General features: G+C 41.5%; 4 protein-coding genes across 9 annotated transcripts in view; 3 read left to right on the top strand and 1 right to left on the bottom strand.

The window, feature by feature from the left end:
- The first annotated feature begins 20,138 nt into the window (after positions 1 to 20,138).
- ikzf1 (IKAROS family zinc finger 1 (Ikaros)) lies at positions 20,139 to 42,637 on the top strand. 6 transcript variants are annotated; one of them, XM_075475046.1, is made up of 8 exons: positions 20,139 to 20,287; positions 24,789 to 24,842; positions 25,011 to 25,124; positions 32,936 to 33,205; positions 34,701 to 34,868; positions 38,582 to 38,707; positions 39,650 to 39,781; positions 40,271 to 42,637. In XM_075475046.1, the coding sequence occupies exons 1-8, from the start codon at positions 20,143 to 20,145 to the stop codon at positions 40,969 to 40,971; spliced, it is 1,710 nt and encodes a 569-aa protein (XP_075331161.1). In that variant the 5' UTR covers positions 20,139 to 20,142; the 3' UTR covers positions 40,972 to 42,637. The 6 variants fall into 6 exon arrangements, with proteins under 6 accessions (XP_075331161.1, XP_075331179.1, XP_075331152.1 ...); XM_075475064.1 differs by having other exon boundaries at positions 39,647 to 39,751; XM_075475037.1 differs by having other exon boundaries at positions 39,647 to 39,781.
- A 6,585-nt stretch (positions 42,638 to 49,222) lies between these two features.
- fignl1 (fidgetin-like 1) lies at positions 49,223 to 52,413 on the bottom strand. The gene is made up of 2 exons (XM_075483646.1): positions 52,259 to 52,413; positions 49,223 to 51,511 (listed from the first exon to the last, which is right to left on the bottom strand). The coding sequence occupies exon 2, from the start codon at positions 51,502 to 51,504 to the stop codon at positions 49,576 to 49,578; it is 1,929 nt and encodes a 642-aa protein (XP_075339761.1). The 5' UTR covers positions 51,505 to 51,511; positions 52,259 to 52,413; the 3' UTR covers positions 49,223 to 49,575.
- Positions 52,414 to 53,111: 698 nt separating this feature from the next.
- On the top strand, positions 53,112 to 60,482 carry ttl (tubulin tyrosine ligase). Its single transcript, XM_075475024.1, has 7 exons — positions 53,112 to 53,889; positions 54,089 to 54,167; positions 54,300 to 54,532; positions 55,604 to 55,739; positions 55,824 to 56,093; positions 57,168 to 57,311; positions 57,555 to 60,482. Exons 1-7 carry the CDS (start codon positions 53,721 to 53,723, stop codon positions 57,751 to 57,753), a joined length of 1,230 nt encoding a protein of 409 aa, XP_075331139.1. The 5' UTR covers positions 53,112 to 53,720; the 3' UTR covers positions 57,754 to 60,482.
- Positions 60,483 to 64,274: 3,792 nt separating this feature from the next.
- polr1b (RNA polymerase I subunit B) overlaps positions 64,275 to 71,295 on the top strand; it is a 10,506-nt gene continuing 3,485 nt past the window's right edge. The window contains exons 1-10 of the mRNA XM_075474996.1: positions 64,275 to 64,505; positions 65,524 to 65,691; positions 65,827 to 65,973; positions 66,068 to 66,200; positions 66,317 to 66,453; positions 66,565 to 66,788; positions 68,696 to 68,867; positions 69,053 to 69,224; positions 70,121 to 70,402; positions 70,517 to 70,650. Of these exons, the coding sequence (XP_075331111.1) occupies positions 64,329 to 64,505; positions 65,524 to 65,691; positions 65,827 to 65,973; positions 66,068 to 66,200; positions 66,317 to 66,453; positions 66,565 to 66,788; positions 68,696 to 68,867; positions 69,053 to 69,224; positions 70,121 to 70,402; positions 70,517 to 70,650 (1,746 nt within the window). The 5' untranslated portion in view covers positions 64,275 to 64,328. The remainder of the gene's footprint in view (positions 64,506 to 65,523; positions 65,692 to 65,826; positions 65,974 to 66,067; positions 66,201 to 66,316; positions 66,454 to 66,564; positions 66,789 to 68,695; positions 68,868 to 69,052; positions 69,225 to 70,120; positions 70,403 to 70,516; positions 70,651 to 71,295) is intronic.

Raw genomic sequence — 71,295 nt, 5'->3', positions numbered from 1 at the left:
TCTATGTTGGACTGGTGACAGGCGTGAACTGGAAGCTGAACATTCAGGCTCTCCTGGACTTCAGCTTCATGCTGAGCACGTTGCCTTGGCTCCTTTATAAAATTATATCCCGCTGCTGAACCCTTGCTGTGGTCAGCTGAGTGCTGGAGCCGAGGTGGAACTGGGTATCAAAGGTCGACCGAAATTCATAGATTTCTATCATGTGGTGTCTTCTCTGTGTGCACCTCCAGGTTTCAGGGAAAGCCCTCAAACAGCATTGAACCTCTTTGGCATTTCTATCGATCTTCTAGGGAACAAGGCCTGGAACTCCAGGACAATCCTCTATGCAACCTTGAGAGCAAGACTCAGTGGTAAAATAACAGGAATTCAAGTTAACATTTACTTATTGGGAGTCATACCTTTAAATCAGAAGGCATAGGTTGAAGTTAGATAATAAGCCTATCAGCTTAATTATCCAACCTCAAGGCCATGACTGTAGAGTACAAAAGTTCTAAATGTCAACAGAGCCAGGTGCTCTAAATCATTTGATTTGTCAGTTCTTTGAATAATACAAAAAATAATTAGCAACAGTTTTAGTTATCCATAAAAAGAATTTAGAAGCTGGTAGCTACCATGATATCAATATGATGTATCAAGATTCAGATTAGATCTCTTTGTGACTTCCATGCTTTTATTACTGATTTGATTGATGATTGATCTGATCTGACTGAACAGATATTGAGCAACTATCCAAGAAATTTCATGAAAGCCTTCTTTTGATTGAACTGTTAGCTAAGATAGCTTAGTCTGTTCAAACTGTGATAATGGCTGTTTGCCATTACATCTTGAATAAATTTATCCTCAATTAAATTGTCACATGAAGGCTGACACCTAGCAAACCTGGGGCAGGTAATCAAGTACAGGAACCCTAGCTAGTTGGTATCTGAGTCTCCAGGTACAATACTCTCCAATAAAGATTAAGCTGCCATTTCTGGAGTGGTATGTGTGTTCAGTGCCTGAAAGGCAGCAGGATTCCCATTCATGCAGAGTGAGAGATGTTTAGTAAGGGCCCCGGCTGAGTTTTTGCCCCAGGGCTTCCATCCCCAGGCTAATTTGACCTTCAGTGCGGTTATCTCTGTGCATAGTTATTGTTCACATTTTGTCAAGGAGACTTAATGTCAGCATGTCATCCCAGTTTAACCAGTTCTGGTGAAATTCAGCGACAATCACAGACGTCAACAAAAGCGACAAACACTCAACAGACTCCCCAATAAATCATCTGGATGTCAGATGAGTGTTTTTTTTTCATTTGCTGTCCAACTGACAGATAAACATTTCACACACGAAACCCTTTTGTTCTGTTTTTCTATTTTTTCTTGGTTTGTAGACTCAATCTGCTGCCGTGCAGACACTGTAAATAAGTTATTTTATTGACCACTGTGGAGAATTAATCGCAAGGAGAGAAGAAGCAAATATTAGATGTGAAACAATAATTGATTAATGGACCTCACCATATGTGAGCAAGCTATTTTTTGCCCTGGCATTAACTTCGAGATTATTATCTTGCCTTACCATCTAGCGTCTGAATCAGCTAATTGTATAAGTACCTTTATGCATTATTGTAGTTTAGGTGAAGGCTTCCAGCACTCAGTTACGAAGAAGAGTGTTGTTTTGTGTATGGAAGCTTGATTGATGCTATATTGAAGTAAGCAAAATAGTGAACGCAATGCTGCTAGCTTGTTTAAAAAGAAAAAACTTTATGACTGAATCATCATATCTGAGTTGCATCAGTCGAATATACAATCATACAGACATTTGGTACCATTTCGCATGATGGCAGTGTGGCTTAAGGAATGGTTTAACTTTTGTACATTGGTTGGAATATTTGTCAGATGGAATACCATGAATTTGTTTCTGACACCCCCAGGATGAATGATAACTTTTGTGATCTGTCATATTTATTATCTGGTGGCAGCATTACATCAGAAATTCAATGCAACCATATACCTGTACAACTAGTGCCTTTGTCATAAGCTTCAGATAATCTGTTCAGTGTTTCCCACACATAGACTAATTCGTGGCGGTGCGCCACAGATTCAACACCGGCCGCCACATATTGCGTTTCGTTATTATTATTTTTTTAACCCTATTTAAAAAATACTCGTATTCGTTAAGCTGCATTTCCTTGCTGCTCTCCCTCCGTCTCTCTGTCCCTCGCGTCTCTCTCGCATAGCCTACTCACACACACAGCCCCTCCCCTCCGTGCTTCCCTGGAAGCGTGGAAGCTTGCTAGCTTAGATTAGCTCTATAGCTCTGGCCCAACCGAATGAAGACTGCTGGCGAAATTCACGAAAGGTTGGTATCACGTGCACCTTTATAAAATCATATATTAAAAAGTCCTATAAAGATATTTTATATTTTTAATACAATGTTGTCCCGTCCCGGCCCATAGCAAACAAGCGATTACGCCTTCTTTATAAAGTTAACTAGTCGCAAGTTTGCCGTAAAAAAAAAAAAAAAAAAGTAGTTGGGTTTGTCGGTCAAAACACTATCAGATGTGAATTAAATAAAGTAGGTTTTTTAAACTCTTACACTGAATGTTTGCTGCTTCAATCCAGATGAGTATTGAAAAATATTTTCCGCGATTGAAAAAGAGACGTGCGTGTTGAGGATGAGGACCAGCCTGAACCGGAGGTATCAGTCTGAAACAGAGCTGAACAGTCCGACCAGTGTAAATAGCTATGTTATTAATTTGTTTACAATGAAGATGTGAAAATCTGCAGATAAGCCGCACCTGTGTTACCCACCGTGACACAGGTGTCACACATCCTTACGTCCCCCATAATTTTCCTTGATGGAGAAATTATCCAGGTTCTTAACTCCCAATGTGACATATATGTCACATTACAGATCTCTGACAGTGGGGGGTGGTGTTCTGGAAAACAATTCTGAAATGGGTCCTATGTGGTCTTTTTAGTCTGTTATAACCCCCTTAATTTTAATTTAAGTAGAAATGGGTCTGGGTTTTTATGGGTTAATACAATAAAGTTTTGTGTGACCAATTATTAACGAAGGAATTATTTTGAAGAATTTTTTTACCCCCAGGAATTCTGGATTATACCAGCATGATTTATGGGTAAATGTCAGGACATTTGTTCGTGAATTGGATGTCGGGAGAAAGTGGGTCATTGAGCAAGACAGTTGTGTACTAAGTATACAAGGTGTGCAAAGTCACTGACGATAAGAATGTTTTACAAATAAAAGTTCTGAACTTAAGCATATAGAATTTCTGTGGAGGGACCTGAAGCACGAAGCTCCTGTGAGGAGAGCCTCCAGCTCCCCAGAGTTAAAGCCGTTCAATACAGGGGGAGGGGAGAAAAATCCCTCCAGGCTAATGACTGATCAACAGTCCCTGGAAGGGTTTAGTGAACATATTACTGCACACATGGGCTCACGCACGACATCAGACAAGCAAAGGTTTACATACTTTTGTCATTCACAGTCATGAAATATGGGATCATTCTCCTCTATAAGGAAAGGATTAACTAGGCTTTGATATTTAGTCTCATTTGTTTAATTGGGTTCTCTGAATCTGCCTTCAGAGCTTGTGCGAAAATCTGATGTAATTTTGGGTCACATTCATGCAGAACTACAGAAGACTCAAGCGCCGCTGTACATGCTAATCAGCTTTTGTGTTATTGTCAGCATGCCAGCCATTTAGTTCAAACATTTCAGTGCCAAACTAGAACCTTGCAGAAGTCGCTCAACATTTCTCTACTCTGCCTGATTAAATAAGAAATTGGGAAGATTTGCAAGTTTCACAGATCATTTTCCCAATCATATGGTGATATCAAGATACTGTCTTTTGCTTCAGAGGGGAAGTTGCCCAGCTGCCAGATGTAAGTGCTGCACTAAAACAGCATAAACAGTCAAGTTGTGGCTTAAATTAATGAATTGATTTGCATAGATTTTGGAGTGATGGTCTGGCGATCCTGAACTTGAACTGAACTTTGACCCGGGTCAGCAAGGACAAGACGACATGAGATGTAATATGAAACGAAAGAGAGGAAGAAAGGAAGAGTCTCAAAGAGTTTCAAAGAATTAATGATCATTTTAGCCTCTTCCATCCTGATCTGCAATTCTTTCAGAAGTTTCCGTCTTATTTGCAAATGTGCAAATTTGAAGTCTCTTCCAAAAATACTACTTTGAACATCATTTCTGAAGGATGGGTCCGCTCCTGGCCTGAACCGGCGGATGGATGACTCAACGGCAGGTCGAGGTTTCATATACAGTTGTGCAACACAGGTCAGAACACAGCAACATTTGTCTGCTTTCATTAAATAAATGAATACATTAAAGAAATAAAGCTCCACTCCCACATAATCCATTATGTCAAGCTTAAACACAGATCATTTTAACTTCGCAGGTAATTGTGAGTGAATAGTTTTGATCTTGTCCTCCGCTGATGTCATCAGTGACAAGTGTGCCCTCTTTTTGTGGTAATTGGTGCTCATTTAAATCATGCAGATGAAGCGTAGCTTTGCTTTGAGCTTTGTGGGAGAGTCGGCTCCTCGCTTAATAAGCTCTCTAACAGACTTTATGCAACGGATGGTAATGTTCATGCAATGTTTTAAAATTCCAATGAAGGCAAATTACTTTTGGGAAATTTGTTTAACTTATGGGAATTTAGAGTCTCCTCAGTTTGATTCTGATTAGCGGGCAGAATCGCCCGTTTCTTTGCAGGGCTTTTGGGGAAGTTGGCTGGGATGTAAAGTTACTCTGGCTTTTAAAGCCACCAGAAACTGAAGAGTTTCCCTCATTGAGGCGCTACAGCGGTGAGCCTCAGCTGTGACAGTAAACAAACACTACCAAGGCAGGTGGCCAGTTGTTTTCTGTTCTTCTGGTCTGGCCTCTTACCCTTTACTTTTCCACTCCCAGTGAACACAGGCACTGTAGCTCAAAATCCCAACAGTTTCAATTCATACTGTTGATTATGGTCATTTCACAAAAACATCCCTGTTACAGTCTCTGGGTTTTGTTTTGAACTCCCTTTTGATTATTTAGATTTCATTTAGTTTTTCATGTTTCATACATGTTATCTGTCATGTTTTTATTTATTTAAAGTTATTCATCCAAACACATTCTGTTTACATGCAACCAAGGCGACCATCCAAAAAGACATTCATGACGACGAAGACCACATTGTAATAAAAATGAACAAACAAAAAATAAAAGTACCTTTACCGTGGTCGTTTTATAACGCTGACCAAGTAATACTATATTCTCTAAACCCAACCAGGAAGTGACAGAAGTGTTTTAGTTAAGGGTTTTTATGTTATCCACTGAGATAATTCCAAGGTGGGGGGAACAGTTGTCATATGTTGTTCTGGATTCGGTGTCTTATGAATATGTGCATTTGAAAGCGCTGAGCATAGCTCAGTAAAAATGAGGTACGTAGGTAGAATGACAAACGCTCCTTTTAGTATTTCCCCCGCTTTGTAGCATCTGCACTTTACAGAAAGCAGTTACAGGTCGTAGGATATGAACACATCACCTATATTGTCAGTGTTTATATGTGCCATGTTTTTTTTTAATTTTTATACAGCCTCATGTGCATTTAGTTTTCAATTTCTGTATTTTGTGCCAAGTGCTTTGGGTTTTGTTAATGTAAATAAAGTTTATTAGTACACTGTGCACGCTGCACATTTGCTCTGCATTTGAGGCATTAAGCCTTTTAAAATGCTCTGCCAACGTAATGTCACATGCATCTAATAATGAGTGTGAGGTGCTTCTTAATGTAGGTGCTTGATACATTCGAAAAATGTCACTCGGCGCTGTGATTAGGCGCTGAGTGGAACAGACGACAGCTTCGACTGAGCAAGAATGCAGGGAAACCCACTGCGGTGTAAGTTTTCAACGGCCATTAGAAACTCAACCTCCTTGTGGGGATATTTGCCATCTCTAGGCTACGCAGCAGCACTTGCGTTTTATTAGACACACAGTGAAGAACTTAACCGGCTAGCTACTTGCTAGTAGAAATACACGGAGACCTTCTCTCTTTGGCTGAACACACTCACGCTCACTGCTGAGTTAGCCGTTTATTCCACACAATATACATGGTGGTGGCGTTGACGTCACTACGTCATATATACCTCATTGGATAAGCTGTATAACTTGGTTTTGCCTAAATAACAAAATATGCTTAACACTCCCACTCAAAAACATGTTTACAGCTCTCTCTACTGTATAGTGGAAACCAAAAACAAAATTACAATACTCATTTGTACTGTGCTCAGTTACAGTATAACTCGTTAAACAAAAACATTTCACATACTGGCAGTTCTGAAAACCTAAATAAAAGAAAAATACATTCTTTACTTAATTTCTTCTTTATTTAATCTGCCAGCTACCATTACTCTCCAAACAAATAACCCATGAATTTCTCAAATTTGACCTTTGACACTGGTTTGGTAAGTACATCAGCTACCATGTCTGCAGTAGGACAGTAAACAACATTAATTTTCCCCTCTGTGTGTGCAGACCGTACAAAATGATATTTTATATCCACATGCTTGCTTCTCTGTCTGCATACTGGGTTCTTGGATAACGCTATCGTCCCCTGGTTGTCCTCAAAAAGTTTGACTGGTAAATGCTGATTACTCCCATCCATTCCTTTCAGTAGTTGAACAAGGTACATGCTCTCCTGAGTAGCTGCTGCTAGAGCCATGTACTCTGCTTCACAGCTAGATAGCGCCACTGTTGGCTGCTTCCTGCTCTTCCATGAGATTACTGCACCAGTCTTTGTTAAACTGAAACAATATCCAGTGGTGCTTCTCCTGTCATTTTTGTCATTTGCCCAATCAGCGTCACTATAACCTTCAAGCTGTAAGCTTTTCTCACATTTTCTGTAGTGTAATTCCTGATCCATAGTACCCTTTAAATACCTCAGTAAGTGTTTTGCAGCAGTCCAATGCTGTTGCTTTGGTTCAGCCAGGTGTTGTGATAGTTTACTAACTATCCAACTCAAGTCGGGTCTGGTACGTCATAATGTATATTAAGCTACCCACTATCTCTCTGTAACCTGTTGGATCAATTACATCACCTCCACTGTCAAAATGTAATTTCTGCTCAGATGGGGTGGATCTCAGTTTGCATTCAGACATTCCGAATCTGGCTAACATTTTCTCAATGTGCCTCTTTTGTGTCATTTTGATTTCTCCATCACTGTAGTTAAAATCGATACCTAGGAAGTGTCTAAGGGGACCCATATCCTTCATCTTAAACCTTCTCTTCAGCATTTCTTTCACATCTTTCAGTATGGTGTTGTTGCTCGCTGCTATGATTAAATCATCAACCCACACTAACAGTGTGACTTCCTCGTTCCCAGATTTCCTGGTGTAGACACAGTGGTCAGCATCATTTTGCACAAAACCATTCCCTGTAAGGTGATCATGCAGTAACATATTCCAGTTGCGACCGGACTGTTTTAACCCATACAATGACTTGTTGAGTTTACACACAAGGTGTTCACCTGTTTTTGACTTAACCTCAAAACCTTCCGGTTGCTCCATATATACCTCACAGTCCATGGGAGCATGCAAGTAAGCAGTCTTTACATCCATTTGGTGAAGGATGAGATCCTCCTTCACAGCTACCTGCATCAAAGCTCGGACAGAGGTCATATTAGCAGTGGGTGAAAAAGTCTCTTTGTAGTCAATCCCTTCCACCTGACCGTACCCCTTTGCCACATATCTGGCTTTACAAGTCTCAGATCCATCTGGGCCTTCTTTCACTGCATATACCCAGCGACCTCCCACTGCTTGTTTGCCCCGTGGCAGTGGTGTCAGAGTGAACGTTTCATTCTCAGTTAAGGATTGCATCTCATCTTTCATCGCATCACCCCACAATTTTGATTTTTGTGAATTAATTGCCTCATTAAACGTTTTAGGCACACCATATGTCACTCTGTAGAAATAATCCACATTTTCTGTTTCATCACAATCTGCTTTGCACTGGTACTCTTTCAGGTATTCAGGGGCCTTTCTCTCCCTCACAGGATATCTCTTTTCTACCTGCTCTTTCTCTGTACCATCTACCTGGGTTGGACCTGCCTCAGCCTCCACACTAGGCTCTTCCGTCTCTTCAGACTGTCCCTGACCCTGCCTCACTACCTTTGGTGTCGCATCTCCATAGCTCTCTTTGTCTTCTTCCATGTCATAACTGGTCTGTGTCTGGCTATCTGTGCTGCCTTTAGTGATCAATTTCACTAGCCTATGTTTTAGGACTTTTCCTGTTTCCGGATAGTAGATGTTGTAAGCTGGGCTATATTTATCGTAGCCAACAAAGATCCCTTTGTCACACCTAGCATCCAGCTTCTTTTTGTCCTGCTTATACGTGTAACATTCTGATCCGAATACTTTCATATTAGACAGGTTGGGTGTTTTCCCTGTGAAAACACAGTAAGGTGTCTGCTCTAGACGCTTACTGTAACACCTGTTGCGAATCTGAGCTGCTGTTTGCACTGCATATGTCCACAAATGCTTTGGGAGGTTACTCTCCAACAGCATGCATCGCGCCATCTCAAATAATGTTCTCCATCCCCTTTCGGCCGTTCCATTCTGATGGGGCGAGTAGGGTGCACTTGTCTCGTGCCTTATACCATTACTCCTAAGTAAGGACTGGAATTCCTGCCCGGTAAACTCTGTACCGTTGTCAGACCTTATACACTTGATCTTCCCATAGGGAGCTACATCTGCTATGAATTTTTCTGTAGCTTGCGCTGCATAGCTTTTCGCCTTCAGAAAATAGGGAAAAATCATCCCACTGTAATCATCAGTAAACGCTATTGCATATTTGTACCCATCTTTACCTGCTGGTTCTATGGGGCCGCACAAGTCTGTGTGCACTAGCTCAAGTATGAATGTAGCTTTTGCATCTGCCTGTCTGTTTCTGCTTTGTGTGAATTTGCCCTGCGTGCATATTTCACAGTTTTGGTTTGACTTATCATTTTTGCCCTTAATAGACATCCCTTCAACCACATTCTCTAACTTTGCAATGTCATCAAAGTTACAATGGCCTAGGATTTTGTGCCACGTTTGCATATCATGACAACCATACACTTCATCCATATTTTCATTCTCAACTGTGCTAAGGTAATACAGCCTACCATACACATCCATTTTGAATTTTGTACCGTCCCTGTTGACCAGCCAGTCATCGCCGTCTTTGAATCGGACCTCGGCACCGTTGCCTGTTGCTGCCTTGACAGAAAAGATGTTCTGTGGGAACGATGGGATGTAGAGCGCCTGCTTGAGTCTCGTTCTAACTCGTCGTCCCTCGCTGTCCAGCAAGTAGACCTCAGCGTCTCCCCTCATCTTCGCCATTCCGCTCACCTTGCTTCCGTCGGCCAGCTCGATCACGTGGCCCTCGGGTCTGAAGCTCTTGTCCACCGTTTTGAACTTGGTGGGGTCGTTGATCATGTGCGATGTGGCTCCGCAGTCAACCATGAGCCCTTTCTTGTTTTCTCCTTGCACTTGACAGTCACTCACCCTAAAGAAAAATGACGACTGTGCATCTGTCTGTTCATCAGCTTTCTTGAGTTGGTCACGACCTCGGCCTCGTCCACGACCGCGCCCTTTTCCTCGCTGTGGTGTGTCCCATGCTCGATCATCTCTCCTCTGTTGCACGTCGTTGGGGCATGCCCGGGCCATGTGTCCTCTTTTCCCGCACGCGTAGCACTCCATGTCAGCCAAGTCCACCTTCTTCCCTCGGCCTCTCCCGCGCGCTCTCGTTGCCCCGCTTGTTCTCATCACGTTGTCCTCGGTCACGTCTCCTCTTCCATATTTTTCTGTACTTTCATAGCTGCGCAGTTTACTTTTAAACTCGCCAAACGTCACGACTTCATCTGTCTGTGTAACGTGCACAACGAACGGTTTGTAGGACTCGGTAGCCCTTTCACTACCATTGCAATCATAAGTCCATCACTGATTTGTTCGTCTGCTCTCTTTAATGACATGAAAATAGTCTCTGCTCGAATTATGTACTCGGTAATGGTCTCATCGCTAGCTTTGCAGAGTGAGGACAGTTCACAATAAAGACTCACGACACGTGGCTTGTCCTTGCCAACGTAATGCTTTCGCAGAATCGCTAATGCCTTTCTTCCGTCTCGTTCCGCTTCTCTCATCACCAACGATAAACTTTTGTTGTCCAAAACTTGCACAAGTTCCGCGTACGCCTCACCATTCTTTGCCTCATCTTCGGCGTCTCCGCGATGGTCTCCCTGAGACTCCGGAGCTCCATGTGAGCGAGGAACCTTGTTTCCCAAAGTTCATAATTTCTTTCTTCGCCGTCGAATAAAAGTCTGCTCCACCTGTGGCCTAAGTGACTGGGCCCATAACCTGTGGGGATATTTGCCATCTCTAGGCTACGCAGCAGCACTTGCGTTTTATTAGACACACAGTGAAGAACTTAACCGGCTAGCTACTTGCTAGTAGAAATACACGTAGACCTTCTCTCTTTGGCTGAACACACTCACGCTCACTGCTGAGTTAGCCGTTTATTCCACACAATATACATGGTGGTGGCGTTGACGTCACTACGTCATATATACCTCATTGGATAAGCTGTATAACTTGGTTTTGCCTAAATAACAAAATATGCTTAACACTCCTTCTCAGTCTTCAACTTAATCTCGAGTTTTTAAAGCAGTTTTTCAAAATGATTATTTTCAGCTGCAGTAAATACCCAAGATCAGGTCAAATCCCTAAATACACGTGAGCAGGTTACGACTCCGGGGCTAACCTTGGCCTTTCCTCGTGTGTAAGATCTTGTGTGTTTGCAGTGGTACAACATGAACATGGATAACATAATCAATGCAGATGAGGACTTCTGCCCGCTGACCCTGAAGAGGAGCATCGATCATACCTCTGAACTCACCTACAGCTCGGTGAGACACATCTTTCTACAGTTTGGTTCTCCGGATTTATCTTTCTTTTTCTTTTGAATTGCAGAATAAATGTAATGCTAAAAGACATTTTAGAAATGTGGTCATCTTTGAAATTGCTGCCATATGTTGATCCTCAACCTCCTATAAGTGATTTTGATGCCGAAACATCATCCCTACCCAGGCAAAGCTGTGTACGCTAACTCCGCTACTGCTTATACCGCAGTCTGTGGGAGAGATACATCTGTATATGTTTCATTCATGATTGCACATGAAGCTTTGTTTCTCCCACCTACATCCCCAATACCCATTTCAGTAGGAGCTCAACATATTATGTGAGAATTACAACAAATATCCACTTGAGGGCGATATTAGCTTGAGCTCTGGCCTCAAAACACACACGCACACACACACACACACACACACACACACACACACACACACACACACGCACACACCCATTTGTGCTCATATTTTACTGCCGTTAGTTAGAAAATGAACTGCAGTTCAGAGATCATCGTTGATACAAACACTATGGTGGACATATAAGTCAATAGGTTTTATTCAGTCTATTGAGGGGAACAATGATACATCTTTTTCATCAAGAAAATGATGACACATAATCCCTTTACAGAATAAAACCTGACTTACGTTCAGCGAATGTTAACAGACCAAAAGATTCCTGAACTGGACAAAAGGCAGACAAATATTCACCGATATGAAATCAGTTACTTGGCATACTCTTGTCAAGAAAGAAGGCTTTCAACCTAAATTATACTGATAATTTAAATTAATAAAGTATCAGTCACTAAAGTATTGTTCAGTCCAGTTCAATAAAATATATAATGAAAGAAACTGGGGTATATGGTGACACCAAAAGCATAAATAACAGCACTACAAACAGTGCTTATGAAAATATCTCTTTTTTTCTTCTCTGTTCCCAGAAAAAAATACTAAATGAGTTTTATAGGTGAAGGGACTTGTGAGAAGTTCAAAAAAAGTTCCATCATCCAACTATTGAGGTTTTCCAAAATGTGTTCTATCGCAATTTCAGAGTTTCCTTTTATTATTCTGTTTTTTGTGCTGGCGTTTCTTCACAGCCATGTGGGTATTTGCATCTGCTAAATATATCTGCTATTTCTGTGCACGACTGGACTGGTGAAATGAGAATTAACGGTCAGTCAGTGAAGGCAGCAGGAATGGGAAGTGTTACAAGAGGTTAAAAAACAATGGATGTCATTACTAAAAGACAGACGGGTCAGAAACGGGAAGTCTCACAAAACCGGAGGGAAAAGTTTAATTGGAGAACATAATGTTGTTGCTGATATTTCATAGCGGATTTAGAAAGAAGGGCTTTACAGAGGTCAAACACAACAACAACAAAAAACGTACTTCAGGAGAATGAAAGTGTACATGAATGAAAACAATTTCTAACATCGCTCCTCTCTGGGAGTGACTGTCTGTTAAGGAGGTGGAAACCTGTTTCCTAGTTGAGCGCCAGTTTAGCGAACTTAACCGGCTTTTGGAGCAGGCATCTCCAGATGGCTGAATCCAGAGCAGCTCGTGGTAACGGTGGTTTTTCACAACCCAGATCCATTTTCCTGGTGCCCGACACCCCCTAAGATCTGTTTCCTCTGCTGATTGGGTTGGCCTCCCATATTTTTTTCCCCAAAACAGAAAGAAAGACAGGCACTTGGATTGATTAACTGTCTGCTGCAACCGTCAGACGTCCCTGGGATTTTTGCTTGCCAAAGCCCACTCATTACGCAAGTGCCTATGGGTATTTTTTAGGGTTCAGTGTGGAACTATATTCACCCTGAAAATGAGAGAGGGGTTCTTGAAGTTTTACTGGATCTAAAAATCTTTTGTTATTTGATCAGTCGTAGTTCAGTGTGACCCCCTGCAACTCTTTCCTGCGCTTCCCACCTCCCACAAACACAGGGAGAGACATGAAAACTACCCAAATGAGAAAGTTTTGAAGGTGTCAGCTTCCTATTTATGCCATCTGATCTGTTTATGTGAAAACGTCTCTAATGATGTGATGTCAGTGGCTGATTCAGAGTGAGTTGGAGAATAATGAGATGCCCCATTATCATAATTTCCCTGATTTAGATGAGTGGTTCTCTAACTCTGGGTGGTGAGCTTTTGCATTGTCCTCTTAAACATTAGCTCTCTTATTGACTCAGTCAGTCGCTCACTGTATGTGTGCGTTGATGTGTGTCTGCTTAAACCCTCACACTGTGTCTGCAATGAAGGGCAAAGATAAGGACAAAAGGGGGAAATATTGAAGGAAGGGAGGATTTTCTACTTGCATATTATACATTTAACTGGTATAAAACAACATTTGTGTTAAAACTGCCTATTTTGGGTAATTTTTTGGTATTTGTGTCAATTTATTCTGCATAAATTACAATCTGCAGTCTACACTGCACACATCATTTAGAGGCATTAGCTATTTGTATATGTGGCTGTAATGCAAATCAACACTATGAAGTGCCTGCCAACAATATCTTGATGTTTGTGGTTTGTACAGCTTCACGCTTACACAGGAAATAGGAATGAGCTGGTTTTCTTGTTTCTCTTCATCTGTAGTTTGTTTAGATTTGCATTTCACAAGGATTTGTACTTGAACACACTGATAATTTTGTGAGCAGCTAAGGTTGTGCAATCACCAATGCATCAGAACGAGCCCACCTTTACCGCCATTATTGGGATATGTCAGCATTTTGCATTACACTTGAATGAAGCTGAAGGATTATTAGGAGATTTAAAGAAGACTGGTCAAATTTGAAAATTATAGACTGAGATATTGACATTTTTGTAGTTCCAGTGAGTGACGTTCCCTGCATTCCCCACAATGCAGCTGAGAGAAATGGTTAATTACAAATAAGTCTAATTTCTTTCAAACTGCAAAGCTCCCTTCACAGCTACAGAATACAGTGTCACTGTCTAGTTATTTCAACAATGTAATCAGGTGCAGTTCAGTGGCGGCTGCTGACTTTTAAAACAGGGGAAGCCCATATTATGCGTTCAGGGTTGTAGTGGCTCGTGCCATCCCAAAGCAGAAGATAGCAAAGTTAAAAAGAATTGGTTATAACATAGCTGTGTCTAGTATGACAAGTATGCCCAGCAAATACAAAGAAAGAAGGTATAGACTTTGAAAATTCACACAGCAAGGCCAAAATCAAGTACGATCGAATCTAAGGCCTGTAAATGGCTGGATCTGTGGCTGGATCAGAATCTGTGGAGCATTTTTTCTCTCCCATGATGGACAAACACTACTCCAATCATCACGACACAGCCCCTCATATTGACACGCCCACGTCTAATCTACCCCCAGAGACGCCGAGCAGCCTCGGAAGTGATGAGTTTTTGTTTAGCCAATGATGACCTTGAATTGTAAAAAAAACTTGACTCTCCCGCCCCCACCTGAAGCCGGGCAGCCCTCGGCTCGGAAGCCTGGCTGTTAGTGGCGGCTTCATAACATGATTTCCTCAGTGAACAGCGGCGATTTCAAACAAATCACTTCATTAAGCTACAGGACAACATGTTGTAGTTATGAAAGTAAATGCAGTATTGGGCATATCTTGTGTTTTGTGAATAACTGTTTTATCGTCTATTTAACATTGAAGATGTAGCAATTTCGCCAGAGAATGGGAGAGGCTGTCCGGCTTCCCGTGTTGTCTCTGAATAGCCGCGGCTGGTGTAGTTACACAATACCCACTAACCAGATCAATCTCCAAAAAAAATGGGATGCTGTTTAAGTGTAAGTACAAGCAGTTTGCAATGATTTGAAAGTCCACCACTTTTTTACCAACACTGAAAACTTCTCAAAAAAAAAAAAAATTGACTTCTTCATGAAAAACACGAGTTCATCATGAATTTGATGGCAGCAACTCGTCTAAAAAAGCAGGGGGGGGGGCAACCTAAGGCTGGAAAAGTGAGTGCTCCTAAAAAGAAACAGCTTGAGGAACATGTTGCAACTAATGAGGTTAATTGGCAACAGACTAGTGACATTATTGGGCATAGAAAGAGCACCTTAGAGAGACAGAGTCACTCAGAAGTAAAGAAAGGCAGAGGTTCAGCAATTGTCTACTAATTGTGGAGCAGTTTCAGAATAATGTTGTAAAAAGACTTTGAATATCCATGATTTATACATAATATCAGCAAAAGATGCAGAGAATCAGGAGAAATTGGTATGCAAAGGTCATAGAACAAAATCAACGCTGGATGCTCGTGATCTTCAGCCCTCAGTCACCACAACATTAAAGACATACATAATCCTGACTTGGCCCTGAGATGGATTTGCAACCTGTTCAGGGTGTACCCTAACTCTCAACCAATGGCAGTTGAGGTACACTGAAATTGTGAGATGACAACCTTTTTGTACTGGTACGCCAGGCAGGGTCATGTCACGTGATGGAAAGAATGACCAATAAGTATAAAACATCATAGTCCATGTCAATTTATATTATCCATGTTTTTATTTTTTTACATGTAAACCAAACCATGTACAGTAATTCCAATGTTACCCATGTTCTTTCAACTCCTAACAATATCCATTAGAGAGTGGGAGCGAGTGAGGAAAAGGTTGTAAAGGAGAGGATTCCAAACAAAATTCCTCACTTGAAGGATGGAGTCTTAGTTCCACCCACCAACCCAACCTTCACTCTAATAAGACTTTTTTTCCCCCCTCGTCAATAGCTGCGACTGTGGGCAGATGCGCAACAGGACTGTTGCGTCTTTATTGTGAAAATACAATAAAGAGTGTTTTTCCATGGACCAATATACATATTTGACATCAGTCATGAGATTGTGTTGGTGCCATCCTCACAATAAAGCTTAAGGGTTCACAAACCTAGTCGATAGTCAAGATGAATTAGGAATTGCATTTCTCTTCATTATGTAGACCTTAACTGCCCTCTCACACCAACACGACTCCCTGTGGTACATCTGGCTAAAAGTTTCCTGTCCAGGCCTACAGACTGTTGGAAAAAAAATGGTTGCAGTCATCGGCTTTGGCAGACTTACATTAAAAAACATAAACTTCTCTTCATCTTAGTCAAGAAATTTGTATTTGTAAATTTTGTCATTAAATATGTTCACCCCTTCTGATTAGTGTGAAAATGGTAAAAAAAAAATACAAATAAAAATCCATAGATATTAGTCTACAAAATTCTATATTTTTTGTCAAATCAGCTTATTTTGATCACTATCCACCTCCACTTTCTTATCCAAATGTGGTCACTTCCTGTTTCAAAAAGACCAAGGTATCAGTGGATAATCAGTGAGTAAATGTCAAACTCAGAAGGCTTCGGAATGGTTATTCATAAACCAATGACAGACGTCACGATGACTTTGTTTATGTCTTATTTACAGTGTATGTTTGGACCAATTTCCCTACAGCGAAACAACTAATTCTCTATCAGACTATTATTTCCGCCTTATAGAAACACTGCGTCACAGGGCTCGGTTACTGCAATTTTGCAACTGAATTTCAAATTCCAAACTTTTTTGCTGAAGAGAGTGAAGTGTACGTGTAATGTATGGCTCAGCAATTAATTACTAACAGTGCTAAGAAAATTAAATCTTTGACAGTAATGAATCATACCAACATGTACTGTCAATGGTAAGATTGACTCTTTCCTTTGCACTCTTGGGAATTTTGTGTATCTATAGAACGCAGCCTTCCTTTAGGCTGATATCAGCTAACAGCACTGCTGAGGGCTGACATCTTGCAACCACCATTAAATGTGCTGCACAGACTAGACTTTCAGCCTAATTTTAAAAAAGCAAAGATATCTCTTCAAGAATGTTGTTAGATTAAGGGACTAAGCTACTGTTAACTAACACTTTTTCACCACCACATTCTTGTCACTAACTCATCAAATACTGATTCACAGTGGACTGAACTATAGCTGCATATTGCCAGTTATTATTTAATAGTAACTGCCAACAGGAAAATGTATTTCTAATGTATTGGATATGAGCAAGTAATTCAAACACATGTGGAGGTCTGAAGAGAAGATGGGGATAGACTACCTGACTCCCAAGCATATTTTCGCAGTCCAACCTTGAAACTGCTATTGTTCACTAACTTTTTTGTCCATTGCTTTTCTACTGTTTAAGGTTACAAAGACGTAATGATTAGCTCGTCAAATACACAGTAAGGTACATTTTATTTTCTACGTTGCCATAGTGACGCATCCCATGGCTGTTTTAGTGGTCTTCACAGCAACTGTAGGTCAATTGTAAAAATGGCCACCTTGTAAAAAGAATGTATTTTAGTTGCAACAATGATTGTCCTCTAACCAAAAGCGAATGATATCATTGGTTAAGCCCAACCTGAAGCGTCAAACGTGTTTTAGTAAAGTCTTGTTGTGTTATTAACTAAACGTTACTCAGAAGTAAAAAAAAACTCCTTTCCTGGTTCATGAATAGTTAATGAATGCATCAATGACTGAAAGTGCTGTTTGTTACTGAGCCACTCAACCTCTGCCCTCCTATCTCCTTTTAAGGATTTTGTGGTTTGCTAAGGGTAACATTTTGAGGATGGTGTTTGTTCTGATGTGCAGACGCTCCTATAAGAAGTATTTCTCTCCTGCTGCTTATAGAGGTGGCACTTTACAGGACGCTGCTATGGTTCATGTTTAAGGGCATGAATGAATTATCTATATTTTTCTTTCAATTGGAGGACTCTGGAAACAATGCACGTCCAAAAGGGACACTCTGGGGGTACCCTTTATGTTTGAAATCTATGCAGGAGGTTTGTGACCAAGCTTTGTATTATAAGTGTTTTTACATCTTTTTAGAATTACACACCAATTTATGAGTTGTTGTGGATGTCTGACAATTATACACTTAACCATTTATTTCAATTTATTTTTGCAGATTGATAAGATGAATTTCATAGACTCATTTGTTTTGTTTATCCAAAAGACTTGAATTACTGGAAAACCCCTGGTTTGACTCCAAAAGCACAACAATCTGCACCACCTCTATCAGTTAATTGTTTACCATTCTAAAATATGATGCATGTGCCCATGCACTTATTAATTTCCCTTCTTTTTAATATTTGTGCTAAGCTAAACTAAGTGTCTTCTGGCTGGTGCTACATATAAATTCTACAGAAATAAACACATTGTCAGTCCTATCCTCTGCCTCTAAACAAAAGTCCCAGAAACTGCTATGGTGCCCAAGTTGCTACCTTTGCTACCACACCTAAAATTGAGTAAGCCTTCTTACAGCAATCATAACTCTATTAGCTGAAGAAAAAAAAAAAGGAAAAAGCATCTCCTCCTCTTCAGATTTTCCAGCCTGTGGTCTGAATCTCATCATGGGCTCCTTTTCAGAACAGGCTCACAAACATCATGATTGATTCAGCCACTATCCTCCAGGATCTCTCAATGCCTGCCTGAGCTGAAGATTAATTTCCTTTTCCTCATCTTAATTTTTACTCATCGCCTCTCCATAAAAAGGCTAAATGTCAAGCATGCCTGACTCCTTCTAGTGACACGTCTATTCCAGCAGATAATTACCATAAGGAAATTGATGCTTTAGTGTGCAGAGTGGAATTCAATTTACTCTGACATCCTCGCAGCATAATGCATTCCTAAAGAAAGAGAATTTTTCGGTTTGCAGTTGACTTTTTAGATAAATTGGACTATTTAATGTGATTATCAGTCTTGAACGTCTTTGACTTATTAAGGTGTTGAAACCAATTAAGGGATACATGCTGCTCATGCTTCCAAATGTGAAACAGTGAATACTGCTTAAAGATCCATGAAATAAGAACCATCCTGAGCCTTTTGTTCGCTAGTCAACCGGCTACGCTACCTGATGATGTTTTGAAACTTGCAAGGTACTGATATTAATTACAGTAACATGGCTTGCTTGATGTTGTGGATTAACCTGGAGGAGCAGAGGTTTATGTGCAGTTTGACTTGTCCCTACATGTGATGTACTTTTAAATGAAGCAGGATAACTATCTAACGCAGGCATGGGCATATCCACATATTCTTGAATATTTAATACATTTTGCAGAGATCTAAAGTTAACATGGTGACTAGAAACTTAGTCACATTTCAGTGCCAGCAGTCCCTCAGAAGTCACCTGTCATGCAGCTTTCTCACACCTACACGTGTCAGAAAACTGACCCCGCAGACGAAATAGCGCAGACCATGAGGCTTTGAGGAAGTCGGTTGCTGCAATCCATATTATGGCCCTGAAGACACAGCAGGCCACAGCTCCTGCCCAGAGTTCCTCCTTTTGCAACCAACTGCCTGAATGTTGTGCTTCTTAGGAGATAAGGGCAGCCTCCCACCAAAGGTGACTCAGCAATCCAGTGCACACAGCCTCTCCTGAGATAAGAGCGCTCTTTTGGGCCACATGACAGTGGAATACTGGGAAGAAAAAAACAAAAAAAAAGAGTCACAAATAGAGAAAACAGAGGAGTATAACTGCCTCTTGTTTGTAAAATATATAAACTTAATAAGCGGAAAGCTTCAGGCTGGAATATAGTATTTCATAAAGAAATTGTATCACAAATGTTAAATCCAACCGATTTTCATGTAAACTAAGAATTACTGACCCCCCCTTATTTGTATCATTAATCGCTAGGTACAGTCAACTGGATTTTCTTTTCATCGAAAACCACATTTCAGTAAATAAATGCATATCTGCGTGATGATCTTCTGCAGGACTGATACAGGAACTGTGGATGCAATCAGCATTGCAAAACAGACAAATGATGAGCAAAATGTCAAGGAAAAGAAGCAACTATATAGTTTTCACAAAGAATTATGTGGTAAGACAAGAGGATCTGACACTAAAAGAGACCAGGAGAAAGAGTAATGTCCAACACTAAAATGAGAATAAAAAAACAACACTCATTAAGTGGGAAAGAAAACACTTGAGTTAATTTCATGGACTACTTCAGCCCCAGAACAGGTGACAGAAGGGGAGCTGTCCAATATGCAACCCCCCCCCCCCCCCCCCCATCAGCTTCCTCGGCGTGAAAGAAATAAATAAACAATGAATGGTCCACTCTCCTCGCTCGCCTCATCCCATCTCATGCATGGCTGCCAGTAATGGTCTACTGGGTGTCAGCTTTTATTGGCACGGCACAAAGCAAGTGCCAAGGGTTCGGTGGCTCGACTCCCCGCCGCAGACGGCTGGATAAAAGCGAGCAAAATGCCTCAGCCGAGCTCACAGACATAGACATGTTGGGCTGGAACGAGGAAGTGCAGTGGAGAGGGGAGGGACTCAGGGCGCAGCTCCATGGGGCCGCCGCGGCGCTGCGACCTTCTGCACATGGAGCCGGGGAGAGTTGGAAGAACTTCATACTGCAAACTCAAGGAATAGCAGGTAAAGTGACTTCCACCGCGCTTTCTCAGCTTGGCACTAACCTCACAGGCTGTTAGGTGAAGACCCTGAGAGGGAGCTCGTTGGCTCTCAAAATCTCTTTTAGGAAACATTTGCACCTGATTGGAAAGGAGTCTCCTAAGAGTTTCGGTGCAGGTGCGCCGCGGCGTCAGATCCCGTTTTGTGCGGCTCATTTTCAGCCGTTAGGAGCGCGCATAGCGGACTGACGCACAAGACAAGATTTGAAAATCGAATTTAGGGGAAAACTGTTCATTTGTCCGGGGTTTTCTTTTTACTTCTACAGGCAGTTATTTAAAGGAAGTAGTGGAAATGCTCCCCATTTTCCATGTGCCTTTTATCTCTTGGGAACATGTCAATGAATTGTGTTGGCAACAAATCAGTTAGATGTCTATATAAAACAAATATACAGATCTCGCGTTCGAGGTCAGCTTTTAGTCTAATTACGCTTTTTGCATCTTTTTTAAAGCCTTTAATAGTTTTTACCCTCCTGCTGTAGCACCTGTTGCAACAGATGTGCGCCCGCTGTAAACTTCAGATTGTCCCGCTGGAGCTGAAGTTTGACTCAGTATTCGTAAAAAAAAAGAAGAAAAAAAATACTTTTTTTAATTTATTTATGAATTTGAGACATTAAAAAATTTCGGGGGACCAAAAACCAAACCGTGTGTCAAATACTTCAGCGCCGCTTAAACAGGAAATCAGCACGCGCCGACCTGCGCTTCTGCCTAAAAACGCTTCACATAAAGTAACAATCGATAAATGTGATTATTTCTGGCAGATCGAACTTTGTGTTCACCTGTTGTAAATCGAGCCATAGTTTCTGTTTGTTACTGTGACTGAAGGAAAGGGGAGTGGGGGTTGTAGGCAGGACTGATGAAACTTTTGGAACTTCTGAGTTCATCAGAAAGTTTTTCTTTTTTCTTTTTAATCAACGCCCAGACAAAAAAAAAAAGACTCGGCGTTATTCGATCGAGGAAATTAACGCGTTTTTTCGTCTTAAAACGGCACCGACAAAAACCTAAAAGTTTCTGCTTGTAGCAGCTGAGTTGAATATGTTTAACACTTCCCTTGTTTTTTTTTTGGTGAAACTTTAAAACGGTTCGATCCGTTATCCTGACAGTGAGATGTAAAGACAGCTGAAGTCTTAAAACTTTGTTTTTTTTGCAGAGGGCTTTTTAAGCATTTAGAAAGAAAGAAAGAAATGATCCAGAGTTTATGACAATCAGAGGAAGTGAATTACATTTACATTGAATGGATTTTCACTCAGAATAGACGCCATTCGCCAAATGTAACACACTTCGAAAACAAAGTGGAAAAATGATAAAAAAAATTTTTTAAAAGTTTGATTTCTGGTTCGAACTTAGAAAAAGAAACCACTGTACCTGCATACAAAAAACTACTTTTTTTCATAGCTCATTTGGATAGAGAAGTGCTGAAAGTGCCTCAAATCTGTCTGCAGATACACCATCTTTCTTGTCAGTAGAAACAGAAGTGTGTGTGTGTGTGTGTGTGTGTGTGTGTGTGTGTGTGTGTGTGTGTTGGGGGAAGGAGTGGGGGTGGGGTAGAGGAAGACAGACAGTTATTAAAATGATTGTACTGTCTGAATAGCGGAGTAGTGAAGTGTGTCAGATGCAAATTAAGGAAACTTCTCCTCAGTGCACCTTTACCAACCCCCCCAACCCCCCCCCCCCCCCCTTCCTCGATAGGCTCCCAGAAACACATCTGCTAATACTATCTACCCACTTTCACCCATACATTTCATGAATTACTGATGAGAATCTCCATGTGCATATGAACAAAGGTGACCATGCACCACATTTGCTTGGCAGTGTAGCGTAATCTCTCTTCCTAACAATTTGATAAGAGATCGCCCACAGCTTCATTGCTTCTCAACCTGCAACCCCCCCCCTCGGGAGAGAGAAAATTATTGATTCGGATATTGTCATTATTCGTCACCGAGTTTGCTGAGAAGGCGCCAAAAAGGTGGAAACTTTTAGTGGAGTGTGTGAGTGCCGACGGTTAGATTATGGCTCATATTGTGAGGGCCTGGTGTCAGTGTCACACAAGCGCTACCGCGTGATGAAGCGGCTATTTTGTATTCTAAGGCTTTAAAATTGTCTCGTTTGAGCCACAAATCTAGTTGCAGTGATTATGAACGTATACAAAGACGCTCAGTCTTAAATTTTTGCTCTACAAAGTTCAACGTTTCGAGGTTACATTAAACATCGGAAAAGTGCCTAGAGTAAGAAAGTTCTTTCCATATCGTCTCCCCCTTTTTCTTAAATGTTGCTTCTTGTATTTGCCATTAAAATCAGGCCTATATGACATTTATTCATCAACGCACACACACACACACACACACACACACACACACACGCACACACACACCAGTGTTTAAGCTTTCTCCTGAGTATCCAGACTTTGCTGGCGTGGTCCTCAGTATCTGTTAACGGTTTCGTTGTTTCTCATCTCCACCCTGCTGCCTGGCTTTGCACCTCGCTACGAGCAGACGCCTCAAACCCTCCCCCCCCCCAGTGCACCACCACCATCCACCAAAACGCACACACACAAACACACAGGAGGAAGACCGAGAATTCTGTCAACCCACAAGCCTCTTCCTGCATCTCCCCACTTGACGTACTCAAAACTGTTCCAGTCCCCCAGCGCTCTGTGTCAGAAGTCTAATCTTTGACTACTACTTCACCGGCTGAAAGATTCCACCTGCCCCCACTTTACTTTGTAAACTCATGCACATTAACACTCGTACACCAACGCACACTCACACAATTTCAGTTTGTTATGAGTACATTTGTTTTCTAAGTAGCTATGACTGGCTGGTTAAAGGAAAATGTTAGAAATGGTGCTACATCTGATATTATTAGAAAGTATATTAGAAAGTGGAACAGGAAAATTCCAGTTGGAACTATCACATAATGCTTCAGGTTCGGTGTTGAAAAAGTTGAGGTTGGCCTACAACTAAAACAGTACGAGAGTAAGTATTTAGAACACGAGAAGAATGTTTGTGACGTGTAGAAAATAAACTCGGTTTGAAAATAGTAACACTTTGTGCTATTTCCTGAATATTCTACGTTCACCTTACTTTCCACATGCCTACGCAAGTGGGCTGTGGCTGAATGTAGGAACTCTTTTTTTTTCTTTAGAATCTCTATCGAACCCCCCCCCCCCCCCAAACCACCAACTCATCCGTGTTTCCCTCGCACCATCTGCCCCCATAAAAGGGCACATGAGAATATACCTCCCTCTGCCCCCAAACTCCAGATGCTGAGGAACGCTGCAGCAGAGTGACACGCAACACTCCGGTGTTGTGCTGAACAAATCATCTGCACCAGTGATCTTTGCCCTCCCTCCTCTTCCTTCTCTCACACTTGCATCCTGGGCGTCTGTGGGCCGTCGAGCTCCTGACTTGACTCCGCAGAATATTGCGCGTTGCGACAGAGCGGCCCAGTCGCTTCCCACTATTTGTTCCAAATGTGTGGAGCCATCTGTCAGTAAAACAGGAAGGCCTAGGTTCCCCTTCTCCCTTGGGCTCGTTTCGCTATTTTCGGGAGCTTCACTTCTCCCTGTGTGGCTGCTGGACTGGGCAGCGGCCCCACCGTGGGCTTCTTGAAGTGGCGGAGCTGGGGCTGAGGCTGTCGGGCCCATCTGCTGCAGGCTTGAGGGCCATCCATTATTAATGGGGCCACGAGCATTGGTGACTCCTCAGATATTCAGCCCTGGCCAGAGGCTCGCTTCTGGACTGCAGGGCCTCGTCTTGAGAAAAAAAAAAAAAAAAAAAAGTAAATAAAGGGAACTTCTCTGTTCTTCGGCCTGCTTTTCTGTCCCTTTTCTTTTTATGCACCTTCCTGTTGCGTTTGCTCCTCTGATGGCCTTTTTGCTGCTATCTCTGCCTCGACATCTCACTGACTTTCTCTCCTCGTCCTCCCTCTCCCTTTGTTTCTGATCTCGGCGCGTGCACGTGCGCGCGTGTGTGCGCTCAGGCCGTGGGCTCAGCGATGCATGCTCAGTAAATTAGAGAGAACACGAGCGTCGATCAGCTGGGCGCGGCGAACACCCGCATCCACGCTGACCCCGGGGCCAGTTAATTTTCTGCTTAATTTTGCGGCAGTCAGTTTGCATTTTTGGATGATTACGTGGCAGGAAATTAACAATAAATAACAAATGTGGTCTGAAAGCCCATTCCCAGCAACCCCGCTCTCGCGGCGGGTCCCATCAGCGCGAGCCAGGGCGCTCTCCTAGCTCAGTCTCTCTGTCAGACTTGTAATGAAAATGTCTGTAATTCTTTGTAATGTAATGTGGGGGACAGCGGTGTGACTGCGGCTGTGACAAGAGTTATCTCACTGAGGTGATGGAGTCACGCAGAGAAGTACACCCTTTACTCCACTCAAGCTTTTTATAATGCTGTTTCCTCTGCCTGCACTTGATTAAACTTATACGCATCTACATCTCGATCTCTCTCTCCCATTAGAGTACTTGCACCGCATGGAGACAGAGGAGGCCCAGGAAATGGCCCAGATGCCAGGTAAAAGCTTACCTCCTGCATGATTGAGCCGCAGAGTGCACAAAGTAGATACAATAGGTTCAGAAAACAGGCTCTTGCAGAGGCAATTTTGCTTCCCCTGAATGAGTCGTGTCGAGGGGTTACCTGGTGACTGACGGGTGTTTGGTTTTGCGTGTCCCCCCCCCCCAGCCAGGGACAGCCCCCCTGCCAACGAAGCGTCCGAGGAGGCAGAGGAGCCCATGGCCGTCCCCGAGGACCTGTCAGCCAGCTCCGCCCACCAGCAGAACAACCGGGGGGACAAAGGTACGAGGCAGCTTCTCAACAAACGCGCCCACAGCCGGACAGATCATCACTGATGCTCATTTAAATCACAAGTAAATTTGATATGAGTGTGTCATTGCTACATTAAGTTGAGTTCATCCCATGAAGTGGCAATCAGAAGAAGCCAAAAAACAACTTCAGGGCCTTCCCCCAACAGTAATGTATTCATTCCCAAAGCATCCAAATCAGAGTAAAACGGTTACACGAAAATGTCAGGATCAGAAGCATGACATATATACACTAAAAATGTTTTTATAACTTAATCTCATGCACATCCAGTGGGAGATATTTGCTGTTCCAAATCTCTTGGAAAACTTATTTTAAAGCTGCACAGAGACACATTTAGGTCATTGGCATGAAAGGTAAAAAAAAAAAAAATGCCTTTGATCCATTGCATGTCATTAATAAACCAAATCTTAAGGAATAGCTAATGTGGCCTTGATTTGAGTTTGTGAACAGCAAGCCAGGGAATATGATGGTGAAAATAAGGATGAAGAAAACTCGGGTGACTCACATGAACGACATTTATTTTTTTGTCAAATCTTCTAACTTGGGTGGTTTGTGAAAGAGCAGGAAACATTAATTGGTCATTAAGGCTGATTTTTCTTCTTCTTTTTGAAACGACAGAAGAAGAGAAGAACCCGGAGTTGTCTTACAGTTTTTGTTTTTGCTTAAAAGTAGTGCTGGGCGCAAAGGGAAATTTTCCGGTTAAGATGCAAAAAGATTGTGTTCATCATGACCAGCAAAAAAAGAAAAAAAAAAAAAAAGCCACAAGACTTAATTGTGACCATCCTATCAGCGTTATCAGGGTAGATAACGGCAAAGATTAGCAGCGCAGAGTCAAAAATAAGATGCGAGAGGAAACTGAAATAGGATGTGTAAGAGTTTCCTAAGAAGAACTTGCCATCAGACAGTTTCAACACTCCTGGAGATAAAGAGCTCAGGAACAGGGCCAAGCTCAGCGAGATCAGCACATCACTACACCACATAGGTCACACACCTGCACGTACACACACATGCTTACTCACAGAGGCTCTCTCTTTGTCTTTGCTGCTGTTGAGCTGACAGGAAGGGAAGTCAGCACAGGCAGGAATATCTTAAATCTTCTCAACAAAAAGCCACAATGGCATCAGAACTATTGAATTACGATTGTTCATGTAAGGGAGCGTCTGTAATACCTTGTCTTATCCGAGTGTTTACATCATCAGTCTATAAAAAAGAAAAAGAAAGTTATTACAAATGACAAACAGTCGGTAAGCGGATTATTATCAAAATGTTTGACTTTAATTAACCATCTATGAAAAGAGTAAAGAGGACGCATCTGGTACGATATTTGAGTTTCAGTTCATTCCCTCCACATAAGTTGTGTCTTGTGTGTGTCTGTGCAGGGACAGAGAGAAAGAAGGGAAGTGCAAGTATCTGGTACATCTATGCATCGCTGCTTCTGTGATAAAAGCCAGAAAGAGTTATAATTAACACCCAGGATCATGTGCTGCTCAGTTCTCTTGAGTAAAAAAAAAAAAAAAAAAGGACAAAATAACATGGGGACTATATGTGGGACACGGGACCTCAAAGTATCGAAAGCTCAAAACCTCAAAACCCAGGTTGCTTCCTGTTGCAAATAAGACTTCGCGGCCTGGAATCATCATCGTCGTTGCACGTTCACAATACTACAGTCTACACAAAGATGACTGCGAACAGAAGTGAGCTTTAAAGGTCACAGTGAAGCCTCTTTTGTCGGCCCTCCGGTGAACTGCAACCCGGGGACATAAACAAAACTTCATCGCAATGTGCGGCTCAAAGAGAAAATAAGCACGGGGACATGCTCAGTTAAAGTCACAAGTAAGATGTGAGATGACCTTCCCAGTAAAATGATTTCTCTTTCACTTTCACTGAGTCAAATGGAGCCTTTGCTCTTTCAGAGACATGAGACTGAGAGGGAGACTGAGCTGTCTAGTTCCTGAAAACGTGGCTTTTTCTTCTTTTGTGTGAGGGGAAAAGTAGGCTGTATTTAGTGTTCCTGCAAGTTGGGTTAAATGTGTTGCTGGCGTGGTTTGACACATGTGGTTCCACTACCTTGCACACTCGGTTATTTTCAGGCTGTGAGAGCGGCACAAGGCAGTAACAGGAACTTCCAGCAGGCTCCCGCCGTCCTCACATAGCAGAACTAACGCATTCGCTATGCTGCTCCCAGCTACCGTTGATCCCTCTCAGTATACCAATGTTTATTTCTTCTCTTTATGCCAGGCTAATGCTCAAACTTTTCTTTTCTTTGTCACTTTTTCTGTAGCATTTGTCATTTCTCTCTGCAGCAGCATGGGTCATCCCTTTGTCTGTAATCTGAAGGTTAGATCTACATACATCAGGTTATGACCATTTTATTGACCATCTTTTGTTTGTCTACAATGTGATCTGACACTTGCTTCCCAAAATGAACAAATCAGGATGTGTGATCATGCAAACACAATTATAAAGTAAAAGCATTCTTCCTAGTCCCAGTTTAGTCACCACTTCCCCATATCCATGAGACCCAGGTGGCAGTCCAACGTTCACAGTTCCCTTCTGTTAGCTCCAGCTGATAACTTAACAGCCTTGCTGGTACTTCAAATGGCAACAGATGATTATTTAATATATTTAGTATTCATTAATCAACGTTTTGAGGCTGTTTCACTCATTCACATTCCTTAGAGTATATTCTTAAGTGTTAAAATTTAGTTATACCATGATCAGATCTCAGTTTCAGTGGGCAGAAAAAATCTGTTGGCTGTAGTCTAATTAAAGTTTTTTTTTGTATTTACATAATTGTCCACTGTTCTTTGATATTAAACACTTTGTTTGTCCATAAATTGTGACAGTTCTATGGCCAAAATACATGTATTATATTTGAGGGGTTAGAGTGATGCAGCCGCATATGGAGTTTTGCTTCCGAGCTCTGTAAATTAAACAAATCTGATCACCTCAAAACATCATCATTAAAGTTCTTATCCCTGACTGAAAAACGTCATGTGCAACGCACAGTCTTCATTCTAGAAAAGATTTATGCCTCTGCAAGTTGTAGGCTAATTCTCCTTTATCTGACTGTGCTTAACAAAATTTCCCAAAACACCAAAACAAAACAAAAACCTAACTTGGGAACTATAGCTTAAGTAGCACAATGAAAAAGAAACCAAACTGTTGTCTCACATTGAGCCACTTCAAAACCCTCTTGTTGAGGGTGTGTTCAAACTAGTGACCTAGATAACCGAGAAAATTACATTTTTAGCTGTCATGGATTAGAACTGAAATAGTTAAAGTAATAGATGCATTATAATAATAACATTTGGCAAAGTAAACTAAGTAAAACTAACAGAATGCTCTGGAGAATGGTTACAGTAGAGGGAAATAGTCACGACTAGGCAAAAGTAATAAATAAAAGGATGAAATAGTCTACTATGCCTAGCCAAAAGTAGCAAACAAAATGAGTGAATAAATTAGTTAGCTAACAGAAGGATAATTATAATAATACATACATATTGTTGAAATAGCAATGAATAAGTGGTTTATTAGCCAACACTGACCAAAAGAAACAGACAAACGTTTAAAATAGTTAGCTAAAGCTAATAGTTACATGGTAAGCCAACATTAGCCAAACAGAACATATAAGTAGCTACATTAGCTAACTAAAAGTAAAGATTGAATGGCCAGGTGACATTGGCCAAAAGTAACAGAAAAATAGACACATTAGCTAACTAAAAGTCGTGGTGAAAAGGCAAGGTACCATTAATCAAATGTAACGGATAAATGGTTAAAGTAGCTAGGAAAAGGGAATGATTAAATATTTGGGTAATGATTAAATTAGCAGTGTTGGGTAAGTTACTTTAAAAATGTAATCCGTTACAGTTACAAGTTACCTTGTTTAAAATGTAATAGTAGTGTAACTTTTTGGATTACTTAAAAAAAGTAATGTAACTAATTACTTTTGGATTACTTTTGGATTACTTTTACCTATTTATGGTATAGGATAATCTGTATATTATCTGTATGATTCCATCTGTATTTATCACATTTATTTATACCATGATATTTTTCTTTTCATTGTACTGCCATAACTACATTATACATTCTCTGCACATACATGCATTTCTCTAGGTAATTGATCTATTCTGCACATATCTATTAACCATCTTTCCTTACACTAGCTGTAAATAACTGCATTTTATCTCTAAATACTGCATGCTATACAATCTGCACGCGTTACACTTGATAAGATGCCAAACTGCATTTCATTAATACATGTGCAATGACAATGAAGTGCTCTACTTTAGTAATAAATAAGCAAAGTAAGACTTTTACATCACATTTTATTTTTCTTTGCACACCCTTGCTTGTGTGTGTGCGCCAGTACTTCCGGTGAAAACTTCCGGTGATTTGACAGCTAGCGCGTCAGGTTAGGGCCAGTGGCCGTAAACAAAGGTTAACTTATAGCCGAGAAGAAAGATGATAATATAACGTTGCTAAAAAGACTAGCTTTCTTCAGTAGCCTAATGCTTACCGATTTAGCAAGCCTAGCAGCCTCGTTGCTAATGCTAGCCGCCGTAATGTTAGCAACCATACCCGACGTCAAGGAGTTAGCTGAGCAGGGGCAAGAGTATGGGGCTGGCAGAGTTAACTTCATAATGGGTGAGTGCAGGTTTCATTCACTTGTTTTCATTCTTTCACAGGATTGATTCACTTCATTGGTTTATCCGATTGCTGGCCGCCGAGCCATTATGTGTCTGGGTTTGTGTAGGTTACTGATCATGGTTGTTAGCTCGATAGTCAGGTTGTGTGATGTGTGTGTGAGTGTGTATTTTTTCTATGGGTACATGCCATTGACTGTATGAGCGGTCTGTGCTCGTTTTTTTATTTTTATTTAATTAGATTGGAGATACTAATTAATACTGAGGGGGGGCTGGTCCCGGGGAAAATTGCCAGGGCCGATTTTTTTTTCCCCAGTCCGACCCTGCCGCTCTGTACTTCTGTCACTACAACCTCGCACAAATTGTAATCCTGTTAAGTAACCCCCATTCTCACTGAATGTAACTGTAATCTGAGTACATCGTTTTTGCTTGTACTGTAACGGATTACAGTTACTTTTATTTTGTATCCTTTTACCGTAACGCCGTTACATGTAATCCGTTACTCCCCAACCCTGTAAATTAGCTAGATACATTAATGGCTAGTAAGTGGAAATAGTTTGAAGTATTAATGAGTAGTGAGAACAATATTTAGAAAAACGTAATAAAGCTACTAACATTGTAAGGTAAACAAGGAGGAACCTGTTAAAAGAGTTTATTAAAGCCAGTTATTGATTATAGCTCTTAAAATGTGACTGTATTGATGATAACAGTTATATTTAGAAAGAAAAATGAAATGAAAATAAATTAATTATGCACATTTGATAATATAAGGATTTTGTTACAGATGACATGTACTGAAGGGAGATTGGTCTTTTTGTTGCTACACTATTACAGTGGTTGCAGGGCTCTTTTTATCACCACTATTTTGAACATGCTTAATTTCCCAAAAGAAGAAAAGACACAAAACACACACCAAGCAAAGATGAATTTGATTCACAAATGTACATCGTGTGAATTCTTTTGGTCACAAATATAGCTTAGTGAAATTCTGATTTTGTTGCAGCCTCTGGAGACAAACAGTTAAATAGTGGATGTTGAACGCATTGGTCTTAAGTTGTATCTCATTATGTCAGCAAAATCAACTTGATAGTAAAACTAAAAAAATAGTAGTGACTAGAGATTTGTGTTCATGTAGTTAAAACCCTTTTTATATACTGTCATTTCGTGAAATAAGACTTTTTAAATGCATGTTTAGTATGTAGAGGACCTGATTCCTAAACTGTTCTGTAGCATAATTTGTCTTCAGTTTTGCACCTTAAGCAGCTTTTTTTTTGTCTAGAAAGTGAAGCAGTTTGCAAAAAAAAGAAAGATGAAAACCAACAGTCATAAAGAGAAGCAATTTGTTTGAATAACAAAAGAAAAATATTTTGTATGGAGATACAAAGTATGATCTTAATTTGATTGAAAAAGTAATCAGTGTCTTGTGATCCTTTATATTTCACTTCATCTCCTGCCATTTGTGGGAAACATTTTAACATTTTGCTCCCTCAGTGACTCTGTGACAAAAAAAAAAAAAAGAAAGAAAAAAAACTGTTTCAGTTACATACAGTTTTACAATTCCTATCCCGTGCTTCCCTTTCTGTCACTTCTCCATAATTCTTGGTATTTCAGTTAGACAGGCCCTCTTTCTGAAGCTTCCCCTTTTCCATAGATTCCTATATTTCATGATTTCCACTTCTTCCTCTTCAGTTGTACAAACAGGGGTAAAGGCATGGGGAAATAAGGTTGCCATTGAGACGTGCAAACCACAGGTTGGTAGCTACGGGACTTGCACGATTTGTCAGTTCTCTTAAATATTTCTAAAGGTTTTCTGGAGGGTAAAGCAGGAGCTGGCAGTTAATTGCACGGGGCTGTTCTGTTTTCTGATCACAGTGGGAACACCACACATCAAAAAGAGATTACAGTTTCTTCTTTTTTTTTCTTTTTTTTTTGTATTAGTTCCACAAATAATAATTGGCTTTCAGCTTTCATGCAACAATTTCCTTCTGAGCTTGAAATGCTGGAAATGTCAAAAAATTAGATTAAAGGCTTGTGTAAATGAGTAAGATTGTGAAAAGGCCATATGGGAGTCTGTGTGTTTGTCTTTGCTCATCGCACTCTGTTGCTCTGATAGATACCTAGTCCCTAGTTTCGCACTGCTTCCTGTGTCTCTGTTTCCTGTTTATCTTGCTGTCATTTGTGTCACCAGAGTGTGATGGTGTGAGATGATCGGCATGTTTCTTCATCTCATCACTGAAATCCTCAAACAGCAGACGTGCCGTCCACCTGTGTGTCTTTATGAAATAAAGAAAAGAAAGAAAAGAAAAAGAAAAAAAGGCAAAATTATTATTTTTTTTAATTTATTTTTATTTTTTTAATTGGCTGATCTCAGCTGATGATTTTTGAGTTTTTCCAGCCAATTTGACTAAATTTGCCTGCCAGTAGGGGGAAGTTTTTAAAAGTTTTATGCATCATCATAACACATGAAAATGTCACAATGTGCATTACAGGACATTTGTCATCACAAAGCCATTGTGGCCCTAGTACTGTTTTATTCCAAAACTGGGTCTATTCCAGCAGAATAAACAGGGAATGAACAGAGCTACCACAACACAATGAATACATTCAGATGAGGCCGGGCCATATTTGATCATAATGGCAAATTAAGATGCCGAGTTTTATAGTTGCAACCTTAGAGCTCGACTCAACTGCAGAGGTAACGCAGGAAATGCCTCATCAGAACAGACAGCTTGGTGTAATTGAGTAAAATTAAATAATTAATGTAGGTAAATTGAATAAGAATTCATAAAATATAGAACAAGACAAAATTATTATAGACTAATCAGAAGAAACAGAAATTGTTTACAAAATGTATAAAATCAAAACATTTATATATTTATTATGGGAGCAATATTAAGTAAACGTGAAAGTGACTAAATACACTTTTAGAAATTTTTTTTATTTAATTCAGGGCAGGCAGTCAAAAATGTTCTGTAAAAGGCTACAATAGACTTGTTAGGATAAAGAACTCTCTCTGTTATCATGTCACAGTATCGATATCTCACTAATAAATTGCCCAATTTAGAGTTTTACATGATGACAGAACCATGCTCGTATTCTAAACCGTGGCCCCCCCACCCTTGCCCTCTTTTCCAGCCTGTAATATTAAAGTTGAGGCTCGCAGTGATGAGGAGAATGGGCTGGCCTGTGACATGAATGGCGTGGATGAGGAGGAGTGCGCGGAAGACTTGCGCGTGGTCGATGCCTCGGGGGCCAAGGTGAACGGCTCACAGCTGAGCCCCGAAGCCAAGGCCTTCTCCTCGGCTGGTGGTATCCGGCTGCCCAACGGGAAGCTCAAGTGCGATATCTGTGGGATAGTTTGCATTGGCCCCAATGTGTTGATGGTGCACAAGCGAAGCCACACTGGTAAGCCGTCTGCAATACTTCATGCCCTTCCTTTACACCCATGTTCACTGTCAGTGTGAGAGGGATAGTAAAGTGTGTGCTGTGGCCTCTCCTCTTGTTTGAAGCATTTCTTCAGACTTATAAAGGCAAAAATATTACATCTTTTATGAACACAACCAATAACACACTAGCTTAATGTCCTCTTCAATTTTTGTGAAATAAACCTCTTGTGTTTTTTGTCTTCCTTATTCTCACTTCTGCTTGCGCTGTTGTATAGACTCTCCTGCCGTGCATGAAATAAACTCTTAAGCCTCACCTTTAGCGTTCATTAATTTGCGCTTCTGAATTTCTCTAATTACAAACAGCAGTTACTGAGCAGTTATTGTGCGATAAAGTTGCAGAAACAAACTCTGTCCAAAAAAACCCACACCAGTTAAGAAGCTGGAAATCTGCTTCAGTTTAATGGAATCGCTACAAAGTGACAATTATCTGACTATTAAAAGTTTTTCAAAATTCAAAATTGATATTCTATTGTGACGGAGCCAAAACCAGTGGTGGGGAACATTTGTAAAAAGGCACTTAACTATCGAGCTTTAGAAACTAATGAAACTCAAAATGGTTGAAAGGAACACTAGACTAATGTAAATGCAAAAGAAAGTACAATAAAAGATATAATGAAGTGCCTCCCATTTAAATAGAGAAATATTCTGAGGTGAGTCTTTGCTCCTGAAATGCATTTTTAATGAATTTCCCTTTTTATATATTTTTGCTGCTTCACTGGTGACTCTTATTTTATGGGGGGCCTTTGAAAAAAAAAACCAAACAAACAAAAAAAAAACATTAAAACGTTCTCACAGAATGCCACAACACTCGGAGACGCTGGATATTGGTTTATTCCAGAAGCGCTGATCAGGAAGACTGGCTCTCAACACAAAGTGTTTCCTTCGCTTTATTCAAATGAGGCTGAATTTGCATTGTGATGTGGCGCTCTTATTTTAGAGACGAAGAAGAGGAAAAAATGAGATTTTCAGATCAAATTGACCTAGGCAATGGTGCATTACGGAACTGGCAGTCTGATTCTGAAAGGCTCTTGTTCGATCAAAGCGCCAGAAGTCGATGGGGCAGGGGGAGCATGGAGAGATGGAGTGTCAGTCTGCTGTGAAAGCCTCCACAGCGGCTGCTGGATCGCTCTCTGCCCTGGAGACGCTCCATCATCCAGCTTGTTCTGGCTCTCGGCAGGCTTGTAGAGCAATGACCCCTCAATACCGCCTCAGCCAGCTCTGCATCCACAGATAAAAGACAAAGACTTTTGTGCTTGTATTGTTGTCAGCGGAGGGATTAAAACTGATTAGCAAAATTTTTTTAAAAAGACACAAAAATCCAACTCATTGTTTAGAAACATAAAAACACGTAAAACTGGGTGCCAGTAATTGACACATTTAATTTTTTTTTCTGTGTGCTTTACTGCCTCTTTGGATTCATATGTGTCTGTTTTGTGTTTGTTCTTGTTCTGCAGGAGAACGTCCGTTCCAGTGCAGCCAGTGTGGTGCCTCTTTTACCCAGAAGGGCAACCTGCTGCGCCACATAAAGCTCCATTCAGGAGAGAAACCCTTCAAGTGTCACCTGTGCAGCTACGCCTGTCGCAGGAGGGATGCCCTCACTGGCCATCTACGCACCCACTCGGGTGAGCATGCAGCAGACACCCACGCCGAAAACTCCTGCACTCAAGGCTGGCAAGAAGTCTTTACAAAATGCATGACAGGTTTTGCACTGCACACAGTGAGACCTCAGTGCTATGGAAGGGGAAGTTGACAGCGTATAGATATGGTGTCACTTTTTTTTTTTTTTTTGCAAATGCTTTGCAGAAGTATGTGTTTATGAAATTTGGGTGTAAACAGTAAGCTTGCTCTCAGTAGTTCTTAGAACAGAGAAAGGATAACCTGCAAGTCAGGTGTCTGTTTAAACTCTACATATTTGACCCCATAAACAAAAATTAATTTAAGAAAGTGTATTATTATCATTATCTGTGCAATGATCATTAAGTAGGTGCATGTTTTACGTCACCCTATACAGGCGTGTGTAGGCATGTGCTTCTGAGATTAATTAAATCAAAACAAAGGCTGTGCTTAAGCTGCCAAAGGGAGTGAGATTTTCTTTATCATATTTAGTACAGGAATAATGTAATTACATTGATACTAATAAGCCCTATTATCTAATAGGAAAAATATTTGTTGGTTAAATGAGTTAGTTCTGGATCTTAAATTTTGATTTTCTGTGGGCACCATATGCCTGTCAGTCACGACAACATCTCTGGCATGTTCTGAAAACGAACAGCCTACCAGAGTTTAGAGTCTAAAACTGGTGCTGCAGTTGAACTTCTTTGGTTTTCATGTTTGGTCATTTTCTCCATAGTCCCAGAAGAAGTGTGTGAACAAGAACCAAACTGGTTTTAGTTGAAAAATAGTATCAGCACTCCTCCTTTCCCTAAAAAAAACAACAAAAAAATCCCAAACAAAACTCTGTGTGAAAAGAAAGTAGAGGAACAGATCCAACCATGACTAAGTTTTTGTTGTAGAAATGTAAATTCCCAAAAAGTTCCTTTTCAGATTCTCACAACATTCAAAGAACTACAGTATTTTGCAAAAAGTCCTGAACCACTCCTCATTCCTTAATCTACCGCCAGAAAAAAGGGAAATAAGTGCAGTAGTTCATCAAAATATATCAAAAACAATATTGAAACGGTCTGTAAGTCAAAAACAGAATTCCTGCAATTCTTATGAAACTGAAAGTCAAAATCAACAATTGGTATGAGCACCTTTATTCTTCAATATACAGCCTGAACCCTCTTAGACAAGCTTTCTTATAATTTTGCGAAGTAGGAATAGTAGGAATAGTTCTCCAGGCTTCTTGAAGGACACTCCAAAGGAATCACTCTAACGTCTTTGGATGTTGGCTGCCTTTTGTTTCATTCTTTCTCAAGATGATCCCACACTGGTCCAGGCTCTGGGAAGGATTCATCACTCCATAATACATGTTGCCACTTATTTTCAGTCAAGTTCTTGTGTCATTTGGCATATCTCAGCCGTTTCTCCCGCATATCTCAGCCGCCCTCCTATGGAGACCATTTCTGATGAGGCTTCAGTGAACAGTAGATGGATCAACTGAAGGCCAGATGCCACTCTCAGTTTTTTCTCTATTTCTTAAGGTCATATATGCCAAGTCGTCCGCTAATAGCTCTCCTGGAATCACCTTGTTGGTGTAAAAATTCTATAGTATATATATAATATACTGTGCTATCTTTGGCATCTGGATGTATCAAATTCCAACAAATTATTTGTATTTGTGACAGGCAGCGGATACAAAGTAGCAGATACAATTTAAATCAGTTTCTTTGTTTTTTATTATATCTAGACATAAAACTGGTTCATCCTTTGACACAGGTCCCAATGTGACCCTTTAATGATAATATCTAGTGCTCCAAGCACTTTGGTGTTGTTTCAGTCATGGACCTTCCGATTTTTGTGACCTGGTATGAGCTGCGCAAGGCATCTGTCTCACCCATTAAAACCCAATTTGCTTGTGCAATGACCAACACAGCGAGCATTCATCCATCCATTGTCTTCCACTTATCTGAGGTGGGGTCGCAGAGGCAACAAGTTCAGGAAAGAAACCCAGACATCCTTCTCCCCAGCGACACTCTCCAGCTCATTCTGGGGGATCCCAAGGCATGCCCTGGCCAGAAGGGATATTCAATCCCTCCAGCTGGATCCTCCCATTATGTTGTTTCTGAAACCCCTCCAAATGGAGGCGACCAGGAGGAGCCATCCTAACCAGATGCCTGAACCACCTCATCCGACTCCTTTTGATGCAGAGGAGCAGTGGCTCTACTCTGAGTTGCCTTCAGATGGCTGAGCTCCTCACCCTATCTCTAAGGCTGAGCCCAGCCACCCTCCAAACGAAACCCTTTTCAGCTGCTTGTATCTGTGAAGGTTGGAACAAAGATGTTCCAGTAAACCGAAAGCTTTGCCTTTCAGCTCAGCTCCCTCTTTACCACAATGGATAGCCCCAATCTGTCCATCCAACCAACAATGCTGCAGTCCTTTTAGCCACTTGGTACCTACCAGCTGCTTCAGGTGACCCCTGGGACAACCAAGCCCGAAAGCAAGCTGAAGATCATGTGGACAGGGGCCTCCACCAGATGTTCTCAGTTCCCGCTCACTACCCGTTTAGTCTTACCAAAACTGTCCAGTAGTCTTCCTCGTCAATAATTCAACTCACCACCAGGTTGTAATTGGTTGACAGCTCTGCTCCTCTCTTTACCCGAGTGTCCAAGACATACGGCCGTAGGTCAGATGACACAACTGCAAAGTTCTTTTATCAACCTTTAAGGTGGCCTGGTACACTTATGACCTTACGCTCAAACATGGTGTTCGTAATGGACAATCCATGACTAGCACAGAAGTCCAAAAACAAAACACCACTCAGGTTCGGATCAGGGAGGCCGTTCCTCCCAATCATGCCTCTCCGGGTCACTCCATTATTGCTGACATTTAAGTCCCCCAGAAGAAAAATGGAATCCAGAGGTGGCACTGCCTCAAGGACATTACCCAGACATTCCAAGAAGGCTGGGTAATCTGAACTGCTTTTGGGTAATCCTGCAACTTGCAGCCACAGTGAGGTGACCCTTTTGCTCACCGAGGGCTTTGCCGGGGGCTTGTAAGTATCCCCGTTACCACCTGACGCCTCTCCCTCTGGGAAACTCCAGAGTATAAGAGTCCAGCCCCTCTCCAGGAGTTTAGTTCCAGAGCCCACGCCGTGTGGAGGTGAGTCTAGCTATTTGTAGTTGATACCTCACACCTGCTCAGACTCTCTTCCCACCAGCAAAGTGACGTTCCATGTCGCTGGGGATCAGCACACCAAGGCCCCGCCTACGACTGCTGCCCATCTTGCAATGCACCCGACCACGAATTTCCTCCGCGTGTCTGGTGGGCCCATGTGGAAGTGGTTTCCTGTTGCTTTTTTGGGCTGAGCCTGGCTGAGCCTGGCCGAGCCTTGGCTCCACGAGCTCGCTGACTAGCCCCCCCCTCCCATGGGTGCCATGGTTTCCCTTTTCTCAACTGGTGCTGCCCCATCGAGGTCTTTGAATCGCTTTTAGTCTGACACCTCTCCTGAGGCAAATTTGCCATGGGAGACCCTACCGGGGGTGATATACTCAAACCCCTCCATCATATTAAGGTGGCAATTCTACGATGGGGAACACAGGGAGAATAGTCACATAATCAAACTTTTCTTCGTGTTCAGTCAAAAATGCTACTGGTTCTTGCTATTATATGAATTATTGCATAGAGTAAAATTCTGCACTGTTCACACCGATGGAATGTTCTCTTTGTTTTGCAGTTGGGAAACCTCACAAGTGCGCATACTGCGGGCGGAGTTATAAGCAGCGCAGCTCTCTTGAGGAGCACAAGGAGCGATGTCACAACTACCTTCAGTGCATGGGATTGCAAAACAGCATCTACACAGGTTGGTGCTTCATGAGACACTTTCACCCAAATACAATGTTCTGCCTTACCCTGAGTGCAGGACTCTATGCAAACAACAGCGGTGTACCATGCAGACAGTAGGCACCTATCCACAGAACTATAAAAAAAATACATATATTGTGTTAGTCTGACCAAAACTGGACTTTTAAAATGATTGTAAACACGTTAATTTGAACAAAATTGTATGAAATTGAGCTTCTCAAAGTTGACTAATACGCCCAGATAATATGGTTCGGGATCAAATCCCAATGCATGATACCCTTAACTGGACTCAAATGGACATAGGTGCCCTGTACATGCTTCAATGTTCCATTATTTTGTAAACAGTAAAGTTAAAGTGTGTTTTAATACAGTCAAGTTTAAAACCATCAATGCCATTCAGGTAACCTAAAAACAACTTCTGGCAGTCATTTCTGCCCACAGTCCAGTGTCACACACACTTCCGTTAATAACTCAACTCTGCTTCCATTACTATAAACTGTTACAATGACGGTGGTCCAATTAAATGACCCAGTCGAGCTGTAACCGTAGCTCGTCTCACTTGTGCATTTGACCGTGCTGAGTGTTGCTGCCATCAAGATAAGAGCTTATTAGGTGTCCAAAACAACATCTGCAGAGATAATTAAGTCAGTTAATTTATCCATGTGATCATAAATGGAAATACATCATGTACAGAGTTATGTTAACCTCCACTTTCAATGCTTAAAACGTATTTATCATCTACTGAGAGCATGAACAAATAATATATTTATAGCCAAAAAGTTTCATGTGTCATAACAAATCACAACAAATGTGATCTCAAGGCACTTCAAAGATACTATCCATTAGCACATGTTGCAAGGCGAAAGCTCATCACCTTAAACGGGAACAATTTAAATTACTCTGATGCTAAAATCTACTTCTCTGTCTTGCTTTCCAGTAGTAAAGGAAGAAAGCAACCAGAATGAGCAGAGGGAAGACTTAAGCCAGACGGGAGCTGACAGAGCCTTGGTGCTAGACAGACTAGCTAATAATGTAGCTAAACGTAAGAGCACTATGCCACAGAAGTTTGTGGGTAAGGGCTGAAATCTGCTTCCTTTGTGTGAATAAAATGTTACTACTCTTGCTGAATAAAACTGTAACTCCTACACGTAAGAAAGCTGCATATAGGTGAAGCTGTGGAGCTGCAATGTGCTTTGTGTTCATTATGGATTTCCCGGCGCAGTGCATGCAGTGCAACCTGATCAGAGGCTGTGCCGTACATTTGTTTGATCATTACATATTCATTGTAACTAATATTTTTAATATACATTAACCTATTGATTTTAATGACTAATGAAGGAGGAAAATAGAATATTGACAGACAAAAGGAAATGCTGGTATCAAACTAGAAAAACCAATAAGGGACCATGAAACCACATTACTAACAACTGATTTATTTTGAACTCAGTTAGAAACAAGCAGACTCCATATAGAGGGCGAGGTGACAGGAAGTAGATGAAAGTTTAGATATGTCAACAAAGTATACCTTCACATAGTCCTCTGCCTGTCCTTTACCCATCAGGAGACAAACGTCTGTCAGACCTCGCTTACGACGGAGGAGGTGAGCTGATTCAACCCCACGTCATGGACCAGGCGATCAACAGCGCCATCAGCTACTTAGGAGCCGAGTCGCTCCGGCCTCTGGTCCAGACCTCCCCTGCCTCCTCCTCTGATGTGGCTCTTAGTGCCATGTACCCCCTCCACAAGCCGTTGTCAGAGGGCCATGTGGGGGCAAACTTGTCAGCCAAAGACAGTGCTGCTGAGAATCTGCTGCTGCTCTCCAACTCCAAGTCTGCTTCCAGCGAGAAAGACGGCTCGCCCAGCCACAGCGGCCAGGACTCCACGGACACCGAGAGCAACAACGAGGATCGCCCAGGCGGAGCCGCCACCGGTCTCATCTACCTGACCAACCATATCACCTCAGGGGTGAGGAATGGCGGGCTGCCCCTGGTGAAGGAGGAGCAACAGAGGCAGTACGATGCCATCCGGGCCAGCATGGAGATGGCCTCTGAGGGCGTCAAGGTGGTGACAGCAGATGGGGAGCAGGTGAGGGCATACCGGTGCGAACACTGCCGGGTGCTCTTCCTGGACCACGTCATGTATACCATTCACATGGGCTGCCATGGCTTCAGAGACCCCTTCGAGTGCAACCTCTGCGGTCACCGGAGTCAAGATCGATACGAGTTCTCCTCCCACATAACTCGAGGAGAGCATCGCTACTGAGCCCCTTCGACCAGAGAACACACATGCAGACAAACAGTATGGAAGACATGCCACACACAGACATGCATCTGCAACGAATGCATAGAAATCCATTGTGTAAAATACATTCTTTATGTCAGTACGTTGTGTTTTTATACAATGTATGCATGTTTGTTGACCACACATAGATGTATACAACTATCAAAAAAACATTTACTTTAATTTCTGATCAAGTGTGAGAGGGGCATATAAGCTCACCACCTTTTTGAAAGGAAAAAAAAATGTTGAAAACAATATAGCAGAGTATATGTGCACCTGTCTGGGCTCTAAATCACATATTTAATTGCCGAAAAAAATACATCATGTGCAGATGTTTCCTTTTGGAAAGACATTTTTTTTTCAAAATCTAAAAACAGATCAGATCCAACGCAAATTGAGCATCAGAGAAAGTAACTCTGCAAATGTTTTCAGTGCAGGCAAACCCATTGTAACACTTGTATTAAATACAGTCTGTAAAATCTGAACAATCAGTGTAGATAAAACCACACCTCTTTGCAAAGTTTTAACCTGTTATCTTTGTGTTTGTGATAACCTACATATTATTTATAGAACATTTACACGCCTGTCTGTTTTTGTATTTATTACAGTGTTCAATATTTGTCTTGTAGAATAGTAAAAGCCGCATCTTTTTCTGTTCAGCTTTCCAATTTACGTGTGAGGGAATCCGTTATTGCTGCTGGAGGTTGTTTTTAGTGTTATCAAAAGAAATGTTATCCAGGGCTTTGTATTTTATTCATGATATCTAAGAATGGTGGTTACCCCGTGAAGAAAAACGAAGTTACCTTCATTTGAATGGAGCTCTATGCTTTCAAATTATAAATAAAGGATATTTTATATATGCACATAAAGTGGGGAAGTGTTTTGTTTTTGAAACAATGATCATCATGGAAGAATTGATAACTAAATGAGGTTCATTTGCACCTGCAATCAGAGCTGTGGCAGTTTAGGATAATCCATATCTATTCAGTATGTACCTGAATATTTTTTTGGTCAATGCGTGTGTTTTTAAGACCTGTCAAAGGAAATTGAATAGTCCACATTAAAATGTTTAAAAGTAAAAGTAAGTTAGGGATAGGCTTGGGGAAAAGAGTCTTTACTTTCAAACTTTCTGAAATAATTACGCCTAAGTGTCATTCAAAACGCTGCTCAGTCAGACCTGTCAAGTAAGAGCCAGATGAGATTCAATGACTGACGACTGCAAAAAAAAAAAAAAAACTATGAACAAATTGCAGGAAAATTAACAGATAAAGTCAACACAGGCTGAACAATTATAATGGCTCCAAAGTGTAGTCAGGATTTTGCAATTCCATAAACACTAATTAAATTAAAGAAGGATCTTTACTTCAGTGTTATGTGCAAAACTTTTTCTTCATCTTATCTATGAACCTCATTTCCAGAATGTCAGGAAATGTTATAAAATGCAATAAAAACTTTAATCTGTCATTGGTTAATTGTTTGAAACGTTATTTAACAAGTACAAATACGAACTGATTTCCAGTGTATTCACTGACCAACTTCAGTGTCTAAAAATGATTTAATTTAAACAAATTAAACCAACAAATTTAAAATTTGATGCAAGCAACGCACGCACACACGCACACACACACACACACACGCACACACACACACACACACACACACACACACACGTTGGGAGAGAGGTAAAGAAAAACATAAAAGAAAATCATTCCGGAACATTCTATAACCAGCAGATGAATTGGTGAGAGGTAAGGGTGCCAGGATTGAGTATAAAAGGAGTATCCAGTAGGGGTTTAGTCTTTCCAATCAAGATTTTTTTTCTTGTGGCTTACCACTTTGTGCCAAACTCAGAACATGAACAGAAAGTACCAGATATTGCGGCGGTCGGTGGCGTAGTGGGTTAAGCGGCCGCCCCATGTACAGAGGCTATAGTCCTCGATGCAGCGGGCCCTGATTCGGCTCCCGCACCGGGCGGTCCTTTGCTGCGTGTCTTCCCCATTTCTCTGCCCCCTGCTTCCTGTCTCTCTCACACTGTCCTATCATTAAGGGCATAAAAAGCCCAAAAAAATACTTAAAAAAAAAAAAAAAAAAGAAAGTACCAGATATTTCTCAATGCTAGTTTACAAAGAACATATGTCTTTCAACACCTCCAGTGCTTAAAACCGTAAAAAGATTCAGGGAATCTGGGGAAATCTCAGTGGGTAAAGGCCACATGCGTCACCGCATGTGAAATCGTTGTGCAACCACATGGGCAGTACTCAACGTTACCTTGGAAAACCATTGTCATCTCAGCTGGCTCAGATGGACAGGAAGAGAGTGGACATATGTTGGATGGTCAGATGAGTCCATGTTTCAGCTTCCTTTGGGGAAAAAAAAGTGATGGCTGGCTCTATGAGCCAAAGGTGAGGAAGACTGTCCGGATTAATTTCATCAAAAGGTTTGATGGGGGAATATGAGTACACATTGTACGGTTCCCTTGCATATGTGTGATGCGTGCATGTTGGACTCTTGGCAGGTGATTATTTCAGTGGAACAATGACAGACCTCTCTCTGCTTTAAACAGTGTGGCTCCATAGACAGAGTGGAGATTATCATTAGGAGAAGGATGACATAACAGTTAATATGCCTCTATATAAGCTTTTTTATAGTGTGCTGCAGGCCTTATATTTATTATACATACAGTGAAGTTGGTCAGTGGAGACACTGGAAATAATCTCTTCGGAATTGTGTGTCTTTAAATAAAAGATTCAGACGAATGAACAAATTACAGGTGTATGGTTTTATTGCATTTTGGAAAATTCCCAAACTTTTCTGGGAGAGGGGTTTCCAAAGATGCCTGCAGACAATACAAGTGGCATGTGTCTGCACTGGCACCCCTGTGTTGAACAGAGTGCTGCTAGCACACACAAAAAAAGGGCTGGAGACTCTCCATCACACAAACACATTCACACAGGCATAATGACTCACACCACGGCCCAGACCTGAAGAGTCCCAGCGGTTCTCTGAGGGGTGGCAACAGCACAGAACAGGGGCAGAGAGGATCAGCCACTGGAGCAGAAGGCAGGGGCCGGGACTCTGAGGGCCATGCCTGTCTGAAGAGGCTCAGTCGGGGCCGGCGGAGGAGCTCAGCGGGTTGTGTGGAGACAGCCTCCTCCAGATGGTGGCTGTGTGATTTAACAGGAACGGGAAGCAGCTGTGGCCAGCGCTGAGTCCCCCATGCTTGACTAGGACCCTGCAGAGGAGGGAGGGCATTTGCATGAGAGGGATATTCTGGCCAACCAAATCTGTCCCTGCCAGAATCCCATATCTCACTTCCCCTTTCGATCTCTCTGTCTGAAATACTCTTCCAAGAAGCAATCTCAAGAAATTCCAATTGTGGGCTGTCGCAGGATCAAATACAGATATATTTCATTGTTCAGAGGTCTGTAGGAGGCAGCTTTACTGAAATATTCACCGCATGCTTTGGTCACTTTTTCTGTCGATGCTTCTCAGCATGTTGGAGTCCTGACAGGAATGAAGAATGCACAAATGAATAATTTGCTATTCTTGACTTTACTTCACACATTTCCTCATAAATGACTAAGTGGGACAATTTGCGTTCACTTGCATTTTTGCTGAAAGTTCACATCTTGCAAGTGGATAGCTACGAAATGTAAAACAACTTTTTCCGTTTACCTGCACCAATTTTATTAGAATATTGATAAATATTTAAATTATTATCTTTCTTTTTTTTTTAAACTGCACAACATTCAGAGCTTCTCACTGTTCAGATTCATCTCACAATAAATTAAATTGTTTAAGGATTACAACAAATAACATAACATAAGTCTAAAAGAAGTCCTCGTATAGTTGGCCGCATGGGTTTCACACGGTGTTCAGGGGGATCATTATACTTTCTCAAGAAAGCAGTTTAGCAACCTGCGTATTCTAACAATGTATTGCTAGACTGGATATTCATGGCAGATTATTTCAATTTAGTTTTATTTTGACAAACAAATATTTCAAGATATCAGGATATTTTCTAATGTCATGAAAAAATAAATGTTAAATGTGAGTTTCTTGTGGCAGATATCTACCATCAACCTCTGACAAGTTCTAATTACGGTTCAAGATATCTTTAATTCTCCTTGAGTGTCCTTTAATTGCCCTTCTTTTCAAATGAATTTATTAAAAGTCAAAATGACTTTCACAAGCTGGAATTATGATCAGCCAAACAAAGCAGTAGATATCTCTAATTTTCACTCTGCCTCTTCAAGCTTTAAAGCAAAGTAAAGCCCCAGTTGTCAGTGGTTATGTCACAAGCTCCAGCCTCTGAAAGGCTGTAGTTGGAGCTTTCCATTTAAACATGCTGTGGCACTGCCACTGTACGGTGAAGGCAAGCTGCTTCGCCACTGTGTCTGAGGCCGGGCGTGAAGTTTGACCAGGTTTTTGATACCTTACCCTAGAGACAATAAAGCTATCTCTGCATCATGGCATTTTCTGTCTTATCATCAGCCCCTGCTAGGGTTAACACTCAGCAAGTTACATGAAACAACAAAAAATAATGATTGCTTATTTAGTCAGACCAAAACCAGACATTCAAAATGCACCTAAACACGTTAGTCTTTTAAAAATTGTCCAAAAAGCTAAAGTACGTAATAAATATGGGGTCTACGCTCAGCTTGTTTCTGATGGTCCTTGGCAGTCTATACATGCTCCTAAAGTTCCATCTTTATGCATCTTTTTTTTGCAAAAAAACGACAGAAATCCTGACTTAAAATAAGTCCTTAAAGACGTTGTTTTATCTCGTGATCGTCTCTGTTCTCAGCTCTGCTCAAATCCTTATTTCATCACCACAGCATCATCAGACAAAAATCACTATTCTAGTCATTAAAAGACAACGTTAGCGCATTGGATTCGGCTGTACTTACAGGTAAGAAACGTTAGAAATGGCACAACGCTGGACATTTTCCCACGCAGTCCACAGGATCAGGTAAGGCTTGGTCAATAATTCGATTTCCCTCCTGTGGCCACATATAGAACTATATAGATTTTGATGAAATAATGGAAATTGGTTATGCTGTACTTGTTGATTTTTTTCTGAAAATGCTGATTAGCTGGCCATTCTAAAAAAAAAATCCGTCTGTACTAATATCCTAAAATGCCTATTCTATTTGGGATTTAGTATGGCGTTCTCGTTTAAACAACTCGATTTCGATATTCTGTTTTTTCATTTTTTTTTAAGCAAACTACAATGACACCTCATCGCACTGCACTGCAGGACTGAGAGGTTCAGGTGGTCCTTTGTCCCCACAGCCATAAGGCTTTTCAACAGGGACTGCTGCAGTGTTGTATAGTAACGAAGTAAAAGTACTTCACTACTGTACTTAAGTATATTTTGGAATACTTTGTACTTTCCTCTAGTTTAAATTTTTTTTGACAACTTTCACTTTTACTTCACTATATTTCCGAACTTAATTGCATACTTTTACTCCAATACATTTTCATTGTTCGGTTCAGTTACTTGTTACAAAAGAAAAGAGACAGAGAGAGAGAGAGAGAGAAAAAAAAACGCAACAGTGTTTTGACCCCATGCATGTTCTGCCTGCCCAAAAACGTGGAAATTCTCTTACAGAAACTCCCCTTTTTTAGGTTTTCAGGTAGTTTTACAAAAAAGGTCTTCCTCTTCAGATGCCAGATAAGCTGCAGTTCCCTCCCAATTCTTTTTTCTTTTGTATAATGGCCGGTTGTGTGTGCACCTCCTATAGCTTGTGAAGTAAAGTAATCGTAACAGCTTTTTTTTTTGGTGATGTTGGCCGCATTTTCTTATTTATTTTTTAGAAAGGTTTACAAAAGGGGTTTCAAACTGGACTCCCTCTTCAGATGCCAGATAAGCTTCAGTTTTCTCCTATTTTTTTCTTTAAATTTTGTTTATAATGATGGCAATAACAGTAGCAGCCTCTTTTGTTTAATGTTTTTCTTAATGGTGTAATGTACGCCTCATTTTCAGCACTGACCTTACTTGAAGAAGAAAAACTTAAAGGTTCACAAAGTTTGTATTTTCTGTCTAATGTATGTTGTTCCTGGTCTAAATTTTGCCTGCACTTGGTTGTGTGTAGATTTTAAGTGTATTTGACCTTCAAAGTTTACCAAAATACAAAAAATGTCATTCAAACTGCATTTGCCTTGTTTACTTTTTACTTATACTTTTCATTACATTACTTAAGTACATCTATTTTTACAGCAGTTCTCATACTTAAGTACAAGACGTTTCGGATACTTTAAGACTTTCACTCAAGTAACATTTCAGTCAGTGACTTGGACTTTTACCAAAGTCATATTTTGGAGGGGTACCTACAGTATACTTTTACTTGAGTGTGAGATTTCAGTACTTTATACAACACTGGACTGCTGACATGTTTTCCTCAAATTTATTTATTAATTATTATTATTATTATTATTATTATTATTATTATTGTTCTAATATACAATCATTGTAAATATATATATTTTTAGCTACTGGACTAGTTTGAATATCCCCCACTGGGGGTTTAAATAAAGTATTTTTCTATTCTATGACATAAACACACAAGTCAAGTTCAGACTTGATAACACAAATCAGGTCAAGTCGTGCGAGTAATGAGTGAATGAGTTATGCTTGACCAGTCTCAGAGACACCTTACTGATTGTGACTGAAGGATCTGGATAACTGAGCCACATCATGACATTATACACCCCAGTCTATATGCAGCTATTCACAAACAAAGGCGACTGGTGTCTCAGAAAACATACGACGAGCAGGTCATGCAAGTGCTGCAATTGAAGCCAAACATTGTTTTTCCCCAAGCCTAACGAGAAACTTAATGACAAGGTTTTTATTTTTAAAACCATTAGAGCAGAGAAACAATCTTGGAATGTTTTAAGCGAGAAATGGTCTTAATTGGATGCTTTGCAGGCACACTTCCAAACACATTTAGCTGAAAGAATATGCAAATGAGAGCAGCTTTATTGGGAATTTGGTTGTGTTAATGTACACTTACACTTAATTGTTTTTTTTTTTACAAAAAAATGGGATTTTTGGAGCATGTACAGAGCACCTGGGCCCACTTGTATCTATGCATCCTTTATTCAATTCAGGGGCACGGTGGGCTGGTGCCAAACCAGCGGTTACTAATTTCAGTGTGGACACATTTACCTGTTGATACTTCTCCGTTTTTCGTGGACACTGATGATGTTTCCCACCTACTTCGTCATTTCAGAAAATCACGATTTGAATTAAACTAAAACTAACTTTTTTTTTTGTTTTCCTCCCCCAGTATCCAATGTGTAACTTACGTGTTTGTGACCACTGCTGCAGTCACATCGAGCTCCGGAGGAAATCACACCATATGGCACACTTTTCACCCCATGCTCAACGGACTCTATAGATCCCCGTCAGCACCAGAGGAATTCTGCGCATCTGTCCCAGTCCAGCTGTGAGGAGCCCCTGTGTTCGCAGAACGCCCCCGGGGAGGGGTTGCGAGCCTACTTGCATTGCTGGCGAATTCAACAAAGTTTCAATACAGTGGCCAAGTGCACGAGTCTGAAATATTTATCAGGGACTTGACAAAAAGATGAAAAATAAATGAAAGGCCTTTTTTCATGGTCTTCCAGATTTTCGAAGATTTGTTCATTAAATTTACATGAGAATTTCATTTCATGTGTGCACAATCTATAATGGTCTCCATGTATGTGTGAAGCAGTGAGGCGTTCAACTTGAAAAACATCATGTTAAAAATCTCTATGGACCAAAACCACCACTTTGGGACACCGGCGACTGAGAAAATAACATTTAATAATAAAAAATTAAAAAAAAAAACATACGTCTTTGGATGAGGATCTGTTCTAAAATAAAAGTACACATGGCTTTTTCTCGAATAAAAGGGATGTATTGCAGTAACGGCTTTTGCTGTCGAGTCCACTGATGTCTTAATCACCAACAGGAAGGGAGGAAAGGCAAAAAGAAGTTATTTTTTTTTAACATGAGACCCAGGATATTCTCAGTGTTGCCCAACTTCCGCGGATATGATTAGCACATCCCGCCTAAGGAACATTTCAGGACCGAGAGACTTCAGGCAAACTGAAGTGACCACATTGCCTTCAGTGGATCAGACAGAGGTGGAGGAGGAAGAGGAGGAGCAACAGCAGCAGCGTGAAAAGGGTTGCAATAAAGTGAAGGACAAAGCTCTGAGGCATAAACTTACGCATCATTTTTTATTTGATATAAAAAATTTTAGAATATGTGCTTAGGCCACGGAATAGTAACACATTTATGGCAGTATTTTTAAGATTCAACAAATAATTCTATCACTTCCCTGTTTCAGTTGCTTGCGTTTCCCTTAAAACTGCAACATCTAGAACATAAAGAATCAGCTTAAATGGATCACAAAACAGCGGGTTTCTCATGCAAATGAACTCATTCAAATGAACTGAAGGAATTTGTGCGCAGCAGAGCACATGGCAGTATCTGTAGCAGAAATATTTTCAACAGCTGAAACATTTCCTCTGCTCGGTTCAACATCCACATCTCGAGCAAAGTTAGAAGATGGTGAGGCTGAGGAGCAGATTTTAACGTCCACATCCAAAAGTCTGATTCCACTCCTCATACAGCTCCAGGTCTTTAGCCGACACACTTGGCCGTACGGTTTTCAGGGCCTCCTGGAAGTCACAGTGGAGAATGGGTCGCACCTGATCTGCAGTGATGAAGGCGATGTCGCTGAGCTTGATGCTACGTATGGGCCCCAAAGCTGCCTCTCGGCATAGCTGAGTCATATCGGCTCCGGAGAAGCCCGCCGTGGCTGTTACCACGCTCTCCAGCTCTTGCTCTCTCAGCTGGTTTTTCTCTCGAGCCATGAGGCTCGTCACTATCTGCCGTCGGGCTGCTGCTTCGGGCAGGGGGATGTACAACCGCTTCGCGAGACGTCGACGGGCAGCCTCGTCAATCTCCTGGGGCCGGTTGGTGGCCCCCACCACCAGGATGCGGTCTTCTGCGCCTGTGGCAGCGCCATCCAGCTGAACCAAGAACTCGGTCTTTATCCTGCGCGATGAGTCGTGCTCCCCGTCTGTCCGCTGGGACAACAGCGAATCGATTTCATCGATGAAAATGACCGCAGGCTGGTGGCAGTGGGCTATAGCAAACAGGGCTCGTACCATTTTTTCTCCTTCGCCCACCCACTTGGACGTGAGCGAGGAAGCGCTGATGCTAAAGAAAGTGGCACCCGACTGACAGGCAATGCATTTTCCTATCAGCGTTTTTCCAGTCCCTGGGGGTCCAAACAACAGGATGCCTTTGGGTGGTCCACGGAGACCAGTAAAGATGTCGGGTCGCAGCATGGGCCAGACCACAATCTCCTGTATAGTAGTCTTGGCAAACTCCAGGCCTGCTATGTCGTCCCAGGCAACGGGAGGCCCGTGGTCCATGATCTCACTCATGATCAGCTCGATTATCTTCGGCTCAAAGTTCTTCAGACGCTCGTCCATGATTTGAGGTTCCCGACTGGAATTTCCACTCGCCGTGCTGTCTTCCTCCTCCTGTCGTGGGATGGGTGACACAAATTTTGAAAATGCTCCTCGAGGTCTGTTAGCCCCAAGAGATTTCTTCACGGCCCCTGCCATCCCAGAGGTCTGACCTCTCTGGGGCTGATGGGAGTGTTTTTTATACTGATCGACGATGAACTGCTCACGAGCCGTTTTGAAGTTGCTTCCTGCTTGCAGGTCGGCGCCTCCTTGACCTCCGGGTTGCCCCCTGCTGCCATTCCCTCCGTCTGCATTGTAAAAATGTCTAGGTTTAGGTGGGTTGGAGGACTGGTGTTTTTGTGAGCCCCCTGCAGTCCCTGAGTTCCCCTGTGGCAGAGCTGAGGAAGCATGACTAAACACAGACTGTGACCGTGCTGGAGGTCGGGGGAATGAGTTTGGATTGCCCGAGATCCCATCGGAGAATTTTGGCCTCTCAGCTGAAAAATTGCTTTGATTACTGGCAGTGTTGTTAACCTTGGAGTTGGACTGCGGTGGTCCTGCCGTTTTAAACCACGCAGCCTCCGACCTGGCTGTGGTAAAGGGAGCAGAGGGGCAGCTGTCTTTGCTCTCAAGTCCCACTGGTATGTTGACTTCTGCAGGGGCCACTGTAAAGACGTCTCCCTCGGTTTTAGCCTGAATCATCTTCTGCACAGAGGGCAACTGCATCACACTCTCCGTAGTGAGGGACGACTCCCATTTGTCGCTGTAGTTCTTCTGATTGCGGGCCAGATGGAGCGCGCTCTCTGCATAGTTGTTCAGCCCTGTGTGGGGGTCATCCGAGTCCAGCACTGCGGCGTAGCGCTCCGAGTAGGTCCTGAGCAGGCTGGCCATGCCGGCCTGAGAGAGCTGGGAGCTTGCCCATGCATACTGAATGGAGAGGATGTGGGCCCGGTAGGCATCGGCCGTCTGTTCAGGTGTACAGTTGCCAGATGAAATGTCAAAGGACCTCCTCTGCCATTCGTCCAGGTGTGCGCCACTCATGCCTGGCCTGGTGAAGGAGAGGGGACAAATGTTATTAAAAATACATGACCTCAGTAAAAGCCAAAGCACATAGCACATCTGACCCAAACACACAAAAAAAGTTGCATCTGCTTATATTCCAGTCTGTGATATGTGCAGTACGTGCAATGCTGGGGGGCTCACACATGGACTTGGAGCACTTTTTACCTTTTTACTTTTGACTATTTTTTATTCTCTTGTATATTATTTAGATATCTCTTTATATTTTTTGTGTATACAAAGCCAAGAGTTCCTGAACTAAATTTCATTATGCCTGCATAGTGACAATAAAGATTCTTGATAAAAAAGAAAGATGGATCATAAAAAAGGTTGTTCACAATTACCTACACGGGAGCAACACAGCTTTCTCGTCATTTTATGTCTCCATTTGTGTATTTTTTCAGGTGTTTTGCATCTATCTGTTGTTTTCTGATTCGTCCTGGTCATTCGGGAACTCACTGTGATTCATAAAAATATCATTTTCACAGACCTGACCGAAAACAATACGCAGCTGAATGTCACAGTTTGATAGGTCACAAAATACACTACTGAATAAAACGAGGCTAAAAGTTCAATTATCTTACATAACGAACGCAATTCTACGACACAAAAGTGCAGCGGGAAAGATGCAACATTATGGTATATGTTTCATTCCATGCAATACAGACCTGCACTGTTTACCGTAACTACCCAAACACCACAACAAGCCATAATGAGAATGACGCACGTGACTTACTATTAGTGTTATCTTCAGGTGACAATGTGACAAAACAATGAAATGCTACAAAATCATTAACTTTGAAAATGTTGACATGGGGTTAATGTTCGTTTTTGTCCATTTACGTTCCTGTTCATTCCCGCCACTCGCTTCTTCTTCCTCAACACCACTTCCTGTCTGATTCCATTTCGGTAACCGGAAACTTTGTGTTCAGAAAACTAGAAAATGAGCGCTTTCAGCATCGTTTTAACGAATATCGAATAACCACTGCAAATCTTACGGATATACTGTTTTTAAATTGATAAAAGACAAACAACATTCGAAGGAAATTATAGTAACTATTAAGGTATAAACCGGGGAAATAAATTGTTAAAACATATTGGAATGGGACCCAAAACTTGTCACAAGTAGGGGACGTTCCAATTTTTACTGCTGTTGTTCGGCTCACCACCAGCTAATGTGTTATTATTTCACCTTATCGTATTCTGCGTAAAGCCCTGCGTAGTTTTACACAACGTATTTAAGCCTGATTTTGGTTACAACTCCACTTGAAAAACCCTTCTATTTTTTTTAACTTTGGTTAACACCGCCATCTTGTGGCCACCAAACGAAAGTGACGGCAAGCGTTAAAATGGTCTTCAAAGTGTGATGCATTGTGGGAAATGTGGTACTCCAAAAATGCTTCATTAAGTCAGGCTCGAAATATGAGTTAAATTACATATAAAGAAATAATGCTTGTTCATGCATTGCATCCGGAGCTTGAGCATACTTTGTTTTATAATTAATAAGAGACAGTATAACTACTACCCGTGCTATCACTCAAGACCTTAAACTACAATACCCACAACCGTGACACTCTGTGTTTACGACAGAGGATGACAGCGGCTGCTGCTGAGCTTCAGAGAATAAAGCACACGCTGCGGGTTGGAGAACAGTTTTTTTTTACAATATTGTGCAACAAACAAACAAAGATGCTAGTTTCCTTGCTGAATTGCAACGTTTTTTTCCGCTCTGTGGACGCCTACCGGTAGCTTTTTTCCCAAGCTTTTGTTTTTAGAGTAGTCGCAGACCCGTTAGCTGCTAGCTCATCCGGAGACGGGATGTAAATTAATCCAAACGAGAGCAGCCGCAGGAGCCGGTAGCAGCAAGCCAGTCACACCCTTGTCTGGAGACAGCGAAGGAACTTTGTCCGCTGAGTAGTTTGTAAGAACTCCGTCACGTGTTTTAATGCCTTATATATACACATATGTAAGCCCCGAGCTGCCGAATGTTAGTTTGTCACCAAGTTTGAGTTAACTGGGAAGTGCAGACTGAATATGACTGACTCATCGTCATGGTACGGACAGAGGAGATAACCCTCATCAGCCTGTCTGCTGCAGTGCCAACCAGACAGCCGCAAAACTAGCTGGACACAGAAATTATTTCATACACTACTAGTTCGTCTTTGTTCTGCACGTTTATTTGGAGTTTAGACGACGTCATGTATGCCCCAATGTACACCTTTGTTTCCCGTGACGACAACAGCACTGTCTACGCAGAAGTTTCCAAAATCCTCCTTTCGACTGGACAGTGGAAGAGGCTGAAAAGAGACAATCCGAGATTCAATTTAATGCTTGGTGAACGGAACAGATTACCCTTTGGACGTCTAGGTAAATAAAATCTTAAATAAAATAATATATATTGTATTTGATAAGACTGTTAGAATGTGTGCTATATTTGGTGGTGGCCACCCACTCAGGATGAGACAGCAGCTGTGACTGCAGGGCTACATCCTGTGGAAAAACTGTGCAGTCGAGGCTCATTGTACACATGATTCTTTCTGAAAGTGTCCTCAATTTGACTTTTCAGGCCATGAACCTGGACTGGTGCAGCTGGTGAATTACTACAGAGGAGCAGACAAGCTTTGCAGAAAGGCATCATTGGTCAAGTGTGTATCTGTCTTCTTGAATGTAAAATCTTTTATCTTTTGTCATCTCTCATACTACTAATGCGCTTGTCTAAAGGAAGATTACTCCAAGGAGGATTAAATCAGCTGAGCATTCTCCTTCTTTACAATCAGGCTAATAAAGACCAGCCCAGAGCTGTCCGATTCCTGTAACTGGTTTCCGGAGTCCTACATCATCTATCCAACTAACCTCAACACCCCAGTCGCTCCAGCTACCAATGGCATCAGCCATCTGAAGAGCAATCCTAAAACAGATGAGCGGGAGGTCTTCTTAGCATCCTATCACGCTAAAAAAGAAAGTGGGGAGGGAACGGTGTGGATAGCCAAATCTTCTGCTGGAGCTAAAGGTATTAATTGTTCTCTGTGCTTCTTTAATGCACGTCGGAGTTACTAATCTGCCTTAGTCTGTCATTTCTTTCCTGTCATATTAATTATTATTGGGTACACGCTATTGTTTCATTGTCTTGATGAAAAAAAAATGTAATAAAACATTACTGCCTTCCTGATATTCCTGCTGTGTCCCTATCAGGGCTTCAGGCTTATTCATTTTATCTACCAGTTATCTCTCACTTCCCATGATGATCAGGGGAAGAAATGGTTTAATCGTCCTCCTCCTTTTCCTCCATTTTGTTCCTCCTTTGTATCCTAGATGTCCCCTCTTCAACTCATCCTGATTTGGGTTCAAATTTCAGGCATTACTTGTGCTTTAGAAAGCTCAGTTAGCTGCCCCAACAGGTTAACTACTTTCCCGTTGCCATGGTTATGCATCATAACAGATGTAAGAAATTGCGAGCCTTACCAGTGGACAGCATCCAAACCAGCACAGAAAAAAGCTCAGGAGAAAAGTCAAATTCAAATTCAAAAATACTTTATTTATCTCAGAGGGAAATTAAATGTTGATGTAACTCAATTAAATCAAAGAGTTATTATAGACGCTGATGGCTGTGGGCAGGAAAGAGTTCCTGTAGCGGTCCGTTTTGCATCCAAACTGAAGAAGCCTTTGACTGAAGAGACTCTGTTTTCCGATAACAGTCTCATGGAGAGGATGTTCAGGGTTGTCCATAATTCTCTTGATTTTATGCAAAATCCTTCTTTGCATTATTGTCTCCAGAGGTTCCACAGTCGTCCCCAGAACAGAACCAGCCTTCCTTATCAGGTTGTTGAGTCTTTTTAGGTCCCTGGTTCTGATGCTGCTGCCCCAACAGATGACGCAAGAGAAACACTGTGTGTCCAGAGCTACCGTGGCCAGTGCCATTGTAGAATGGTAGTTATGATAGTTTTTGAGTTCTTTCGAAAAGTTTGGGGACACCTGCCCTTGATTATTATCGCAGTGTAATCTACTGTTTACTACATTTGTGAGTCTTAAACTTAGAATCGACTCCAGTAGCAGATTAACACGTATGTTTTTATTTCAACAGGTGCTGGTATTCTGATATCCCATGATGCTAATCAGCTGCTGGAGTTCATTGACAATCAGGGTCAGGTTCATGTTATTCAGAAGTACCTGGAGAAACCTCTGCTGCTGGAGCCAGGCCATCGCAAGTTCGATATCAGGCAGGTCTTTTATGCATAATGCAAATCCACAGAGAATCTGCCAGGACTTTGTAACTTAGACACTTTGTGTTGTGCCATTGCTAGGAGCTGGGTGTTAGTGGACCACCAGTATAACATCTATTTATACCGAGAGGGAGTGTTGCGGACCTCATCAGAGCCCTACAACAGCTCTGACCTCCAGGACATGACCAGCCACCTGACCAACCACTGCATCCAAATGGAGCACTCGGAGAACTACGGACGGTACGAGGAGGGGAACGAGATGTTCTTTGACGAGTTCAGGCTGTACATGCTGAACACTCACAATATCATCCTGGAGACCACCATATTACCTCAGATCAAGCACATCATAAAGTAGGTACATTTTGGTTTTGTTTATAGTTTTGGATCTTAACCAAGTCTTTTTCTGAGCATTTCAAAGGAGAGGAGAGGTTCTTAAGAACTTTAGTAGCTTTTAGGGGATTTGACTAGAGTGGTTGCCACTAAGATACTCATGGATCGTTTCATTGTTTGAATATAAAACAATTTTTTTTTTTTAAAAGGAGCATACAAGCCAGACTGTGCAACAGAGAGGTTATTAGTTTGGATACACATTCATTTTTGATGAAAATAACCCTGCAGAGATAATACCTAACGGCTAATAGTTCTCCTTTTTTCCCACTATAAATAAACAAGCAGGTCCTCTGCTCGACAAACTAGATATTCTCCTTACTTTGAATCTTTACCTTGAAATTAAATGGTTCAGTTCAATCAATTAATTTTTCAAGCAATCATACCAAAGTGTGGACCCCAAGAAGAACAGTTCACTTAGAGCCATGACAAAAAGCAGATCTTTCCCTGTGGTCATGTTTGGGCGGTCAAATATAGCACAACGTATGTCCTCTTAAAGACTAGCCATGCATCCATTCATGCATTTTCCAAAACCGTTTAATCCAATTCAGGGCCGCGGGGGGGCCTGGAGCCTTTCCCAGCTGCCATCGGGCTGGAGGCAGGGTGCACCCTGAACAGACGTCAGTTCGTCACACGGCCTCTTAAAGACTATTTCTGTTGAAAATCAAGTTAATCCACGTTGACAAGTTCACGTGTTAGCTTGTTTGCTTATTGTTTACATATACCAGAGGACGTCATGAGTAAAACGAGCAGTCATCACCGAGAAGATCCTGTACAGGAGCTGCAGCCTGAATCAATCTGGTGAACACTGAACCAGCTCTCTGGACATTGTTAACGTCATACTTTCTAAACAGGATGTTAGCATAATACTGCTAGCAAGTTAGCATGCCGATAAGACTTTTTTTTTTTTTAATAGACTTCTTAGTCTATGAAGGAGTCACCAACGCCTTTGATAACATTTTTGTAAGTGGGGTTAACTAGTCACGTCTTCTGTCACCTACTTATGCTCGCAGTGTTTGTTATTGTGTGGTTTCACAGGAGCTGTCTGACGTGTATTGAGCCTGCAATCAGCACCAAGCACCTGTCCTACCAGAGCTTCCAGCTCTTTGGATTTGATTTCATGGTGGACGAAAGCTTCAAAGTGTGGCTCATTGAGATTAATGGAGCGCCAGCCTGTGCACAGTCAGTATCACTTATGTTGAAATGTCCCCTTCGTTTGCACCGTAATCAGTCGTGTTTTAATCCACAAGAGTTATTTATATCTTTAAATCTAGAAGTCTTAGAGTTTCACAACTCATTCTACATCAATGGAAGTCATGTGATTGAATGTTCTGTTCTAGATTTTGAATTGATTACAGATGGCTATCAGTTATATTAGGACTGTCTCACAGGCTTGTGAACTTCTACTGTCTTTCCCTCATCCAGGAAACTATATCCAGAACTATGTCAAGGTATCGTGGATGTGGCCATTTCCAGTGTCTTCACTCTGAACAGTGGCAGTGACTCCTCCTCTGCTTCCTCTTCACCTTACTCCTCCTCCCCATCCTCACTGTTCACCACCAGCTCCTGCTCCTCTCCCAAACTGAGAGGGCCTCTTCATGTGGGTCCTTTCACTCGACTGTAAGCACATGCGCAGGAGCCCCCCTCGTCTCCTCTGCGCTAGAAGCTTCTTCCATACTCCTGTCCTCACTGCTAAACTCTACCAAGCTGAGACAGTTTTTTCACCTCACCTTTCTCAGCCGGAAGGTTGGCTTGCTCCTTGTGGAGATTACTGAACAGCAAAAGCGCTCCCGGCTTTTCTCTCTGATCATGCATATTATGAACGTGACGATAGTGTTGAACTGTGTACTAAATTTCGGGGGAGTTTCTGAATGAGACCAGTTCTCTTCCATCTGAGCTTTATCCCCAGATTCTTCCCCCGAACAGATTAATAGAGGTGTACAGGATGCCCGAGAAGCTCCAACTGAGACTGTAGTGCCTTACATTTCAAACCATGCCCCCTTAAACAGACTGCCAGCTAGCTTCTTCCGTAATTATTTTATATCTGTTCTAATAGCCTTTGCACTATTGCTCAGCTAAATGAATGCCGTCAAGATATCAGTCCTCGAGAAACGGGAGAACAGCGTCTGATAATTGAGAACTTGTTGAACTTGTGAAATTATGATTGCTATTAACTCATCAGAAACTTTTCTTATGTTTTTTTTTTTTGTTTTTTTTAATCTATTTTTGTAGCCCACCTGCAGCTACCAATTACTTTGAGTGAGTTCAAAACCTAGAAACCCTCCCCTGTGTCCACTAGCATACTAATACTGTGTGTTTGATGAGATGAGACATTCAAAATGCCAAGATTGGCTTGAACAATAACATTCCTCTTAGATTGACCATGAAGACACTACATATTATTTACATTCAGGGCAGCTGGGTTGCATGAGTGAGTAAAGAGATGGTTCATTAACAAGAAAACCCAGGTTTGAGTCCATGTAAGCTCTGCTTGTGTCCCAGACTTTTCAGCAACCGAGAGGAAAGAGAAAAAAGAACTCTTAAGTGTATCAGCTTTTATTGCTGTGTTATGAACTAAGTCATCATGAAATACTTATTTCTTCTGTTGTTGTTGTTGTTGTTTTTGAAGAGCGCATGCTTGTGTGAAAGCATGATGCCTACAAGCCCCCACAGCACGATCTGCTGTGGAGGACTGCCCGTAGGTCTGTTTTTGTTTTTTATTTCTGACGTAGAACAGCTAGACTTTCATTGTGAATTGTTGTGTGAATCATGTTTTTTGAACTGTTGAAAAGAAAGTAGAGTAGATTGTACAGAATGTCCTGCAGATTATTTAAAGCGTTTCACGACCCCATGAAATAAAACTGGCTTGACAATAAGGCTGGGAATATAGTTGCTGTTAAGTTCGCAATTGCGTGGTTGCCATAGATGCGCTTAACACTACAACATAACCAAGACGATGTAGAGGTGACTGATGGAGACATTGTTGTGACCGGACAGCTGACCTCCTTGATTTGGGTACTTGGAATGCCATCTACCATACAGCTGAGGCCTTTTTTTCCCCCCTTGTTAGCATCAACCACATACTAACCTCCTTTATTGTCACCTCGTTCTTCGTTTGCATCCAGCAAAATCTCGGAGTTCTGTATGGTCTCATTTCGCTCGTGTATACCAGAGTGGAACGCTCCAGTAACGGGTGTAGTTCTCAGGAAAGTATGTGACCAATTAGGCCCACGACAAAAATGGTTGCCTGTGTGAGTACCGTGTTAAAAAGCAAGTATAATTTTGGCCCTTGAACAAAGAGGTGAAAACCAAAACACACAACCTTCCTTGATGCTTGTTACACTGGCGTAAAGGTGAACAACATAATGTGTCAACAGCATTAAGTACCTTTTTAACTACTGGTTTTTCATGGGGTCCTCAAATATTTTTCTTTTTTTTTTTTCTTCTTCTTCTATATTAGCTAAATCTCTTTGTGAGTAAACAGGATCTTAGAATTGTAGCAACCAAGATGACTTGTCAAATTTCTCTTTATGTTCTTGTGTGTTCTTCAGTTAGTTTAAAAGTACTGACAGCTGCGCATAAAAGGCAGATAACTGTTGTGCTTCCAACTACAAATAAGTCCTTATGTGTTGTCCAAGTAGGCATGTTTGTCTTAGAGTTACAATTTGCAGGTGTTTCTCTCTCTTCAAATTGGGGAGTCTTTGCTTGCCTTGTTGTGAGTAATTAAGGGAGACCGTTTACGTTTTCAACCACTGTGTATTTGCGTTTACAAAGATGTCTGACAAAAATGAAGGATTTGTTGGCAACCGATCAAAGAGCTCCGCTGCACGTAGAACGACGGAACATTTGGAAAGATAATGATGGAAGATGTAAACAAGTGACTGACTGCTGGTATTGCAAGTTTGAAATGTAAATGATCAGTATTTGTTTTGAATTAAAATTGTAAACGAGTTTCCATCAAAGGGAAGGGTGCCTTAGGGGAAGTTGCTGTCGATTAGAGGAAAAGGCAAGGCACCTTCATTTCTTGGTACGGAGGTAAATTAGCCTCACTCATCACAAAACCTCCGTTAATTTTCTTTGCACGTTGTAGGACTCCTTTTCTGATGTTTTCTCGTGTGTTTCTCTTCCCGCATCATTACCAAAGATAAAATTCTGTCCTGCTGTATTTTCATTAACGAATAATGTTTTGTACTTAACCACAATCAGAACATTATGACATTGACAAGCCTAGAAAGCAAGAATCATATCCAGGTGTGCTGTGTTTTTGTTAGGTGATGTTTTGCTCCAGACCTTGCATGAACATTTGTCTTCATGAGAAACAAAACTACAATAAAACTCATTACGCCTCTGTCATTCATGCTTCTCTGCTCTTACGTGATCCACTTCATTTGTGTAACAAAATCTTTTCCATAAACATTGGACTGTAGTCCTAATATAAATATTGTTTTGGCTTTGAAGCAACATTGAACAAAAATGAGGAGGGCTTGGTTTTTTTTCTGGACTATGACTAACTTCTGGGTAAAGTACAATGAAAACAGATGTTTCTAGACAAATAATACAACACCTGCTAAATCAAAGGTCAGTTTTTACTTCTAAAGTGACATGGTTTTATTGTACCTGATATGAAATAGTTAATTGACTACTGCATTTTTCTCATAAAGACTAAATCTGAGACAATCCTCACAGAGCACGAACTCTGCATCAAACAATCAAATCCTAAGAGTTGTTTCATTCCTGAGCCAAGCATCACTTACATCTGTTGCGACTTAAACTCGGAGATAAGCAAAATTTTCCACATTTTACATTCATCAACAAACATTATGTAAGCATTTTAACTAGAAGCTACTACCTTTTCAAAATCACAAGTAAAGTTGTTTTCTTCATCAGTGTCCGGAAGAGTTATTCAGGAAAGAAAAGAACTTATAGAAAAACTTTTAACAAAGAAATGCGTCAAATCATTCTCTTTTTATCTCACCTAAATCCAGTTTCTCTGCATTAGATGCTTTTAGATTTTTCCACACTACTGCTTCAGAGCCTTGTTAAACCAATTTCTTGTTTTAGAAAAGCATCTGGAAGACTCTTAACAATCTATTTCAGAAAAAAAACGATGACTTCAAAAAGCTTGGGGGACTGTTTGATAAAGGATACACCAAACAAAAGCATGTGACATAGAAACAGATCTCTTAGAATTTAAAAAATGAGACTTAAGGAAGAGAAGCCGAGTAAAAGGAATAATGTTGGAAAATAGTCAAAAAATCATATTATGCTGTATAGATGCTGATCATGGAACATAGTTAGACTGTTGAAACTCATCCATGCATTCATCTCCAGCAGACTCCATTACTGTAACGCTCTTTTAACTGGACTTCCCAAAAAGAGCGTTAAACATCTGCAGCTCATCCAGAACGCTGCTGCTGGAGTTTTAACCCGGACTAAGAGATCTGAAGACATCACAGCAGCTTTAAAATCTTTACTCTGGCTTCCAGTCAGTCACAGAATACATTTTAAAAGCCTGCTGATGGTTTACAAATCCCAGAAAGGTTTAGGCCCAAAATACATCTGTGATATGTTCAGAGAATATAAAGCCAGCAGAGCTCTGAGATCCAAGGACTCAGGTCAGCTGGTCCAGTCCAGAGTCCAGACTAAACATGGAGAAGCAGCATTTAGCTGTTATGCTGCAAACAAGTGGAACAAACTGCCAGTGGAGATTAAACTTTCACCAAATGTAGACAAATCCAGGTTAAAAACATTTCTGTTCTCATGTGTCTATGCATGAAATCTGCACGGTATCTTTTAACTTATCTAGACTGTTGCTTGTTTTTAAATTCATTTAAATGATTTTATTTGTTTCTCTTTATATTATTGTATGTATTTGAATGCTTCTTCCACTCCCTGCTGCGGTGCTTTTATTTTATGTGAAGCACTTTTAATTGTTTGTACATGAAATGTGCTATATAAATAAATTTGATTTGATTTGATATGAATATTGGGCTACTCAAATTCCACCGCGAGATGCCGCTGTGGTGTTTGATGACGTCACTTCTGTCAAAGCTAAAAACCCGATAACAACATCCTGTTTTCGCCGGGTGCGGTGGCGCGCGCCTGTAATCCAAGCTACCGGGAGGCTGAGGCTGGCGGATCGTTTGAACTCAGGAGTTCTGAGCTGCAGCGGACTATGCCGATCGGGTGTCCGCACTAAGTTCGGTATCGATATGGTGCGCCTGGGGTAGCCCGGGAACACCAGGTTGTCTAAGGAGGGGTGCAACGGCCCAGGTCGGAAACGGAGCAGGTCAAAGCCCCCGTGCCGCTCAGTAGTGGGATCGCGCCTGTGAATAGACGCTGTAGTGCAGCCTGAGTAATACAGCGGGACTCAGTCTTTTTACACTCCTTCCGCTCTGACACATTACACGCACGCTTTTTACACCTTTTAGCAGCTTCCTCGCTGCTTCTCTGGCTTCTCTTTCACTTACAAACCAACAGCTGTTTCGTGCTCCTGCAGCGCCTCCACCTGGACAACACGACCAATGACCATCACTTAGAAAAAATTCATAAAAGCTGCTCCAGAGGACGCTTGCCCCTGACTTTCATGGGGTGCCATGTTTTTCCACATGCCCAAACATATTTAAGGGAAAGTAAAGGACACTTAACTATTTGACCGTATTCCCACAGTTTCCTGTTTTCTTCTTTCAGCTCATCAGTGATCATACTGAACCACAACTACATACTTTGTATTCATTTTATAAATTGCTCAGTTTTGCTCAAATTCATATGTTTAAACAAAAGGAATGATTAGATTCAAACATTCCTTAAACATCCTCTAAATCCTGTGTCCGTCTTCATCAAAATCAGAAGAGAGAAACAAGCGACCAGACTGGTCGAGTGGAATTATTGTTGATAATTTTAGAATACTTTAAAAGTGGCCTTTTTAATAGCCACAGACTAGTTTTGACGAGGTTTCAGTGAACATTAGATGGCCCAGACACATCTATCAGGTCATAGGTCAGGGCTTCCATCGTCTAAAGGACATCACTTTCAGATGCTATTCATCTGCTGTATGCTGTTCATTTATTTATTTATCTATTTTTAACTCTTTCATATGTCCTTCTTGTTTCATCTTTTGTCCTTCACTTGTTAAATTTCCTTTGTTAAGGAGACACTGCACACCATGCTGAGATTTGCCAAATTTCCAGCGGACAAGCTCAGTTTCTGTAACAAACATATTATTTTCGGCCAGGCCACAATTTGTTTTCTTTCACAGTACGGAGACCCTAGAGAAGCTTTGCTTAATACGGCCTGAAAAGACTCATAAAAAGCCATCTGCACCTTTATTCAGTAAATTCAGACTCTTGTCAATCTTTTTCTATTAATATGCTTCAAACATCTCTGTTTATGTTTAAATTCATTCATTGTAAACAAGACGTTCCAGGCACTTTTCATTCGTTCTTCTTGTTATCATCAGATATTCACTCGTATTCAGTAAGAAGTCAGAACAACTTTCTTTTACCTCTTTGTAGAACTTCCATACATAAATGTTTTATCAAATTCCATGGTCCCCAGCTCTGGAACTCCCTAGACAGAGGTCTCAAGCTTTTATCCTCCTGCAAAATGTTTAAGTCTAGTTTGGGGAGGTATCTTCTATCCAGGCAAAATTTCAATTGAAATGAAATTGTGATTTTGTTCTCTCTCTCTCTCTCTCTCTCTCTCTCTCTGTATTTTTCCTTGTCTCCTCCTCTTTTCTGCCTTTTCTTTTCTTTTATTGGTTGATTTCCTGCACATTCTTTTGGTCTTTGTATTAAGAAATGTATTTTCTTGTTTTATCATTGTGCATATTTAAATAAATAAAAATAAAAAATAAAATAAAGTATTGCCTACTTGGAAACAAAATATTGCCTCTAAAGAAATTAGAAGTGGCTCAAGATTTCCAGACAGTCCCCTTCCCCTTTATACTCTCCCCTGGTTCTACTCCTGTGTTAGGCAAGGCAAGGCATCTTTATTTATATAGCGCATTTATACTTTTTTCTCAATCGTGGCGGAGTTGGGCTTCCTCAGCAACATGCTGGCAGTTTACTTCTCACCAATAGATGGCGCTAAAGAAAAAGACCTGCCGCAAAATCTCAGTAAAGAAGACTTCCTTCCTCTGCCTTTCACGTGGGTTTGCCCATGTGGTAAACAAGCTTGTGTGTCCATGAGAGCTTGAGCATGGAGTTTTCAGACCAGTGGAGTAATTTGCCTAAAGGTCCGAGTCTAAAGAATCTGACAGACGGAGGATTCGGGACACTGAGGGACACACAACATGCATCCGTGCAGAATTTGACCAAAGCTCACATTGAGTCGTTTGACCAGGCTGTCACTGACGGACTCAGCCGCGTAGTCCAGGTTTGTACACTTTCTCTCAACCAAGTTTCTAAACGCGTGACGCATTACTGTGTCAACCGAAACAATGACTACTTGTTTTAAAGTTAACGCCATTGAAAGCGTATGTGCGTAAGCTTTACTTTTATTTAATTTACCGCGGAGTAATACCAGAGCAAACCTTGTTTCGCCCTGTAACGTCACGTCACGTTGCGCATTCTGTTTTAAACCAAATACGCTGAGTTCACAATGTGCGGACATAAAATGTTGGTACAAGTTTAAAACCTTATACCAAGGCTAAACCAATTTGTCACACTGTTTCTCAGACAAGGAAACAAGTCCAGGTCGCTATTCGGTTAGCTGCGTATGTGTATACATCCGAGTAAAAGATGAAGCTAGATTAGTTGATGAAGGCTCAGAGCCCTGACATTCACAGGACTAAAGATTCACTTCATCTATCAGGCCTGGACTGAATACACTATCATTTAGTCAATGTTCAAATCAAATCAGATTTATGTAGCACATTTCATGTACAACACAATCCAAAGTGCTTTACATGAAATAAAAGCATTGCAGCAGGGAGTGGAAGAAGCCCTAAAATACATAAAATAATATAAAGAGAAACAAATAAAATCATTTAAATGAATTTAAAAACAAGCAACAGTCTAGATAAGTTAAAAGATAGCGTGCAGATTTCATGCATAGACACATGAGAACAGAAATGTCTTTAACCTGGATTTAAAAATGTCTCCATTTGGTGAAAGTTTAATCTCCACTGGCAGTTTGTTCCACTTGTTTGCAGCATAACAGCTAAATGCTGCTTCTCCATGTTTAGTCTGGACTCTGGACTGGACCAGCTGACCTGAGTCCTTGGGTCTGTTGTTCTCAATTGTAGCTTTCATTTTCTGTTAACACAGGTCTCATTTGGTTCCACGTTGAGCTTCTTGCTCCTTTTTATCCAGATTCTACCCACAGCTAAGCTTATTTAAAAAAACAAACAAACAAAAAAAAACTGTTTTCTGTTATGGTTTGTGTTTCTCAGGCGATCCCACCCTTTGAGTTTATGTACAAAAATGACCGGGTCAGCCTGTCTTTGGTGGAGGCCGCCATCTACAACCCAGTGGTCGCCAAAGGGAACATCTGTCGAGACATGAAGGTGTTCCCAGCGGAGTGCCGGGGAAGAAGATGTTCATACAAAGGAAAGTTGGTGGTAAGGCTCCGTCTGTTCCAAATTTACAAGCAGCAAGGGTGACAGTGTTTAACTTTTCTGCTTTTCTGCAGAGGAAATATGTAAGGAGCTGGGGTAAAAACACATATGGCGTTCTATGATTTCATGTCATCTCAGGTGGACGTCAGCTGGTCGATCAATGGGGTTCCCAGAGGCATCATCAAGCAGTCCCTGGGTCAGGTGCCGGTCATGGTGAAGTCCAAGCTGTGTAACCTGCATGGCTTGTCCCCTAAAGAGCTCGTACAACATCATGAAGAAGCAGAGGTTGGCTTTGGTGTTATACTGGTAACCTGCGCAGGTGTTTGTTATATGCATTCCTATTAATGAATATAGTGCCAACTCCTTTTAACCTACACAGGAGATGGGAGGTTATTTCATCGTGAACGGGATTGAGAAAGTTATCCGTATGCTTATAATGCCAAGGAGGAACTATCCAATTGCCATGACAAGACCTAAGTGGAAGAGCAGGGGCCAGGGATACACTCAGTATGGTAAATCAAAGCTTTGAGATGCACAGATGATGCTCAGAAGCACCATGACGGTGTAAAAAAAGATTCGAGTGGCTAGTCATGTCAAAACGAATTTCTTTAATGTTTTTTCCCCGCAGGTGTTTCTATGCGTTGCGTGAGGGAGGAGCACACAGCAGTCAACATGAACCTTCATTATCTGGAGAACGGGACTGTGATGTTGAACTTTATCTACCAGAAAGAGCTTTTCTTCCTTCCTTTAGGCTTTGCGCTAAAGGTACAAGGCACAGTTAATGAGTTTTTCATATTACAAAGTGAGCTTCCAGTGTAAACTGATCCGGTGCCGTGCAATGTATTAGTTAAACTTGTTTTCTGTCACGCTCTTCAGGCCCTGGTGGACTTCACAGACTTCCAGATCCACGGGGAGCTGATCAAAGGCCTCGAGGACAATTCCTTCTACAAGACCTGCGCATCAGAGATGCTGCGTGTAGTCATGGAGGAAGGCTGCACCACCCGCAGCCAGGTGCTCAAATTCCTCGGCGATCGCTTCAGGGTCAAGCTGAACCTCCCAGAGTGGTACACGAGCGAACAGTGTGCCCACTTCCTGTTAAAGTAAGCAGATTAGAAAGATTTGTTTTTGAAAATTTGTTGAGTTGTGTGGGGAACTGAACTAGAGGATTTTCATTCATGCTTCCATGTTAAGAGTCCAGTGTCCACAACGGCTGCGCGAGGCACGGCCTCATTAAAGATATTCATCGTGCAGTGACCTTCAGAAAAAGGAACCACTCAAAGAAATCACTTAAAGCCCAATTTTGTGTGAGGAAACTTCTCAATGGTAATGCGCGTAATTTGCACGGGGGTTACGGGGGTCATGACCCCCTCAAAAATCAGATCCAGCTAATATAACCCCCCCAATATCATCAAAAAATATCATAAAATTCTGAATGAATAACTTTTGTTTGTTTTCTTTATTCATTCATTGCATTTCAAGATAGTATCATGTTTTAAATAATCTGTAATGTAACCCCCCCCCCCCCCCCCCCCCCGAACCGACTACTTGGTATTACCCAACCCACTTTCTCTACCGAAAGTTTGTTTAGGCTATGCGCAGCCGCTGGTGAGTGGTGCCAGAGGGTGCCAGGGATCACTGTGTAGAATCAATGTCACTGAACTGTATCTTAAGTTGCTGTTTGCTCCAATACAGTCACACGTTTTTGGGGTTTGTTGTGCTAAGAGGTGGATTAACGAGAGTTAAATTGATGGAAAAGGGCTGTGACGGCTGCTCAGAAAGTTCACAAAGCTAGCGCGAAAATCTTGAATGTTGTCTTGCACATACCAAGACGTTCACCTGATGTGTTCCTTATATGTGACCCTGCAAGGCGAAACCAGTCGCTTTGGTAAAATTTACAAAACTAAGTTATTGTGCTCACATGAACGGCCATAAACTAAGCTTTCCAACGATTGAGGCTATTGCTATCGCTAAGATAACTGCATCCAAAGTTGGCATGGTTCTCCTGTCAGGATAATGCTAGAAGAGGAGAAAATCACATTTTTCAGCGGCGTTGACAACTGGAATGACTGCTAATGTGTTAAATCTTCACCGAGCTTAACAGTCAAAACATATGTTTTTCCGTGAAATTTGTTCAACCTGCCCAGTTTTCCAGTCGTTTCAGTAATATATTGTGGTCAACTGTATCAAATGCAGCACTGAGATCTAGTAAAACTAAGATTGACATTTTTTGGTCAGAGCAGTCTCAGTGCTGTGGTTCTGTCTAAAACCTGACTGGAAGGTGTCATAGCAGTTATTTTGTTTTAAAAAGTAATTAAGTGGTTGAAAAACCACTTTTTCAATGATCTCACTTAAAAATGGGAGATTTGAGAATGAGATATGCCTGTAGTTGTTCATTTGTGTCAAGATTGTCCTTTTTCAGCAGAGGTTTGATTACAGCTGTTTTTAGTGGCTCTGGAAACACACCTGACATTAAAGACAAGTTCACCATCAGTAACAGGTCTTACTCCTTTAGTATTATTATTATTAATTTATAGCAATCTTAATGTGATAGTAAGTGGGCAATATGTGAAATCAGTTCAGAATAAAGGTGCAAGCTGCTCTCCTGTGTGCCACCCTGTATTATGTGATGTATCGAGAGTTGCATTGTGCATAATACATTTGCTGCATGTAGGTGCCAATACAGTGATGAAATTGATTAATCTTTAAGTTCTTGTCAGCTGCCACTGTTGGCTAGTGCTTAAACACTGAATTTAACTACTGTGTCGTTATGGCATAAATAGTGAAGTGAACAGCTGCATTTACGTTAAGTAGCCTAAATCAGTAAAAGTATCACAATGTATTTCTAACACAGGAATGGCAAATTAGCAAGGAAGAAAATGATTAAATAAATACATAAATAAATAAATGTGCCGCGAGTTTAACCCCCCAATGGTAGACCCAAAGTTACGCCCTTGTGAATGGTGTTTCCGCGCTTTAGTAAACTTGACTCGTGCCTCGTTTTGTGCAGTGAGTGCATCTGCATCCACCTGAAGTCGGACACAGAAAAGTTCTACCTGCTGTGTCTAATGACCCGGAAGCTTTTCACCTACGCCAAGGAGGAGTGCATGGAAGAAAACCCAGACAGCATTATGTGCCAGGAAGTCCTGACCCCCGGTCAGCTCTACCTCATGTTTCTGAAGGTATGTTTAAGATTGGAATCATAATGGGTGTTTGCCCCTTGTATTCACCCGTTGCTGAGCAGAAACGGCACCAAGCATACAGAAACTTTACAGCTGTCATTACTTGGTAAAGTGCTCTCTCAGTGTATTTTTCCCTTTTATATCTGAATGTCATTTATGATTTAACACCTAAAACATTTTCACAGGAGAGACTGACTGCATGGCTGGTGACCGTGAAGCTGTCTCTTGATAAAAGAGGAAGCAAACTGACCGCAGGATGGAGCACAGAAAATGTGATCAAGATGTTAGACATGGGGTCCGATGTGACCAAACCTTTTGAGTATCTGCTGGCTACTGGGAATCTCCACTCCAAGACGGGTACGGCCACAAGAGCCTTAAAGCGATACTCCGGAGTAGATTCAACCTGGGGTCATTTGAACCGTGATATCCAGCAGAGTAGCCCACCCGCAGTTTTTTCGATATTGGCTGAACATCAGCTGAGTTACTCCAAAATTACCACACTAAAATCACATGCCATGACACCAAACTTCTACAGTAGTACAAATATGGTCTGTACTCACAAAATGATGCATTTGGAAGTTTGAAAATAGTCCAGGAGTTTCTTATTAGTAACACAAGCCTGATAGCTTCTCTGCTGCTAAAGCTGCGTCGCCGTCACTTCTGGGAGCTGGGAGCTTCAAAGTAAGATGAGGGTTGATCTACTACTGTAGACAACAAAGCAAGGCTGCTCAATTTCTCCATTGATAAAATAATTTCACAACTCTACAACATAAAAATTCATAAAAAAACATGTAGAATTTAGCATATACTTTGTTGTCTACGGTAGTAGATCAACCCTCATCTTACTTTGAAGCTCCCAGCTCCCTGAAGTGACGGCGACGCAGCTTTAGCAGCAGAAAAGCTATCAGGCTTGTGTTGATAATAATAAACTATTTTCAAACTTCCAAATGCATCGTTTTGTGAGTACAGACCATATGTACTACTGTAGAAGTTTGGTGTCATGGCATGTGATTTTAGTGTGGTAATTTTGGAGATACTGCCAGGATCCATTAACCTTTGTATGAAGCTATTCGGGATAACTCTGTAACTCAGCTGATGTTCAGCCAATATCGAAAAAACTGCGGGTGGGCTACTTGGCTGGATATCACGGTTCAAATGACCCCAGGTTGAATCTACTCCGGAGTATCACTTTAAGCGCGTACATGTTGGGGGTGAAAAATGTTGCTTTGAATGGCTTCTCCTGTTCCCCGCAGGTCTTGGAATGCTGCAGAACACCGGCCTGTGCGTTGTGGCCGACAAGCTCAACTTCATCCGTTACCTGTCCCACTTCCGCTGCGTTCACAGAGGAGCAGCCTTCGCCAAGATGAGGACCACCTCCGTTCGGAAGCTGCTGCCCGAGTCCTGGGGCTTCCTGTGTCCGGTCCACACGCCAGACGGAGAGCCTTGTGGACTCATGAACCACATGACGGCCAGCTGTGAAATTGTGGCGCCGACCATGCCCACCACATCCCTGCCCGCGCTCCTCTGTTCTCTCGGTGAGTACAAAACGCAAGCCTCTGACAAATGCAAGCGGGAGTCTGAGGCGTCAGATTCTCTGCCACGGGGGTTGAAATGCTCGTATAAAGCCTCTCCCGTCTTTGTTGTGTAAGGCATGACTCCGGTGGATGGATCTCCGGCTCGGGCCTTTTCGGACTGCTATCCTGTGGTTTTGGATGGGGCCGTTGTTGGATGGGTGGAGAGTGACTTGGCTCCAGCTGTTGCCGACTCGCTGCGCAGGTTCAAGGTACGTTAAGTGTGTTACGATGTTGTCAGAACTATTTTTTTCCAGTTACGTCTCCTGTCCAAAGTTAAAATGTTTTTAGGTCGTCATGACCTTGAGAAAGCCATCCATGCCCTAATAAGTTCAAGGTTAGACTATTGCAATGCTCTTTATGTTGGCGTCTCCCAGTCTTCTCTCAGTCGCCTTCAACTTGTGCCAAACGCTGCTGTCCGTCTTTTAACCAACACCAACAGACGTGTGCTCATCACTCCTGTTATTAACTTCCTCCATTGGCTTCCTGTCCTTTATAGAACTGATTTTAAACTTTTAATGTTTGTTTTTAAAGCTCTTAATGGCCTCGCCCCATCATATTTATCTGAGCTTTTAACAAATCAAATCAAATTTATTTGTAGCACATTTCATGTACAAACAATTCAAGGTGCTTTACATAAAATAAAAGCATTGCAGCATTAAAATGCATAAAAGAATATAAAGAGAAACAAATAAAATAATTTAAATGAATTTAAAAACAAGCAACAGTCTAGATAAGGTAAAAGATATCGTGCAGATTTCATGCATAGACACATGACAAAAAGAAATGTTTTTAACCTGGATTTAAAAATGTCTCCATTTGGTGAAAGTTTAATCTCCACTGGCAGTTTGTTCCAC

Source organism: Odontesthes bonariensis, chromosome 2 (genome assembly GCF_027942865.1).
Source record: "Odontesthes bonariensis isolate fOdoBon6 chromosome 2, fOdoBon6.hap1, whole genome shotgun sequence".
Classification (NCBI taxonomy): Eukaryota; Metazoa; Chordata; class Actinopteri; order Atheriniformes; family Atherinopsidae; genus Odontesthes; species Odontesthes bonariensis.
This window is presented reverse-complemented; position numbering and strand designations above follow the sequence as displayed.

What these genes read in the sequence shown, in the direction of transcription:
- ikzf1 (XM_075475037.1), top strand. Translation starts at nt 20,143, where the DNA reads ATGTTGGGCTGGAACGAGGAAGTGCAGTGGAGAGGGGAGGGACTCAGG. An exon ending in GCAAACTCAAGGAATAGCAG is followed by an intron (nt 20,288 to 24,788) that starts GTAAAGTGACTT and finishes CTCTCCCATTAG; the next exon opens with AGTACTTGCACCGCATGGAG. An exon ending in GCACAAGCGAAGCCACACTG is followed by an intron (nt 33,206 to 34,700) that starts GTAAGCCGTCTG and finishes CTTGTTCTGCAG; the next exon opens with GAGAACGTCCGTTCCAGTGC.
- ttl (XM_075475024.1), top strand. Translation starts at nt 53,721, where the DNA reads ATGTATGCCCCAATGTACACCTTTGTTTCCCGTGACGACAACAGCACT. An exon ending in ATTACCCTTTGGACGTCTAG is followed by an intron (nt 53,890 to 54,088) that starts GTAAATAAAATC and finishes TTGACTTTTCAG; the next exon opens with GCCATGAACCTGGACTGGTG. An exon ending in CATCGCAAGTTCGATATCAG is followed by an intron (nt 55,740 to 55,823) that starts GCAGGTCTTTTA and finishes TGCCATTGCTAG; the next exon opens with GAGCTGGGTGTTAGTGGACC.
- fignl1 (XM_075483646.1), bottom strand. Translation starts at nt 51,504, where the DNA reads ATGAGTGGCGCACACCTGGACGAATGGCAGAGGAGGTCCTTTGACATT.